General features: G+C 43.4%; 1 protein-coding gene across 1 annotated transcript; it reads right to left on the bottom strand.

Moving 5' to 3' along the window:
• Positions 1 to 32,268: 32,268 nt before the first annotated feature.
• On the bottom strand, positions 32,269 to 54,477 carry LOC116894336 (mas-related G-protein coupled receptor member A). Its single transcript, XM_032896028.1, has 2 exons — positions 54,407 to 54,477; positions 32,269 to 33,496 (listed from the first exon to the last, which is right to left on the bottom strand). Exons 1-2 carry the CDS (start codon positions 54,415 to 54,417, stop codon positions 32,512 to 32,514), a joined length of 996 nt encoding a protein of 331 aa, XP_032751919.1. The 5' UTR covers positions 54,418 to 54,477; the 3' UTR covers positions 32,269 to 32,511.
• Between the last annotated feature and the right edge of the window lie 17,612 nt (positions 54,478 to 72,089).

The raw sequence follows: 72,089 nt of genomic DNA, 5'->3' as shown, positions 1-72,089 counted from the left end.
AGGTCTTGTGTGAAGTCCCAATGGAACTTTTAAAGGGGACCCAAGCCAGTCCTGTCACAAGCCATTGGGGCTAAGCCCCACGACTGGACTTCAATCAGCTGAGCACTTACTCTCCTGGGACACTGAGTCCTGAATGGCAGGAAGGAGGGTCAATGGTAAGGTGCCCGTGCAGGCTGGGTCTTGGGTTAAAGCGTGCTATGGTTTGGATGCCCTCATCAGGCCCGTGGTTTAAACATTTCCCTTCGGTTAGCTGGCTGAAGCAGGTGAGTAGGGGTAGGTCCTTGAAGGGGATAACCCAGCTTCAGGGTCTCTATTGCTCTCACAGCCTCCTTCTTAACCATACAGGGAGGGACTCCCACCCCAGGCTCACGGCACTATGAACACTGTCCTACCTCTCCCATTGTGATAGACAAAAGTCATCTGAAGCCGTGAGCCAAAATAAATTCCCCACAGTTAATCTGTTCTGTCGGGCACTCTCTCACAGGGATGCCCAAGCAAAAAGTACAAAGAGTTGGATTTTACCATGAGGGCAAACAGGCTTAAGATTTTGCGTTTTCTGTATGTGTACATTCTTCAGTGATCACACTGTCTGTTGCCGTCCCTCTGGCTCCTCCTCCCACCCTTAGTCCCTCAGTCCCTCCTCAGTCCCCTCTTCTTAGTCATCTTTCTCCGTTCACCTCTCTTTCGTGTGCATGTCTTCTGCAGGTGTCACCGTCGTCTCTGTGTGTTCATAACTGTAACAGCCATGCCATGTTCAGGTGACAGCATTTTATAACGCTCCTCTCCCTTCTCTGGCTCCTACAGCCAGCCCTTCCACTCCTCTTCTGAAAGGTTTCTGGGCTTTGGAGTGAGTGATATAGATGTCCCCCCTGCAGTGGAGAACTCAGCAATCCCTTCTCAGTGTTTTAGTGTGTTATAAATCTCTGCTCTCACGTATGCCCATGGCTGAAAGAGGCTTCTCCGACCAAATCCGAGAGCTACACCAGTCTGTGTTAATAAACACAAGCAGTCAAAGGCCGTTCAACTGCGATTCTATTAGTAATACACCTGTAGCATCACGTGTTGATTCTCCCATAGGCCCAAGACCTCCCTAGTGATAGCTTTTGGACAGGTTTACCACACAGACGTGCCTGCCTTCCTTCCTGTGGACCAGGCCTCCGATCACTACAGGGTTTTAAGCTGGGCACCTGTGTTTTATGGAGGAAACTCTGTGCTATGAAGGATGGACGGATGGACTGAAGAGAGCTGAGAACAAAGAAAGGGAGAGAGGGGGAGGGGGAGAGGGAGAGAGAGAGAGGGAGAGAGAGAGAGGCTGATGCAATGTGGGTGAAGTTCATGGATATCTAGACTTGGAGGAAGGTACTTTGGATGGAAAGAAGCAATCAGAGCTAAGAGATGAAAAGGAAATGGAATAGACAGGGTTTGCGGTTGGATGAGGGTGGAGTTTTGAAAACTTGGGCACTTGGGTTAGAGGTGGGAAGAAGACTGGCAGGGAGGGTAGACATCTGTGTTCCCTGTGGACAAGTTTGAAGTTCCAATGAGACAGGAGTGTGTGTGTGTGGGGTGCAGATGTCACCTGGATAACTTGGCCTCTGGAGATCATGATTGTCCCATGATGCCTTGCTAATTCTCTTCTGTACAGACTCAGAAACCCAGAGAGAATGAAATGAATCTTACAGGTCCATTCCTTTCCTTCTCCTCCCCCCCCACTCCTTTTTATGTTTTGGATGAGAAACAATGCAGAGAAAAGAGTCTTTTGTGAGGTCACAAAGTAAGGGAACATTGAGGTAAAAATTGGAACTCAGGGCTTTCCTAAAGAACCTTTCCTTACCATGTATGGTTCCCCAGATTAGAGGGCAAACAGGGAAACAAAGGTTCTGTTCTTAATTAGTTGCCATCATTAAAAAAAAATCTGAGCATTTTAATTCTTTCAACTCTCTCTCCCTCCACAAGTCTCTGTCTGTCTCTCTCTCCCTCCCCATCTCTATCTTTCTATCTATCTATCCATCTATCTATCTATCTATCTATCTATCTATCTATCTATCTATCTATCTATCTAGTGTCAGGGTCTTTCGTATTCCAGGTTGGCTTTGAGCTCACTATTAGCCAAGGATGGCCTTGGGTGTCCCAGCTTCCTGCCTTCCCCCTAATTCTGGAATTTACAGCACACACCACCATGCTTGTTTATATGGTGCTGAAGATTGAACCTAGGACTTTGTGGATAGCTGGCAAGTTTCTACGACTGAGACACATCTCCAGTCCCCAGTCCACATTTATTTAAAAGCCCCAGAAAGCCCCAGCAAACAGTCATACTGGACAGATAGACTTCATCTCTCTGCAACAATGACCAAGTGGAGCTGGGTAGCAAATGGTGTTTAGAGGAGAGGGGTGGCCAATTTGCTAAAGTCCTTAATCTCATTCTCATTATTGAGGACAAATGCTACTTTCAACCATCAATGTTTCTTCTGTTGCTATTCTTAAGGGAGAAAGTTCCTGTCTGCTGTGACATATCTAACCCGTCTTACCTACCTCAGCTTGCTCCATTTCCCTGGCATCTGCCAACATTCGACTTGGGACTTTTAGACGTCCTCTCAGGACTACATCTTCTGCAAAGTGTAACGTTCGAATGTGGTGGTTCCAAGGGCCTATTTGGCTGTTGGCTCCAAGGTTCTCCACACCTGCCCTTCAGAAGTGAGTAGGGCTATTGACAAATGCTTAATTGTTCTGTAGATGGTTTTTGAGGGATTGCTCACCCTCGACTCTCCTCTCCTTGAATTCTGATTTATCTGAACCCTGTGAGGAAATGCCTTTTGTCTTGGGGGTGAGTTAGTCCTTCATCTTTGATTTGAAACAAAATGAACACTTCAAACAATGCAGTATAGCCTCAGTTGCTAGGAAGGAAGAACAGCTACTGAGGCTGCCTGAAGGCTAGGCCATGGGAACCTTCATTCATATCCTCAGCCCCTCCCCATCTCTTCTTACTTCCTCACTTCCTTCTTTCTTCTAGTCTGCCTCTGCCTCCATTCTTCCCTCCTCCCCGTCTCTCATCTTTTGAGCAAAAGTGTCATAATGGCTGATCTTTTCTATAAAGGCTAATTTTAGACACCAAGAGTTGATTATTATTATTATTGTTGTTGTTGTTAAGAAAATAATAATTTTCTTACTGGTTTGATGTAGCTAAGCCTGGATTTTAACTTCTGATCTTCCTGCTTCCACCTTCTAAGAGCTTGATTTTGAAGCCATGTTCTGATCCAATGAGTTATTTTTAAAGGCAATCTCCCACATCCAGTCAAAGGCTCAGTGAAATAACCTGAATTTTAAGTCAGATGCTGTGAATTAGCTGCAATTGAAGGAAGTCGAGACAGGACCTCAGGCAGAGTGAGATCCTTGAGACAGAAGCTGATGCAGAAGCCATGGTGGAGTGTTGCTTACTGGCTTGCTCATCATGGCTTCCTCAGCCTTCTTATAGAAATATAGGTGAAGGGATACTTAAATGAACATGGGTGATAAAAAATTCTTCCCTGTATAACTTGCAGACAGCTCCACAGAAAGTCTTTCCCTAGCAATTGTTTACTGCTTGTATAATCTTGGGAGGGATCATGTTCATCTTACAGCTTTCTATGATTCCTGTAAGTTTCATGAATTTCCTAAGCACTGTAAATAGCTTCTTGAGCTTTATAGGCCTCCTTTATTCAGGAGGAACTGTGTTAATTTCAGAGGCAATAGATTCACAATGCCTGATATTCTTGCAGTTAGAAAGTGTGCTGGATAGTTTCATGTCAACTAGACACAAGAGTTATCTGAAAGGAAGAAACCTCAATTGAGACAATGCCTCTATAAGTTACATCTGTAGGGCATTTTCTTAATAGTGATTGATGGGGGAGGGCCCAGCCCACTGTGAGTAGTGCTGTTCCTGGGCTGGTGATCCTGGGTTCTATAAGAAGGTCGAGGAAGCCACAATGAATAAGCCAGTAAGCAGGACTCCAACATGGCTTCTGCATCAACTCCTGCCTCCAGGAACTCACTCTGCTTGAGGTCCTGTCTTAACTTCCTTCAATGATGAACAGCAATGTGAAGTGTAAACCAAATCAATCCTTTCCTCCCCAGGTTTCTTTGGTCATGGTATTTCATGACAATAATGGTAACCCCAACTAAGACAGAGAGCAAGGCCTTGTCAATAGGATTTTTGAAGGACTCTGATTCATGGTGAGCCAGGCTCACATTTTGGGCTTGGGTGGTATTTATTGTAGGTCTAAGGCTGCCTCTGGGTCTCTTCAGTCTAAAGTGATAAGGATTTATACACACTGTTCTCACCGAGTACCGTTTACTGCCAAGTTCCTTGTTTGCGTGAGGATATACCTATTAGAACATTCTCTATGTTGTCAAAAAGGGGCAATGCACAGCCTTAATAAGTCTCAGTGCAGAATCAGCTCCAGTCTCTGCCGCGCAGTCTGAGTTGAGGAACATGTTCGCCCCCTGCTGGCTTCCATGCAGAAAATCTAAACCACGAAATTCCGAAAATCTTGTCTTTGCGTAATCTGCAAGGCAAGGCTTTAAACGAGGACATAAATGTCTATAAACACCTTGGAGGGTGTTTGTCATTGGAACTTACATTTTCTTTCCCAGAGCTGAGTACTTTCTTGATTGCCCATCTTGCTGTTCCTCAGTTGCTGTGTTAACAGTTTACAAATAGAGTTCAACACCAAGGACCTTCAGGTGTCTGTCTCTGGGTAAAAACAATGGGCAATAATTTCTCTGTTGCTGGAGAAGCAGATGGTGATTTTCTAAAGCATGCTATAAAATGGGAGTGGAGAGGAGGTCGACTCACTTACTAAAATGGCAAATATTGAGTCTATAACTGTGTTCCAGGAGTTGTCCTAAGTGTCCTAAGGGCAGAGTTGTAAGCATCTCCTCGGGCTGAGGAGATGTTCAGACGTCAAGAGCACTTGTTGCTTTTGCAGAGGACCTGAGTTTGGTTCTCGGCACCCACATCGAGGTTCACAATCATCTGTAACTAAAATATCTAGACAATCTGATACTCTTTTCTGGCCTCCGTGGGTACCAAACACACACACACACACACACACACACACACACACACACACACACACACACACTCACACACGTTGCAGTACATATACATATATAAGCAAAATACACAAAATTAAATGAAGAAAATATTATTATTATTATTATTATTATTATTATTATCAAAACCTCCTAATACATTTGGAATATACTGGAGGAAGTGGCTTTCAGTGTTGTGTTCAGAGGAAGAATTTCAGGAATTCTGTGATTTTGGCCAGGGACTCAGGGTGTACTGATGCTTGCACATCTCAGTGGAAGCAATCGTGGACTCTTATGGCACCACTGGTGTGCCAGAGCACTGTGCGCTGCTCTGGGCCCTCAAGGTAGTCTTAGGGAGGTTGGCTCAAAGTCTATCCTGCCAGGTATTAAAGGTCCTGGGTGCAGTTGTGGGGGAAGGAGAAAGAGAGAATAGATAACAGCTAAGGGTGTGCATTTGCACACCCTCAGCTGAAAGGCCTGCTAGAGGCAACTTCTCCCAATATCTTTATTTTAGAGATGGGATAACTGAGACCTAAAGAGAAATGCTTGGTCTGAAATTTGAACCAAAGTCATTAGAGATCAAGTAAAATCTACATCGATGAGTAGAACACATGCACAGAATAAGTGCAAACAGTGATTCCCACTTGGATTAAAAATATACTTTCAGGCATTAGACTGAGATTTTTTTTTTTACATTTTCTTTGGTATAAATTGGTGCCTTAGACTGCTTTACAATAAGGATGCAAACTAAACATAAAATAAAAATTTAAACTATTCAGAATAACTTGCACCCTCAATGATTTAAAGAAACAGGTAAAACCCAATGTATACAAATATATGCACACGTGTATATATATATATTTTTTTCTTTCCCACTTTCCCATGTCCTATACATTTTATTTAACTATTGGAGCCACTGCTGGTTTCCCTAATGTGTAGTTAGGGTCTGAGCATATAGCAGGGTTGGTCTTCAAGGGCTTCTTGTGTGGGGCAATACAACTGATCCTAGAGAGTGCCCTGCAGTGGTGAATGAACTCTAAGCCCAGTGCTGAGATGCAGGTGTCCCAGGAGGAACCCCTCCCCCTGCTGTCCTGGGTTGGATGTCAACTCCAGGGAGATGACTTTGTAACTGACTCCAGTGTATCAAACCACAGATTTTGGTGTTTGTTGCCACAGCACCACCTTCTGACTATTCTGACTAATAGAGTATCAGCATCTCAGGATGTATAGTCACTTTCAGAAATGACCACGTTAAATTCCTCTGATAATGAAGAGTCATTCTGTGGTTAATTTCAAGTCAAGCTTTAAAAAAAAAAGTCACTAGTTTGTAATGAGAAATTAGCTGGATGTTGGGAGAGATCTTGAAATTTTATTTTCTGCTCACATGAGTTCATATAGGCATTTATCTAAACCACTCAGTACAAGAGAGTGGCCTAATCCAGTGGTTTCCAAGCTCATGATGATCAGAGACACCAGGGGAACCTTTAGCTCAGACTCCCAAGTTTCAGTTCTGGAGTTTGGGCGGTGGAGTGTCCTAGTTAGCTTTAATTATCAACTTGACACAGCCTAGATGAGTTCGCACCACCCTGTCACAGGATGGCCAGGATTTTTGATGGCCCCAGTGGGCTCATGGCTCCCGCTCCTGCAGTTGGTCCTGAAATCATTGGCCCACTCCCTCATTTCTCTACAGCTCACTGTGGACTCTTCCCACTTCAGACAGTGTTTTGGCTGGTCTGGCAGAATGATGAAACCCTAATTCCTGAGAGTCTTAATCCCATTTTATTGTCTCCTCGGCAGGCCATTGTGGCTATATTTTTACCGATTTATAGTTAAAGTTGGGATGAAAATAATTAGAGACATCCAGTTGTAAACTCACTCCCAGGTGTCCCCACTCTGTGGCATCCATCCCTTCACATGATGACGAGTGTTGCTCCCGGCAACATGGTGAATCCTTTCTTTGATGGTCTGTTGGCATGCATGGACAGGACACTAGGGGGCAGCCATCTTGTTCACAGCCAGAGAAACTTTTATGTGTGTAAGCATTGTCCTTAGTGTGATGCCTAGAGTCTAGGGTTGCAGAAGCCTCTGAGAGTGATATTGACTGGGGCTATGCCTGGAGCCAAATATTTTACTCGTGGAGGACTCTCCACTCAACTGGTCCTTGGCTTGAGGACATCTGGATCCTCAGAGTGTCTAGGTGACCTTACTGCTGCTATCAGTCCTACCAGACGTGGCACAAATTATGATTAGTGGATTCCATTGTGCCTGGTGTTTTCTTCCTTAGTTGCTCAAAGACTCCTTGGTCTAACATGGTGCCATATGTGTAACAAGGGCACCGTTTCATGGAGGTGAATGATATATACCCTGCAGGGGTGGGGCTGGGATGAGGAGAAGGAAGGAACCTTGGATATCAGCTTTAAGATCAAACTTAATGTTTACAGCTCACATACCTTGTTCGCCTCATCTTGATTTTGAGCATGACTTTGAACCCGTGGCTAATGGTGCTAGTGGAGACACTCTGGGCAGGAGTGACACGTCCTTATACCAAGAGCATACGTCGGTTTTACTCAGGGTGATCTGATGCTGTTTTCTGGATACAAGGTTCCAGCTATTACCCAGGGTTATGGGTGGCCCTTGAGGCCTCGATGTTGGCCTTTGTTGTTTTCAACGAATGGGTTGGTTAGTTAGTTTTGCATTAATACAATGAAATGCCGGGGACGCTTATAACTTTACAAAGGACAGTTGAACAGTTTGGGGGGATTCAAGATGAAGTTTTGGGGTTCATTTGTTTGCTATCTTGTGAAGTGTGTGTAGGAGCAAAACACTCATACACACACACACACACATACACACACACGTGCACACACAGGAGGGGGAATCAGGAGGGAGAGAGAGAGAGAGAGAGAGAGAGAGAGAGAGAGAGAGAGAGAGAGAGAGAGAGAGACCTTTCTTCAAGGTCACACCTTTAATGACCAATCTCCTACTATTCCTCACTTCTCACAGTTCACTCACCTCCCAGTTACATGTCTCTGAGACCAAGATCTTAGGATATGGACCTTTTGGGGACATTAGGAATATTCAAAGCCAGAGTGGCAGTCCAGTAGCTAGACCAAGCTTGCTCGAGGGAATACTGCTGTGTATAACTTTAATTTCTGCCACCACAGCTGTTTCTATGTGATCTCACTGTATCTGTAGTGGAGTGGTCACAGACACAGGCCGGCAATCTTGGCTAGGATTAGTCAGGTGTTTCAAGCCTTCTTTAATTTGCAGCGTGTGCCCTCTGGTGGACATTAATGTGTACTACAAACGAGGAGAGCAGAGGTTCGTAGTATCAGAGTTGGGCAAACATCTTAACAAGCTAATTAAATTAATTATTTAATTTTCACATCTGTGTGCTGTATGTATATTTTCATGTGGGTGTGGATACTTATCTCTGTGTGTAGAGGCCTCATCGACCCTGGGTATCTTCCTTGATTTCTCTTTATCTTATTTTTTTGAGACAGGGTCTCTTACTAAATAAACCCAGAGATCACCAATTTGGCTGGGGTCTCTGCTTCTCTTTCCACTGGCTCCTCACAGAGGACAGTTATGCTAGGCTCTTGGCTGCAGACACAATAGAGTATCATTGACAGTGTCAGGGATTGCTTCTTGCCCAAGGGATGGGTCTCTATGTGAGCCAGTCATTGGTTGGCCATTCCCTCCATCTCTGTTCTATCTTTGTCTCTGCACATCTTGTAGGCAGGACACAGTTTGGGTCAAAGATTTTGTGGGATGGTTGCTGTCTTTGTCCCTTCACTGGGAGTCATGCCTGGCTAAAGGAAGTAGCCACCTCAGGATCCACATCTCCTACTGCTTGGAGTCTCAGCTAAAGCTGACTCCATAGACACCCTGGGGCCTCTCCTTACTGGTAGGGTTTTCTCAAGGAGGTGGAGGGCAGGAGGATCATGAGTTTGAGGCTAGCCTAGATGCCATCCATCTCTTAGAGTTCCTTGCCTTTTAGGCAGATTGAGGGCTAAGTGACCTCTCCCATGGCAGCATGTTTTCTAATGCGATAATCTCAGTGAGTCATCTTTTTGGGCAGGTGAGGAAGCAACAGACATTTACATATAGAAAGCATGTTATAAACGTGACGATACCACACACCCTGCCAGAACCTGGTACTGCCAGCACAGCAGTTAACGACTGAGAAGACGGGGACACCTTTCATAGCCAGTTGATACAATACGTGTGGGGGCAGGCTACCCCAACAGGCATCAACCTCGCCCAGGTGGTATCCCAGACCAGAGATATCCGCCTTTGATGGTAACATGGGCCGTGGACACAGACACACACAGACATGGCCCTCAGCAGCAGCATGGCCAGGACCTCATCACAGCCTAAGGTGGCAGCACAGGCCACTCACCTTGGGATGTTCCTCACCACTCACGTCTCAAATTTCTCCTCTCTTCCTGTGCACACACTGCTCTCTCCCTCCCTCCCTCCCTCCCTCCCTCCCTCCCTCCCTCCCTCTCATCTCTCTACCACATAACTTGCTCATCTTTGTGGCTCCCAGGTCTTTGGGTGTCTTCCAAGCTGACCGTGAGCCACATGGCAGCCAGGCGGGGGCTTGAAAAGGACAATTGTAAGAATATTAAAAACTTCTGGAGATTTTACTTATTTTTATTTTATGTGCCTAAGTGTTTGGATGTGTGTCTGTGCATCATGTGTGTGCAGATGAAGGTGCCAGATCCCATGGGACTGGAGCTGCCGAGGGTTGTGAATCATTACGTGGTGTTGGGAGCCAAGCCAGGGTCCTCAGGAAGAACAGGCAGTGCCGGTAAGTTAAGTGCTGAGCGATCTCTGCAGCCCAGTATGAGAGTATTTACTAGAGTAAACAGAAGGGATACAACCAAACCCATCATTTGTTACATCATTGCAGAGCAGACGCAAACTGATGAAAATAAGGGGGAGGAGTTACATTGACAAACAGTCATTATTGGCTAAGATAAACATTTCCATAAATTCGGTTCAGGACCTGAAGTTCTCCTCCACTAAACTTCTTATTCCATATCTATCTTAATGTAAGTGTAGTTTCAAACATGGTTATCCAAGTGTCTCCTCTTTCCTGTGCTAAAAACACCCTCTGAATTGCGAAGATGCACACCATCACAGCCTACAAGCATCAAGGGGATACTGTGTACCCTTTGGCTTCTCTTGGTCTTCTCGAGTGACTGTCACAACTATTGACACTGACAAGGACACGGCACACCCGTTCAGATGACAACCAAATGAAGACGCTGTAAATCCTTTTCTTGCTCTCATGGGAGACCTTTGTCCCTGGGGGTTCTGCCTCTGTGCTCGTGAGCATCGGCAGCAGAGGAACGAGTCTGTCCTGTTTTGCCCTCTGCTTGTAGAGAGCCAGACAGAGATGCAGAGGATGGTCAGAGGCATCCTGGGTGTGGCTGTGGTCCTCACCCAACCATGGAACAGCTATTGTCACACATCATCTGCTGTGGTAAGAACCACAGGTCGTCTAGAAACGGGAACTGAGAGAATGAGTCTGTGGGTAGAAAGGAGGCGGTGTGAGCGGTGATAAAATTAGCACTGAGTTTTCATGGGTTGGGCCTATGGAGACGGGTGGCATAGTTTGGAAAACCACAGGTGGGTGGACATGACTCCTTTATGTACCTCTGTCAACTAGAGGATGTAATGTCTAATCTAACCGATTTGTAGACCCCGGCATTTAGCAGCATGGCTTCTGCTCACCTTTCCACCCTTGTGCACGATCTTTTCCTTTTTCTGACTTCATGGCACCATCCTCTAAAACCCTAACTAGACACGGCTAATGGATCCTAGAGCCCCACCACACCGAAGCTGGCTAGTGCTTGAGGCTCTCCTAGAGATGGCGTTCCACAGACTCCACTCATGCACGGTTGTATGAGAGGAAACTCTGCACCGCTTGGTATTCTTGTGGAAGACTAGAACATGCCTCCATCCCCCGGCCCTCGGAGGATTATTGAATTGAAACCTAAGGAAAAGCATGTATAGAAGAGATCCTACCCTCTCACTGCTTGCATTAGCTACACCATGGTGTGCTCGCCCTCATTTAACCCTAATGACATTCTAAACCACACCCAACTACTGTCATACTGAAGGGAGGGCTTCTGCCTGTGAATGGGGGTGTGGGAGGAACAAGCTTTCAGTCTATTGACCTACCTAAGGGTGCAGATAACGTCTTTCAGAAGATTCTTTCTAAGTTTTGCTTTTACCTGTTTGTGTGTCATGTGGGGTGAGGATCATGAGCTCTTTTTTTTTCCAAACTGGTATTCTGCTCCTTCTGTCTGTCTGTCTGTCTGCCTTTCTTTCTGTCTGTCTGCCTTTCTTTCTTTCTTTCTTTCCTTCCTTCTTTCTTTCTTTCTTTCTTTCTTTCTTTCTTTCTTTCTTTCTTTCTTTCTTTCTTTCTTCCTTCCTTTCTTCCTTTCTTCCTTTTTTCTTTCTCTCCTTCCTTCCTTCCTTCCTTCCTTCCTTCCTTCCTTCCTTCCTTCCTTCCTTCCTTCCTTCTTGGAAATACAGTTCTTACTTTGACATTATGCTGCCATAATGCTATGCTGGGCTTATTCTAGGCTACATTTTGGCCCCATATGTTTATAACTGATTCTGGAGTTTGGAACTTATTCTGGAAATAATTCCCTTCCCTCTCAAAATTTTTGCATAAATTTAGACTCTCTGTAGGTTCTACAGAAACATGAATTTGGGTTGGTGTTTCTTATTTCATGGATTCTTTAGATACAGTAGGGGACCATGGAATCTTTAAAAATAATGAATCTCTGAATCCAGGAACAACTATATCTCCTCAGTTATGGAGGTTTTCTTTATCCCATTCAGGTCTTGCCCATACCGGCCACACTTTGTTAAATGTATCCTGATTTCAGGATTTTGAAGCCATTGTGCATGATACAAAAGTCCTTTTACTGCTACGTAATTATAGGTTCATAAGGTGCTGTCAGACATTTAAAAATGACCCATGCCTTTATCACCCAGTTGTTTACCACAATGGCATTTTACACACATGCAGTACGGCATGCAGGCAGGGGTTAGAATTATTAAATATATATTCTTCTTCTTCTTCTGAATTATGTTCTCAGAGTGTTGAATTGGGTTTAGCTTTTTTTCTTTCTTTCCTTCAAAATATACCCCATTCCTATTTCCTTCATAGCTTATAAGATGTCATCTACAAAATTTAGTTTCATTTTGCTTCTGTTTGCAGGATTGTCATGGATTCTCTAGCAGCCTTTAAGGCTTTCTCCATGATTTTTCTGTAGAGCATATGCAGAGGAGCGACTCTTATGTCCCCCAAATGTACTCACGGTCGCCTTAGGCCTCAGTGAGAATGTAGTTGGAAATAAGGCCTGTGGGTGGTTCTTTAGGTTGAATGGCATCACGGGTATGGGACTGCTGGCAGTCCAGGACAGTATGAGGGCGCTGGCTCTCTTTCTGTCTTTTGTACAAAGAAAGGAAGGCCAGATCAGACTTTGCTACTGGACTTCCCATCCTGTGGAAGAAGCGTGAGAAAGAAATTGCTCTTGTCAAAGCTGCTCGGTCTTTTGAGATTTTGTTTGGTAGACATGCTGACTCAGACTGTATGAAATCTGTAGGTGTTTTAAAATATGTTTATCCTGGCTTTCTTGGCAGGGAGATTTTGATGTTCTTAGATATTTTCTTTGACACCTCTAATTATTTTGGGGGACATTCTGAAGTGTTATTTATTTTGGTTACTCTCCTTCATGCCCTTATGAACTACGTGTAGATTTTATCTCCCAGCTCTTATGTAACTTGCCCGCCCCAGCACTTTTCAATCTCTTAGCATTATTTTTGGGTAACTTCTTTTGAATCTATCTTAAAACTGACTGCCTCTTTCTTGACGTGTGTCAAGTCTACTGATGGGCCTGTCATAAGAATTCTCTATATTTGATGTCTATGTTTTGTGTCTGGCATTTTCATTTGCTTTTTCTTATTTGAATGTGTGTGTGTGTGTGTGTGTGTGTGTGTGTGTGTGTGTGTGTGTGTGTGGTGCATGTGTATTACATGAGTGCCTAGAACTGGAGTTACAGACAATTGTGAGTCACCATGTGGGTGCTGGGAAGTAAAACCAGGACCTTTGCAAGAGCCACAAATGCTCTTCACTGCTGAGCCTTCTGTCTAGTCTTAGAATTGCGTTCTTTGGAGTAAGGTGAGCTTTAGGGACCCTGGAGACATGCTCACTTGTATTACCAACCAGGAGTAGGAAAACAGTCATTGGGGCTTTAAGACTTGGGTATTGATGTGAAAGATCGTATTAAAATATAAAGACTTATCTAGTGTAAAAATGTCAAAAAACCTGGATAAAATGATCTATTTCCTTATTAACAGGAAGCAGCCCAATCTGGCCTTTAAAAACCTTTGAATTAATTTCTTCCTTCCTTCCTTCCTTCCTTCCTGCCTTCCTAATGACTTTGAGGTTTTTGATTCCTAGTATTTTCCCTGGTTTTGGCATCATGGCGGTACTGATCACACACAGTGGATTTGAAGGTGTTTCTATTTCCCACATTACCTGAAACATATTTGAGAATTGGCATTCCCCGCTCCTGAAAGGCTGATGGAATTCTCCAGTGAAGTCATCCTGGGCTATGATCTTTCTCTGTAGAAAGGTTTCTCGCTGTGAATTCAACACCTTTTACTTGGTGCAGGAGTGTTCACTCTGTAGCTCAGGCTGGCCTTGAACCTAGGTTCACCAGCTTTTTCCTTCCAAGTGCTAGGATTGTAGGTACAGCGCTGTACCCATCTTATTTTACTGTCCTTCCTTCCTTCCTTCCTTCCTTCCTTCCTTCCTTCCTTCCTTCCTTCCTTCCTTCTTTCCTTCCTTCCCGCGTGCATGCTTTGCTTCCTAATGATTTAAAGCTGCAGCATCCCCGAAGGCTGTGAATATTCGCCCTCCCACGGTTCTGGGTTCTTTCTTTTCATTCAGGGCGCTCTTCTGCTTTCAGACGCATCCCATAGGATTTCATTATTTGTGAAGAAGAACGTTTGCAGGAAAATGGATGGAGCTGGAAATCATTACGTGAAGCAAAATAAGCCAGACCAAAAGACAAGCATCACAGTGTTAACCGTTAAAGACGTATCTAACGGGGGGAGGTAGAGGCTCTTCACTGGCCCAGTCTGCTTCTTGACCATTTCCTCGGTTCCTGAATGATGAGTTCTCCCCTCGTTCATCCACAGGCGTGTTTCGTTGAGCCTTCTGGGGGACCACCTCGAGGGTCTGCCACTGTTGCTGCCGCCCAACTGTAGCAATGAGGAAGTGAATGCCAGGGTTGGTGCAGCTGTTAACTGCACAGGATGTAACTGGAAGGAGCTGCTAGAAAGACACTGAAACTAGTACAATAGTAACCAGCAAATTCTAAAGCAAGCCACAGATGAAGGAGACCAGTACTGCAGATAATGGAGTCCACTGGGAGCTACAGAGGATCATGATTGGCAGGCTGGTCTGGTCTGGTGCAGGAACCTTTTGTATTCCAACACCCATGAGGAGTGGAAGACAGGAACTGTCACAGTGGGCTGAAGTCAGGATGGCTCTTGAAAGGCTTCAGTGCCAGGCCCACTTTGTATTCTCATTTTATACTCTAAAACCACACTGTGGGGTGGGCAAGCAAGCAAGAAGATTTTACAGAAGTGAGTGTTGTAGCCAGCTGGTTATTACGGGCAATGACCCATTGTTTTAGCTGTATCTCCAGGTCATTCTGATCCCGTAGTAATAAATATTAAAAAAAAAATCCCGGCATGGGGTTTTTATCCACCCTGAACCATTTATGTTCCTAGATGAAAACCACACAGTCTTTATATTTTTAAATATGCCTTAGGTAGCACAATAGCTGGGTGGCTGCCTACCCTCCATGCTGTTAGAATCAACTTTCCTATCAATAACCCAAGTTATTACTTACTATGTTTTATCTGGGCTGCTCTTAGCTCCAGCTGGCTAGCCCACATGGCCACGTGTTTTATGGCCCATGGTGGCTCTCTTTTCTCCTCTCCTGCAAATTCTTCTTCTATTCCACCAAGGCTTCTCTCTGCTTCTTCTGAGCCAACCAAACCTTAACTCCACCTACGTCTGCCCAACTATTGGCTTTCCTCATCTTTATTCACCAATCAGAATTAACTGGGCCAGGGTCCTTCCATGTCTTATGTGTGGACTCTTTGGGGGTCCCAAATTAGTATTAGAATTCAAGCCCATTAGGCCAACCCACTACATGTTCCAAATAGCAAATGATGTCGTGCTTAGCAAATAGGCTGTACAAGTAGGGCATTAAGTAAATCACTAAACAAATCAATAAATCAGTACTCAATAATTGGTCTTTTCTATTGTAGTCTACTTCAGTCCCTCCTCCTCCCCGTCTTCACACCTTGCGGATCCATGTTGAAGAAATGGGTTGATGCTCCTGGTGTATCAGCTGCATTGTGCTCCACTGACTTTCTTTTGGCCTCACTCCTTTAATAACTTGGCATTTCTCCCATACTATTGTGTGGATTGCTGTTGATACGCAGGTAAGGGCAGGTGAGATATAAGACTAGAGACTGTGATTGGACAGTGAGATCGTAGGTGTGGCTAAGTTTTTTTCAGAGAGACAGAACAGGGGACAGACAGAAGGACAGAGAAAGGTGGATGAAGAGAATGAACTTGAAATGTCCACAGGTAGCTATGAATATCATAGAAGGGATAGAATAATATAGGACAATTTGTCCAGTCTAGGTGGGCAGCTTATATCAATACCAATTGGCTCCGAGTTCATTGTGTGGGCGTTTTGTGAGTTGAGAATTTACTGTTATAAATCTGCCTGAAATGACAAGCTTCTAGAGTTTTGGTTTTACTGGGTTACAGGGATTTGTGACAGCTAGCTGCAGGGGGCAGATGACTGGGAAGACAGTAGTAGTTTGGAGACAGGCGAATGGAAACAGGGAAGACAGTGGCTTACAGCTCCCGATGGGGGAGGGGAGACTGGGTCACTAGAGCATGGCCTGTGATAGCATGGATTTTTTTTTTAATATTCACCACAACACTATTGTTGACAGATTGGAATAAAAACAGCATTTCTCATATAAAACCACGGACATGTCACCCTTCCCAGTACTAATTGTCCAATCCTCTGGGATTTTTTTTTTGAAGGAACATTGCTGTCAATGAATCCATTTAATTCTGAAGAGTGACTGTTTTCCTGAACAATAGTTCAGTTTTTCTTGATCTGAGTAGAGAGCTGACGGATGTTGAACTTGTTGGATGCAAGACAGGTGAACGTACAGGCGTTCTCTTGTTTCTTGAATCCAAGGATATTAAGTATTGCTGGACCTTACTTCTTGGCAGCACATCAAAGTCAGGGGCCAAGAATACGCGCCCACAACTCTGGGTATCAGGTACAAATACCCTTGGAGGGGCAAACTGTGCACCAGTAGGAGCTACTGTTCTCTGAACAGTAACTATTCTGAGTCTGGCACAGCCCTTGTCATTTCGCACATACTGGGCTTTTCCCATGTCCCAGTTAAACCTGTCCCTTTGTGTTGTTAATCTGGGGTTATTGATGTCTACTTCAGGATAAGTAACCGGCTTGCATGCAGGCATACCCGGAAACTCTGATCTGGGTGAAGGAGCTCAGGGCTGGCATTTACAAAAGCCAGCATTTTAAGACATGTCTTCTCCAGATGAAAGGCTTTTAAAAACGGTTGGTGTAGCTGCCTTTGGTTGCTTTGTGGGCTCTTTCTGCCCTTCTCCAATCCTTTTCTTCCACCTTTTCAACCCTCCAACACTAGGTAAGAGAGAAAAAAGGATAGAGGGGAAAGGAAAGAGATCCCTGAATGAAGTCAAGAGACAGAACGGGGGTGAAACTGTCGTTAGACTATCCCTGCTGATCAGGGGCATTGAGTTCCTTGGGGCAAGTTTGAGTTTTGCCATCAGGATATCTAATTTCTTATTTTTGGGTTTTTTTTTTCTGTGCATGACTGACTACATAAAAAACCTTGACCAATAGCAACCACCAACCAACTACCAACCCCCCAACCTCTCAGGGCCCTAGCATTTATATGCTCTCTGAAAAGTCCCTAGAATTCCAAATGTCATACAATCACGGAAACTATCTGCAGTTGGTAAAACTACGCCTCTGTTAGAGCACGAGGCAAATCATAGTCAGCTGCTATGATCACTCCTAAGCAGCCCCCCATCCCACACCTGGGATTAAAATGAAAACATATTCTTATAATATTGCTGTTTTCTTTTTTAAGAAACCAAAATTTCATAATTGTCATTACAGGCCTGTTTCTATTTTCTGTATCATTTCTTTCTGGTCTCCCCCAACCCTGCCCTACTAAACCAAAGTCCCTTTATCCTGTTTAACTCCTTGTCTCCCCGCTGAGCTCCCTTGTAGGCTCCATTCATTTTTTTTCAAATTTTATTTTTCTTGGGTATTTTTAAGTATTTAAATTTCAAATGTTATCTCGTTCTCCTCCCCCTGCTTCTACGAGGATGCTCCCACTCGAAGTCTTTGTGTGACCAGTATTTAAGATAAGGCCCATAGGTTACCCACAATCCATAATCATTCATTCGTTCTCAGGCCACACCCCACACTGTCTCCATTCCGAGGTAGTTTTGAGCTGGTCAGTTTCAGAGTCCGGTCTGGGCTGTCGCAATCCATTCTTGGCTTATGTCTGCAGCAGTCTGGGGGTGTGGGTGTGGGGGTTCCACTGCTTGAGACCTGCAACTTTAAGAGCGGAGGGACTCTTTGTGTGTGTGTGTGTGTGTGTGTGTGTGTGTGTGTGTGTGTGTGTGTGTGTGCAGTGTCAGCCACCCTTTTCAAGACCCTTGGAGGCAGGCGTGTCTGCACTCTGGGAGGTCCTTTGAGTCCTTTGGGAGCAGTAGAGGTGGGTGACCAAACATTATTTCAAAAGGAGAGGCCATACAACGCATACCAAACAGTACAAGTGTCAGAATTTCTGGCCAAGGGAGGTCTTTTTCTGGGCGACGTTTGGCCAATGCTGTTTTAAAGTCCTACTCCTTCTCTCTGCTAGTGTGAGAATGGGGGGGGTACCATGTGCACAAGTTCCAAGTAAACCGTGTGGGCAGGAAAAGCATCTATTCGGCCTGGAAAAGTGCACATCGCAATCAGCAATGACTGGGTTGGTGGCACTTATGTCCACTTCCAGATGTTTGAATTCGGGGACCCCTGCTTTGTGTGAGCATGGGGCCTCGGGTCCCTACTTGGGACTGTTCCTAGCACATCACAGATGGGCTTTGCTTGCTTGTTGGGTCAATGCTGACCTCAGGATCAGTGCTTGTCTTTACAGTGATTCTTTTAGAGTGGTTTTCCCAGACGGGCTGTTTCCTGAGCTTGTCACCCAAGGCTGGGAAATGTTATCTCAGGAATAATTCGTATTTTCCCACCTGTGGTAATCGGCCAATCTTCCGGGTTTTAAGTAACCCCTTCGTCAATGATGAAGACATACTTTCTGGGAGGTGATGGGATGGGACTGCTGGGCTATGTCTTCATGGACTGGACCTTGGCTCTTTGTGTGAACCTGGCAATGGCCACTGCCACAGCCGGGATGCCCAGACAGCTTCTAGGAGCTGTAGGGTTTGGCCTGTTTTTTATTTCTTCGGCCCCTGAGATAAACAGTTCCCTTTCCTGATACATTGTCGCTTCGAGTCTCTTGATGTGAGGGATCAGTCCTCCTGTTGCAGGCTTAACTCCCATCTGTAAAGGCTTCCACATCTGGATCATGGACCAGCTTGTCCTTGAGGTCCTGCTGTGAAAAGAAAAATCTCTTATTAAATTTCTCCACCATCACAGGTGACAGTGGTAGTGGTGGTGGTGTTCTCCATTTTTTTAGGCAAGTATGTGGCTTGGATAACACAGCTGCCATCTTTATGGATGAGGGGCTGGCATTTCCTTCAGTGGAATTCCCATTGGAACAGGCTCATCACATACCAAACCAGGGTCTGGAGGAGCTGGCAGGCCCAACGAGGCTGGAGAACATGATGTCGGGTGGATGCCATTAGAGGGACAGGATCAGGTGGTCTTGTGACTACCTCAGAGCTGTGTAGCCCTGGCAATTGAAGTTGGTATGGAGGAGGCATCATGGGAAAATTTCATCTTCTAGGGAAGCTAACGGAGGTGTTCCCTTGGTGTCTTCAGGCTTAATTGTCTTTGCAGCCAATGTGGGCTGGGGCTGGGAAGGTTCTGGTAGCAAAGCCATGCTAGAGGGCGTTGGGCCAACAGATATCATGGATCAACACACGGGAACTGATCTGGGTGGCCAGGTGATTCCATACAAACCTCTCAGACTCTGGTAATCAGAGGTAAATCTAGAGTGCCCTCATATAGTCAGGGGACATCAAAGGAAGTCCAACCGATTTCACGGAGTCTTTAATGTGGAGGGCTTCATCTATACTCCTTAGTCAGCAGTGATCCTCTTTTAAAGTTGTCAAGTATGGTTTGTAGGACTGTGGAGGTCTCAAGATGAGAAGAGTTCCCTAACCAGGAGCTGGGGGAGGTTATGCATGCCTAGCCCTGTGTGGTGCATGGGCTGGGGTGGTAAATACCAGCTTCTACCTCAAGCAAGTGCCCTCCTGCCTCCCAGTGACTTAAGAGGTCTTATGTCAGAGCCACACGTATATCCCTGGACTTGCTCCCGAAATAGGAGGTAATTGGTTTAGATGAAGTGACCAGAGGGGAACAATAGTTTGGAGCCCAATCAGATCACGTAGCTACAGAACTGTGGGGTCATTACAGGCATTCATTCGTTTATTCAGAATCTATATATTCCCATTTAAAATTTCTAATCTTTCTGTTTCCCTGGAGACCAGCCTATATTTTATTTTCCTTGGAAACCAGGAAGCTTCCCCTTAAGCTCTGATGCAGTCTCCTGAGGGGTGATAAAGCTTCCCTGGCCTAGCCCCTTAGGGGTCCTTACCTGGTCTGAAGGCCAGTCTAGTGTGCCTTCCTCCACTTGGAGACTGGTCTTGGGTCCCCTTGGCCACTGGAAGGGGACCCCAGTATCCCACCAAGGGGCATGTTTCCCAGTTTCAGAGAACTTCTGTGAGCTGAGAGACCCTGGGGCAGCAGCCTCTCTGAACCAGCTGGGGATTTGGTGAAGGAGATCGATCTTACTGGGAGGCCTCCAGAAGTGTCATTGGAACCTTTCTGCAATAAGCACTCCAATACCATGAGCGTGGAAGGGAGGGGATATCATGGTGAACTGAAGTCAGGACAGCTCCTCAAGGTTTCAATGCCAGGTTGAGTTTGTAGCTCATTTTGTACTTTAAATTCACAAGGTGGGCAGCAAGCAAGCAAGTGTTTATAGAGGCATGTGTGTCAGCCGGTTGTCAAGGGTAACGGCCCATTGTTTGAGCTCCTTCTCCAGGTCAATCTGTTCCAGGTAGCAAGTGACATTGTGCTTGGCAAATGGACAGTGCAAGCAGCATTTTAAGTAAATCACTAAATAAATTATTTTATTTTTTTAAAAAATCTTATGTATATATCCACACTCTCCTTGACACAACAGAAGAGGGCATCAGATCCCATTACAGATGGTTGTGAGCCACCATATGGTTGCTGGGAATTGAACTCAGGACCTCTGGAAGAGCAGCCAGTGCTCTTAACTGCTGAGCCATCTCTCCAGTCCCATAATTGGTCTTTTCTACCTTATTCTACTTCAGTCCTTGAAAGGATCACAAATAAAACCATCAGTCACACAGTTATGATATAATTGAGTTTTTTAAAAGTGCCAATCATTTTCAAAATTCCCAAGTAGTGTATAACAGTTACATCATTCCAGGAGGGCCGGTGACATTAACAAGTCCTAGAGCAGGGCACATAGGACAGTTGATGTGTTCCTCAGGCAGTGGCAATGACAGCAGATGGGACACAGGACAAGTGGGCAGTGTTCAGTATTAGTGACACTTAACTGTACTTGGGGAACAACTACCCTGTTCTTTAAGATATTGAGGTTTTGGAATGCAGAGAGCTGGTGACACTTGGCAGGAAGCCAATGATGTGACACCAGAGGGAGGAATAGGCTAAAGAAAGACGAAGGATTTAGACTGGGATGGCATTCTGCTCATGTAGAAGATAAAGAGCCAAGGAATAACTACAGCTTTTGCCAGCCCACCCAGGGCAGGGAGGAGGATCATCCAGGAGCCAGTTCTTTGTGTCAAAGCTGGAGGAAAGGGCAGGTTACTTTCATTCACTGCTGTGACCTCTGTTCTTCTAAGTGACTGGGTCTGTACCCAGCAACCCTATGCTTATCCCAGGGACCTAACAAAGACCTGAGCATCTGTTGTAGGATATCTATTTTTCAGTATTACCCTGCATTATGGACACCTCTGTCTCCATGTTTAAGAGGAATGGAAATGGGGTGGAGAGATGGCTCAGCGGTTAAGAGGACTGTAGCCCTTCCAGAGGTCCTGAGTTCAGTCCTCAGCAAACACATGGTGGCTCACGGCCATCTGCAATGGGATCTGATGGCCTCTTCTGGCACACCGGTGTACATGCACATAAAGTATTTATGCATGTACAATAAATAAAGTAAATCTTAAAAAAATTAGTTTCACACTTTAGAGAAAAGAGGGGGGAGACAGGATTGTGGAGACTAAGAAGCCTATCGAGACTGGGGATTCTTGGAATGTTCGTGAAGACAGAGTGTCTTTTATCCCAACAGCCCAAGCTCGCTGTTTGAAACCTCAGGTCCTCTGAATGACAGGGAAGGATACTAAGATTCAAATACCTATACTCAATGGGAGAGAGCCAGGGACACGCTCAGGCTCTGTGATCGTGACATCCCCTTGACTGAAACAGTTCTGTCCAAGAAAAAAGATCCTGCTTTAAGGCTGTGAGGAGACTGAATGCTTGGTAGGAGAAAGGGGAGAAGAACTGGGCCTAGAAATGGTGTACCACACCAGGGAGCGGGGACAGAGAACTTTATATCTCTAGTTCTCAGTTTAGTTGGTGGCCCAGTTGTTCTCAGTCTTTGTTCAGTGAATAAATAAATTCACGGCTGAGGGACAGTGTGCTGCTCGATCATTTAGGTAAAAGGGGAAATGAGGATGGACTAAGAGGCGTCAGCACGCTCAGACCTACAGTGTGATGAGACTAAATCCACCAGCCTCTTTCTTTGTGCGAGGCAGCTCTGTGCGTATTTAGAGTTGTTTATGGGCACTCAGATAACTGATGCTGACCAGAAAAATGGCTCTGAAGCGAGGATTCAGTATGGCTTTGTCTGCACTTAGAGGCATTTATGTGCACAGTGAGTAAGATTTGTGCCTGAGTGGAGCACTTTGTGCATAAAGCAGGAAGCCAGAAGGAGGGCGAGGTCTTGAGTGCCATTGGAAAGGCATATTTGAAGCATAGGAAGGCCCTGGAGGAGCTGTAAGCTGTGATCTCTGGAGAAATAAGAGGCCATTCTTCTCGCCGTTCAGAAGAGCCCTCACAGTGTTTCCTTCCTTGACGGAAGCTCTCTCTGGGAGAAGGGGTCTGTGTGAAGAATGGACCGTAAAGAGTGACTCACTGATGTACGTCCCAGCAGAAGAAAGAGGGTTACTGCTCAGCTTAGTGACTGTGTCAGTGGGTTGTTTAACCAGGCCATTCTCCTTGGATCCCCTCAAGGTCCTATTTGGTAAGATTTAGCACGTTTTCCATTCTGCAGAGCGTGGGATGAGAGTTTAGCTCCTGGTTTCACACAGTGCGTGATTTGAAACCACCGTGTTCCATGCTCTGTCCCTCCTCCCCACTGTGCATTGATTACAAGTGAATGGGGAAAAAAAAAGATTGATAATTCCCATTATATCCAAATTATATCTAAGGGGGCAATAAAAGGTGTGGATGAAATGAAACAGACTTAAAAAGCAGAGGGGAAGCAAAACCAATCACACAGGGAACACAGATGGGAATGGCCCCCCCAAAGCACCCACGGCTTGGCAATTCAGAGGACTATTCAGGGCAGGAAGCCCTCAGGTGAAAGGAGGGCACATCCTCTCTGGAGCACAAAGAGAAGACGCTCTTGGTGAGCTCACCCACCAGGAGCCCCCTCAGAGAGATGAGCTCCCACAGAAGATAACTCCTTCCTCAAACAGGACTCTCAGGGCCAAGACCCTGCTGTTTTATCTGTTACTGCTCCCCAGTATCCAGCATGCTTCTTAGAGAATGTCCCTTACAAGGTCCTCACCTAGCTCAGGAGTACTTTGAGATCTAAGGAGACAGAGGGACTTTCTTGGGTCCTTTTCGAGAGTGATCTCAGGACAGCTCCCAGGTCTGCTGGATTTGTCTCACATTTCCTCCTACCCCCTTTTTGGGGAACTTAAAAATCTACTTTCTGTGAACACAGAATTGAAGAGATCGTCTTTGAAGATGCAAGTGCAGCCCAGTGTCCCTCTCCTTTTAGTTGTGTGTGTACACATGCCATACTGCTTGTGTGGCAGTCAGAGGAGAGCTTGTGGGAGCCATCTGGTTCTTTCCTTATACTATGGAGGTTCTGAGGATTATCTTAGGTCTCAGGCTTGGTGGAAAGGGCTTTTACCCGGTCGCAGTGGCCCATTCGCCTCTTGTTTGTGATATTTTGAGTTTTATGTTAGAAATGGATCCCTATTTGGCTGAGGATACCCTGAATTACTGGTCCTCCTGCCCCAACTCCCTCCTAAGGCTGGGATCACAGTCACATGTCACCATGTCCAATCCCCATTTTCCCCTCCTGATGTTGATGTTACCATGTGACCTTAGCATCTGAATAGTGATGTAACCAGTGTAGATGAGTAGAGTCATACAACCAGTGGGATCATGGGATTAACAAAGCAAATGTCCCCTCATCCCACCCTACTGTCCCCTAAGTCCCTGCAGCATCGGTAGGGCTGAGAGTCATGGGAAATCACAAAGATGCTGGTTTTCCTCTAGGACTGGGTGCGGGGAGCAGTTTTGAGAAAGTCTTTGGGTCTGATGCTTTGGAGTTTCTAACCCATGTCTAGTATGGCCCTAATTAAGGTCATTATTGCAATGAATATGTCCTTACCTTTTAAAATCCCCTTTTCAAGGCATTGAAAACCCTAGGGAACAGGAGGAGATGTGAGGGATAGTCTCGTGGGCCATGAGGATTCTTCCATTGTCATCTTTCTCTGCCGTTTGGCATCTAAAGAGAGTGGGCACTGGGAAACCCATCCTGTGAATCCTTTTCCTTCTGTTTCTATTTGGATTGGTGACACCATGGGGCTCCTCAGGAGGAGAGGGATCTCAGTTTCTTATTCCTCATCCTTCTTCTCTGAGCCGCTGCCCTGGCAGTGGCGCCCCCCCCGCCCCGCCCCCCAGAGGCCTGGTTCACCTATTCTGCTGCTGCAGCCACAGTTGGTAGCAATAGCTGCCCGTCACCCTGCTTCTTAGAGAATGCAAGAGGCAGCCATTTCTACCGTGGCAGATCTGGATGGTGGGAATGAAGGGGAAGACAGGAACTTGCGGGCCTAGGACATTCTCAGATGGTTCTGATAACACCCACAGGAGGAAGCACCATGACTTTCTGCTCCTCCCACCGCGGGGAGGAGACACAGAACAGGAGGAGCAAACATCACAAGAGGACACTGGATTGCAACCTTACCAGTTCGGTCCTGTCAAGGGTAGGGGGCTGACCCTCGCTGAGAGGAAAGATCCTTTCTCAGCCTCAGTGACAGCAGAGTGCACTGTAAATTTCGAGATGCCTGCAGAGTCTGAATAAGAAATGGAGACCCGTTGGAGCATATCCATACTCTGGTCCGCTCACGTGATTTCTTGCGGAAGAAGTGGGAGCAAATCAGAGACCGGAGTCCGCTGAGACTGGATCCACCACTGACATGTTTCTTGGCCCCATCTGCCCCAATTCCACTCACACACATGCTTCTTCCCTTTCCTCTGTTTCTCAGAAGAATTGTGATTCTTTTTTTTTTTTTTTTGGTTCTTTTTTTCGGAGCTGGGGACCGAACCCAGGGCCTTGTGCTTCCTAGGCAAGCGCTCTACCACTGAGCTAAATCCCCAACCCCGTGATTCTTCTTTTTAACAGCCAACTTATCTTAGCAACAAGCAAGATGAGCTTGCACTATAGTTTAAAAAGTAATGCGTAAAGAATTGAGCCATCCGAGGCTTACCAGATAAAGGGCTACCTTGTCTTGGTAACAGCTTTCCCATCTGTTTTCAATAACAGAGAAATGTATGCAGATTGAGAATCCCCATGAGCTCACACTTCAGAGACCACCACTGGCTGTTGTTTGCCACAGCCATCACTTTTTTTTTGACAGGGTCTCACTTTTTATTCTTAGCTGACCTGGAATTTGCTAAGTAGACCAGGCTAGCCTTGATCTCAGATGTCCACTTACCTTTGCATCCCAAGTGCTGGGATTAAAGATATGCACCACCATTCCCAGCCCCCACTATTTTTATTTATCTTATTATTACTAGCTCTGACTAGCAAACTCATCTATTTATTTATTTATTTATTTATTTATTTATTTATTTATTTATTTATTTCTGTGGTACTGGGGATTGACCCTAGGAATGTGAAATGATCAGCCAACTAGCCCTTTTATTTGTTTTTATTTTATCACTATGAATAAAAGGATCAGTTTGCTTCCCTTAAGAAATATAAAGGGTTCAGTACACACAACACATTCTTCTTTCTCTTTCTTCCGTTTCGGCCAACTTGTAATTAATTTACTTTTATGTAGTGTAGACACTTAAAGTTTTAAATCTGTGACTTACCCTTCTTTTCCTCTCACTGCAGGTGGCCTAATGTTATGGCAGAGTGTTGGATGCCATTTAATTGTATGCCCTACTCCTCTGAGAGCTCCAGTGATTGGCACTTGGTTCCCATGGTGATTGGCTCTGCGGAACTTTACAAAGGACAGCATAGTGGGACATTCTTAGGTGCTCTGGGAATCCTAGTCTCAGGCAATCCCCGGGGATTTCGAGACACAGTTGTGGAGGGATCCATCTGGCTACCCATGTCTTAGTGATTGCTGGTTGGATAAGGGATCCCCCCTTCCTGTCATCCCAGAGCCTGGATAACATTTGAACTTTTAGTTCCTCCAACTGTGATCAAAATTAAGATCTCTATTTCATTAAGGAGGCCGTGGCAAGCAACAAACATCTGGTAAAAAACAAACAAAAAACAAACAAACAAACAAACAAACAAACCCACACTCAGAGCATCTCCTTAGCAGGTTATTTCATTAAACACACAAGACCTTGTTATGGATTAAACTGTGTCCCTCGAGTAGTTGTATGTGGAAATCTCAGTCCCCCACATCCCAGACCATGACTATTTAGGGTAGACCACATCTAGGGAGAGTTGTACTCAGGATGGGATGAGAATAGGAGAGAGCAACAGGAAGTGGACACAGTTACAGTCCCATATATGCATGAAATTGTTATTGTGTGACAGTTTTCCTGAGGAGACAAGGCACACACATCTCCTCATTCCAGGACATATATGTATATGACAAAGCAAAGTATGGATACTACCAAAGCACCCAAGTCCAGTTTGGGGACCCAGTGAGTTTTGTTGGGGTTACCTATAGGTATGGATGAAGGGTTATTTACAGAAGCAGAAAGGACTCAGATAGTTGTGTCACCATAGCCCACCCCAACATTGGTGACAGCTAATAAAACCTGGGATCCTGGAATGCACTGCATGATCTTTAGGCAGCTCCACAGGCTGAAGAGTGTCCTTTCCAGGTACCTCAGTTGGGCTGAGCCTGTTTCAGGCAGCTCAGGCGGGCCTCTACTTCTTCCAGGCAGCTGGTCTTGTCTCATAGTCTTCATTGCGTCTTATCTTGTCTGACAGGCATTCTCAGCAGTCTTTACTGTTTGTATGTTCTTGAGGAGGGAGGGGCCTAGTGAATCTGATCAGTTTCAGGGTCTTCCTAAAGCTATCTGAAACTCTTGTTTACTTTATTTTAAAAAATATTTATTATTTTTTTTGGGGGGGGGAGGGAGAGTAAAATTTGAGACAGGGATCTGAGATCTCTCTGTGTAGCCCTGGCTGTCCTAGAACTTGTTGTGTAAACTACATTGTCCTTAAACTCACATAGATATATTTACCTCTGTCTCCCAAGTGCTAGGATTAAAGGTTTGTACCACCATACTGGGTTATGTTCTTTCTTAATGAACTGTCCTGAAGGACAGACTGTTTCAGTCTCTAGAATAATCGCGGAAGAATAAAATAAAAAAAAACACAATAAAGAGAAGACATTAGGGCACAGAGACAGAGACTGGTCCATGTAAAGCAGGTCCTGTTTATAAGCCATGGAGAGGAGGCTCCTGAGGAACTAGTGTGCACTTTCTGTACTCCTCCTAGAATGGCTAAACTACTTTTAGGTTCCAATGTTGGCAAAGATTTGGAGAAATCTGAGTTTTCATACATGGCCAATGGGAAAGTAACACGATTTAGCACCGCGGAACGTACTTTGGCATTAATTCTGGAAAATCAAATATGTACTTCTTATTCTACCCAACATCCCATGGGGGCACACATCCCAGGAAGTGGCAAACGACGTTCACTTAAAAATCCGTGCAGACACACTGAACAAATTTTTATTTATAAAAGCTAGTCTGGAAACAGTCCAGTCGCCCTCTCACTTGTGACCCATGGAGCCGTGTGTGTGATCTGATGATAGAATCCTCCTGCTCTATCAGAGGAAACAAACCATCAATGACTTATTGGTAATGCTGCAATTTGGATGAATCCCAAGGACGTTATGCTGAGTCCTCAAACAGTGGTATCCAAGGATGGGCCTGGTTTTAGTGGTATCCAAGGATGGGCCTGGCAGCTCTGCCTGTAAGGTACTTGGTTTGTAAGCATGAAAACCTAAGTTCAGATCCCCAGAATCCGTGCGTGATGGTTAATATTTAATGTCAATCAGGTAGGATCTAGAATCACCTAGAATCCTAGACACCTTGTCTGGATTATGTTAGTCTCTGGGAACATCTGTGAGGGAGTATCTAGAGAAGTGGGAAGTCCACCCTGAACGTGGGTATCACTGTTCCATGGGCTGGGGTCCAGGACTGAATGAAAAGGAGAAATTCAGATGAGCATGGAACACTCGTTGCTCTCTACTTCCTGACCACAGGTGTGAGGTAAGCCTCAGCCTCATGCTCTTGTTGCCAAGATCGCCTTGTCAGAGTAGCCCTGGCCTTGAACTATAAGCCGAAAGAGACCCTTCCTTCCTCAAGTTGTTTTGATCAGATATTTTGTTGCAATGACAAGATAAGTAACCAATACACCACGCACAAAGCAGGATGTGGTGGTGCAGGCCTGTAACCAGTGTTACAAGATGGGAGACAGGATGGGTGTAGTATCCCAGGAAACTCGAGGGCTAACCATATTGGCCTGTATGGTGAATCCCAAGCTAATTGGTGGGGGTAACTCAAACAAAGGGTGAAAGGCACTACACACACAGAGACACACAGACTCATATATGTGCACACATGCGTGCACCTACAAATGCACCCATGCGTGACCGGGCCAAGTGTCCTGAAGGTGCTGTTTGACAAAGTTCTAATGCTTGGATGACCTGGACTGACCCTTCACTGTCCTTGGTGTAAATTTGCTACACACCTTTTGCTTAAACTTACGTTCTTCATTGTTAAGGGTTTCCCTCCAAAAGCTAGAGCTGGGATAACGAAAAGCTGGTGTAAACAAGAATGAAATGAATGCAAGTGCCTCAGGAAGAAGTTATGCAGGAAATCGAGGCTTTCTTAGGATTTATTACTTAGACATTAATGAACGTTATTGGAGGATTTGAGAAAAATTATTAAAGAAGAAAAACTTAGGGGAATTCTAGAAGCCGACAAACTGAAATTTTTATGTTCAGCTTCAAAAGCAAGGAACTGGTGTGACTAGGAAGAGATTGTGATCGTACAGTTAATGACAAGTCTTGGTACCCTCCTGCAGGCAAACGCGAGCAGCTTTAGGAACTCTGATGTTCTTCCGTTCCTTACAGAGTTGTAATAAAGATAGGAATGATATTGAAACAAGGGTTCATGACAGAGACACAGAGGAAAATATTTGACTCAGTGAGCTGTCTGCCTTCCTGAACAGACTTGTGAGACCGGAACTTTTCTGATATTATAAGAAAAACAAAGAACAAACCACCTTTGCTTATGCAAGGGCTGCACGGTATTTTAAGAATCAAAGAAAAAGGAGGGTGGTCTTATGACAAATGTAAAAGAAATATAGATGAAGGGAAGGCAGAGTTAAACAGGGGTCAGGGAGATGGGACTTTTCCAGAAGCCAAACTTGATATAACAGGCAGTAGGGAATAATGTTTGGTCTATTAATTCTGTGTCAGAATGAAACAGAACCAAATTCAAATAGAGCCATCCTGTCTAGAATTTCTGCAACCACAAGGCTTTACGACACCAGTCTCCAGGAAGAAGATATTGAGTTAAAAGGAATTTGATTTTATCATAATGTTAAGTTTTAGTTCTCATAAGATTACTGCTTGCTTGCGTTGCTCCTCTTTCAACATCCCTAGGTGATCAAGGAAGACTGTAGAAGTAAGTACATTTGAAAAGCTGTGTAATCAATGAATATCGTTTCTGAGTAAACAGTTTTATGTATGAACGAAGCCTGTGAGAGTCAGAGGCTGTCAGAGTAGGAGAAGGCATACCTAAATGTGCTTCCTCACTGTCCTGTCTCTCAGGAAATGAAACTGAATGGTGTCTGGTGTCTGACTCTTCCCTCACTGATCTTATATCCACCCACTCCAAGCCCTGCCCTCGGGACACACACACACACACACACACACACACACACCCCTACAATTAAACAACAGACAGAGCAGTTTGTAGATGGACCACACACGTGGTTATCAGGACACTGGTTTTCTGGACAGATGTTAACTACACACCTGGGCAGGAAGATGATGTCACAGGAACTTATGGTAATTAAGCAACATTTAGATTTTGATCTTTTCTCCCAATAGCTTTTGGAAGGGAAAGCATGGAAGGAGAGATAGATAGATAGATAGATAGATAGAGAGAGAGAGAGAGAGAGAGAGAGAGAGAGAGAGAGAGAGAGAGAGACCATAGCATGGCCAAGCCGTGTCCCTTTCTCCCACTGTCCTCTTCAGAGCATGAGAAGCTGATCTGCTCCGTTCTGTCACAAATGTAGCAAGCTGTTACAAAGGGCTTAACCCGGATGTCCAGGTGGTATAAGGCTGAAGATGTAGCTCAGTGGCAGAGTTCTCACTTCTTACACAGGCAAAGAAAAACATGTCTATCCTGAATATACAAAGACCTTAGGGTGACTTCTCAGATAGGAGGTTTCTGTTAGGTCGTTATCAACTCTTTTTTTTTTTTTTTTTTTTAATTAACTTGAATATTTCTTATATACATTTCGAGTGTTATTTCTTTTCCGGTTTCGGGCAACATCCCCTCTCCCTCCCTTCTTTATGGGTGTTCCCTCCCCATCCTCCCCCTTGCCGCCTCCCCCCAACAATCTAGTTCACTGGGGTTCAGTCTTAGCAGGACCCAGGGCTTCCCCTTCCACTGGTGCTCTTACTAGGATATTCATTGCTACCTATGAGGTCAGAGTCCAGGGTCAGTCCATGTATAGTCTTTAGGTAGTGGCTTAGTCCTGGAAGCTCTGCGTTATCAACTCTTTAAAAAAAAAGATTTATTTATTATGATATAGCATTCTGCCCGCATGTCCACCTACACACCAGAGGAAGGCATGAGATCTCATTACCGACGATTATGAGCCACCAGGTGGTTACTGGGAATTGAACTCAGGACCTCTGGAAGAGCAGACAATACTCTCGACCTCTGAGCCCAGCCCCCTGTTATCACCTTAGGCCAATGTTTAGAGTTAAGGGTTACTCAGGGAATGAAATGTTAAATTTACTCTGAGGCCGGAGCTCTTTCCTCCACTCTCAAAAAGGCTGTACTGAGCAAGTGGGGACATGCTGCTTGCTCTAGTAAGTGTGTGTGTGTGTGTGTGTGTGTGTGTGTGTGTGTGTGTGTGTGTGTGTTGGTAACCATTCTCTGAAGAATCTTAAGTTTGTTATTGTTATTATTATTATTATTATTATTAACAAAATGATGCAATGAATTATCCCTTCTTCCATTTTATTGTGTCTAGACTGCTTATCTTCCCACACCAGCCACAAAAATGTTTAATATGACAGTCAAAATTGTAGAGTCATCAATTCAGATTTAAAGCATCCCTGGAAATCGTCCCCAGTTTACCCACCTCAATCGCATAGTTGTAACTAAATCTTATAAACAAGATACTCTTGTCTTTTGACATATCTATGGTTTTTTTTTCATCCTGGATGGATTCAGAGTCAGTTGTATCTGTCTGACAGATTTGTGTAAGGAGACCTTTTCTATACTGCTGGGAGCTCCCGATACTAGGGGTAAAAATCACATCTATTTCTATGGCCAAAACTGTTACAGTAATATTGGTGCCTGACATGCACCATCTCCACATACGGAAAGAACGTGTCACAGCTGTCCCTCCAAATGCCAGGCAGCCGCCAGTCCAGTGCAAAGAGTATTTGCTCATTTTGATTATAGAGAGGTAGAGAGGATGCATTTCTAGGTCTTTCTTAATCAATATGGCTCTTCTATTTAGGCCATGATTGCAGTGAAGTCAAATCTCACAGCCTTGTTCAGAAAGCAGGCCCACAGTTCTTATGGAATAAGATCTGACCAGTGACATGTTGTAACTCTGTTACCTGCTTCTATTTCCACGGATGGACAGGAGCTCTAAGGTGGTCATGATTTAATCAGCTCAGAAATATAGTCTCGCTGCTCTTCATCATTTAGAACTCACAGAGTCTACATCCTCAGGTACTTCAGGACTCCTCGATGCTGGGGTTGGCTGGCTGGAGACATGGGATTCTCCTGCTGAGCCACAGGGTCCTAAGAGTGTTAATGTGGTGTGGCGTCTGGGTCTTACACCTGTCTTTGTCAATTTCGTGTAAGTCCTATACTATTATCAGCAGGGTGAGTGTTGTGACCGGATTGGTGTGAAGCATTTTTGTTGAAGGTGTTGTCTCCTGAGGATGTTTCACAGGAAACCAGGGGACTCCTGTCTTTACATTCAGGTACAGAACAATCACAGACAAGAGAGTCATGGTTTTGGACCTGGACCATTTCCATGCCAGCGAAAGTTGCAAAGAAACAGCAAGAAAGCTTCAGAGGAAGTTAGCATGAGACTTTTATTAACATCAAGAAGGGTGGAGACTCGATACTTTCTGATTAATGCTTTGACTCAGGAGAGGTAGGAAAACCAAGTCAATGGAGAGCTGCGGAAGATGATGGTGGATCACCAAGGCATATCAAGTCCCAAGACTGAGAGGAGAGTGGACAGTGGTCAAGTGCAGCAGGGCAGTGCTCACTCCAAAGCCACCTCTGAGGTCCAGGCAGAGGCCCTTCATTACGGCTCCACCTTGCTGCTTGACATCTCCACCGTGTTTTCCGCTGTCTCAGGAGTGTCCTGCAGCGCCCTCTGGAGAACCATTTTGAGGGTCTGGTGCTTCTGATGCCTGAAGGAGCCCACGAAGAAGTAAATGATGGGGTTGGCACAGCTGTTAATAGCAGTCAGGACGAGTGCCGCCAGGTAAAGACCATAAGCAAATTTACCATAATCAATCTTAATCCAGATTAACAGGAACCAGTGGATGCCAAAGGGCAACCCGCAGAGGAGAAAAACCAAAACGGTCAGCATGATGGTCGCGTACAATCTGGTGAGCTTCATCCGCCCAGCGCCACAGAACAATCTGACCAGCAGAGCCAGGCTGGACAGACAGAGGACTACAAACAAAAATATCAGGCACGCGGCAGTAAAGAAGTTCGATGCCAGACACCGGTTGTCCTTTTCGTATTTGGTATCTAAGAAGCCACAGAAATACCTATTCAGAATGCAGATCAACAGTGACAGGACCCAGATCGCAGAGCACATGACAGTTGAAGTGTGTTTTGGGCGGCGGCAGCGATACCAGATGGGGCACACGACAGACAGGCAGCGCTCGGTGCTGATGGCACTGAGCATGCTCAGGCCTGCGATGTAGGGGACCATCATGACGGTGTTAAAGCACGGGAGAAAGATAATGTTGGGGTAGGAAAACTTGAGAAGGAGCAGCGTGGAGTCTATGATGTGACAGAGGAGGAAGAGGAAGTCAGCCAGGGCCAAGTTTAGGATGTAGACTGAGAAGGCATTCCTGGCTAAGCGGAAACCCAGGAGCCAGAATACCATGGCGTTTCCTGTCAGCCCGACCAGTCCGGAGATGATGATCAACAAGTTTGGGATCAGGGTCCGGCTGTTGAAACTTCCAGGTATGGTTTTGTCCATTGGATTTGTTGTTGTGACTGCTATTGCCGAGGGTGAGGTGTTTAGGTTTATAAACCCTGTACCGGTGAAGCTGGGAACACAAACAATACGTGAGTCCTTCTGTATGAACGCGCCTTTTATTAAAAACACATATTACTAACACATACTTGTTGGGGACAAGCAAAAGAAACTTATTCTAAGAACTACCATTTCATTTTCGGACTCCATTTGATCACAGGGAGAAACTAAATTCAAGGTCCCGGGACCTAGAGGGAACTGGGGGACTTCCCGATAGCTGAACAGCTTCTGTATAAGGAACTAGTTGTCAGAGTCCAGACATCTTAGGGACAACTTGTAAGGTAACAGTTTTTCCTGAGCCCAGACATCTCAAGGGCGACTTCTCCATCTTGCTGGCAGGGTCAAACTAAGTTTCTATTCCCAGGCCCTGGAATTTACTCCTAACCGGATTGGTGAAAACTCCTTTGCTCAACCCTTTGTGTCAAAATATGATTGGACAATGCTAAAGGCCATCTAGCTCCCCGTCATTAAGGTTTCATTCTTTAACTAAGCTGTGCAACATTCCTTCAGGGTCATAGTTCAGCTCTTGGGTCTGTTCTGAGGCCCCGATGGACCAGAGTCAGCTTGATCACAATAAATTTTTGTCATCTGTATGACATGGTACGTGAGTTATGTTGGATTTATGTTGGATTTAAGAAGACTCCACAACATATTAACTGTATAAGAGGATGAGTTTTACTATGAGCTTTTATGACATTTATAAGGTACTTTTTAATAATTATTAATTGTCAGGCCTACCTTGCCATATAGGAATAATGGTTTTTGTGTTTCAGGGGAGGTGGTACAGGCTGGCAGAGGGAAGACAACTTATTAAGAACCCCAAAGCTCTGGAACCCACCCCCTCACTTTTGAGCAGTCCTTTAGAACCATCACCACGGTGTATTGATTATATGTGGATGGGAGAAAAGCCAGAGAAGAAATATCCAAGCTAGGTTTGAGATAGCAGATTAAGAAACCATCTAGTTGGTTCAAAACCTGCTGGCAGAGAGCTGGTCTGCCAGGAGGGCTCTCCCTCCTAATTCCACAGCCCACAGGTAGGACCCATGCTCTCTCCATTGACTGTCCAAGGAGAGGCCCGCCAGGAGGACATGGGGTGTGGGAGCCACAGGGCTGCCTAGGACAGGACCCTTCTGATCTCCATCTGCACCCAGAGCTGGGGCTGTCCCACAGCCCTTGGACACAAAATCTGCCCTGAGGGAGCTGGTCTCCAAGGAGCCCTCTCACTACTAAGATCACAGGCTTACAGACCCACAGGAGGGAAAAGCTCCAGTCAGAGACAGCAAGACCAGCTAACACCAGAGACAACAAGATGGTGAGAGGCAAGGGCAAAAACCTAAGCAACAGAAACCAAGGCCACTTGGCATCATCAGAACCCAGTTCTCCCACCACAGCAAATACTGCATGTCCCAACACACCAGAAAAGCAAGATTTGGATTTAAAAATCACATCTTATGACGATAATAGAGGACTTTAAGAAGGACATAAATAACTCCCTTAAAGAAACACAGGACAACACAACTAAACAAGTAGAAGCCCTTAAAGAGGAAAAACAAAAATCCCTTAAAGAATTACAGAAAAACACAACCAAACAGGTGAAGGAATTGAACAAAACCATCCAGGATCTAAAAATAGAAATAGAAACAATAAAGAAAGCACAAAGGGAGACAACCCTGGAGATAGAAAACCTAGGAAAGAGATCATAGTCATAGACACAAGCGTTACCAACAGAATACAGGAGATAAAAGATAGAATCTCAGGGCAGAAGATACCATAGCAAACATTGACACTACCATCAAAGAAGATGCAAAATGCAAAAAGCTCCTAACCCAAAACATCCAGGAAACCCAGGATACAAGGAGAAGATCAAACCTAAGGACAATAGGTATAGAAGAGAGTGAAGACTCCCAGCTCAAAGGACCAGTAAATATCTTCAAAAAATCATAGAAGAAAACTTCCCTAACCTAAAGAAAGAGACACCCGTAAACATACAAGAAACCTACAGAACTCCAAATAGATTGGACCAGAAAAGAAATTTCCCTTATCCCATAATAGTCAAAACACCAAATGCACAAAACAAAGAAAGAATATTAAAAGCAGTAAGGGAAAAAGATCAAGTAACATATAAAGGCAGACCTATCAAAATTACACCAGACTTCTCACCAGAGACTATGAAAGCCAGATGATCCTGGATAGATATTATACAGACCCTAGGAGAACATAAATGTCAGCCCAGGCTACTATATACAGCAAAACTCTCAATTAACATAGATGGAGAGACCAAGATATTCCATGATAAAACCAAATTTACACAATATCTTTCCACAAATTCAGCCCTTCAAAGAATAATAGATGGAAAACTCCAACACAAGGAGAGAAACTACACCCTAGAAAAAGCAAAAAAGTAATTTCCCTGCAACAAACTCAAAAGGAAAAAGCCACACAAACATAATCCCACCTCTAACAACAAAAATAACAGGAGACAATCACTATTCCTTAATATCTTTTAACACCAATGGACTCAATTCCCCAATAAAAAGACATAGACTAACAGACTGGATACATAAACAGGACCCAGAATTTTGCTGCATGCAGGAAACACACCTCAGTGACAAAGACAGATTCTACATCAGAGTAAAAGGCTGGGAAAGAATTTTTCAAGCAAATGGTCCCAAGAAACAAGCTGGAGTAGCCATTCTAATACCAAATAAAATTTAATTTCAACCAAAAGTTATAAAAAAAACAGGATAGGTAAACCCTTAGCCAGACTTACCAGAGGGCAGAGAGACAGTGTCCAAATTAACAAAATCAGAAATGAAAAGGGAGACATAACAACAGAAACTGAGGAAATTAAAAAAATTATCAGACCCTAGTACAAAAACCTATACTAAAAAAATACTGGAAAATCTGGATGAAATAGACAATTTTTTAGACAGATACCAGGCACCAAAGTTAAATCAGGATCAGGTAAACCATCTACATAGTCCCATAACCCCTAAAGAAATAGAAGCAGTCATTAAAAGTCTACCAACCAAAAAAAGCCTAGGACCAGATGTGTTTTGTTCAGAATTCTATCAGATCTTCATGGAAGACCTCATACCAATATTGTCCAAACTATTCCACAAAATAGAAACAGAAGGAACACTACCCAATTTTTTCTTTGAGGCCACAATTAGGCTTATACCTAAACCATACAAAGACCATACAAAGAAAGAGAACTTCAGACCAATTTTCCTCATGAATATAGATGCCAAAATACTCCGTAAGATTCTGCAAACCAAATCCAAGAACACTTCAAAACGATCATCCATCATGATCAAGTAGGCTTTATCCGAGGGATGCAAGGATGGTTTGATATATGTAAATCCCTCCCAACTCTGCAGCCAGAGCTCAGCTGTGCCAGCTCTTCTTCTCAGGCATATGCAAAGCTTGACGCTGCCTCAGGGCCTTTACTACAGACTGGTTCTGAACTTGTAGCATGGTGTGCTGGGACAGAGGAGGGAATGGAACTCGTGGGATTTGGGAATTCTGCTTCACGTTCCCTCGCCCTGTGTCTAGAGCATGCCAACCTATTTTTATATCTGCCATTGGCAGTGCACTTCCCTGGGGCACAGGGGTGTGAGTGTGCAAGAGTCTGAGGGGCACTGTTAGACTCAACCCAAAGCCAATCCCCAACTTCTATGGAGGTGTCCTGTAATGCCTTCTAGGTAAACAATGACTCAGATCCACATTGACCTCTCTGCTCTTAGGAGAGAACACTGTTTGTGAGACTGTACCTGCCACCCACTGGATAGGGTGACAGTTCTCAGTGTAGGGTGACTCACGTGCAGAGTGGAGCGCTCTGAACTCCTGCCGTCACATCACAGGCTGCTGTTTAATCCTCTAGCTCATGCCTGTGGAGACATGAGGGCTGCACTCCATAGCGTGTATTTCTGTGCTCTATGTTGGAGTGCATCATGAGAGCGTTTATTGTGCTAATTACACGTGTGTTTTATAAAAGTCTGTACTGGGGGTAAGATGCATGATCGGTGTCTTGTGGCTTTTGCAGCTGGGACAAACTACATTTCAAGCTGTGGTTGAACTGATTGTTAGTACAAAATTGTGACTTGTCCTGAAGCATTGACCATGCTGTCACTCAGGTCATTCAGGTATACCCTTTGTGACATGAAACATTAAAATATTTTGTTGTTTACATAAAAAAAGAAATTCAAGGGAAAAACACGTGATTATTTCATTAGATGCTGAGAAAGCATTTGACAAAATTCAACACTCCTTCATGATAAAAGTTTTCTAAAGATCAGGAATTCAAGTCCCATACCTAAACATAGTAAAAGCAATATACAGCAAATCAGTAGCCAACATCAAACTAGATGGAGAGAAACATGAAGCAATCTCACTAAAATCAAGGACTAGACAAGGCTGTCCACTCTCTCTCTATCTATTCAATATGGTACTGGAAACCCTAGCCAGAGTAATCAGACAACAAAAAGAGGTCAAAGGGATATGAATTGGAAAGGAAGAAGTCAAAATAGCACTATTTGCAGATGATATGATAATATACTTAAGTGATCCCAAAAATTCCACCAGAGAACTACTACAGCTGATAAACAATGTCAGCAAAGTGGCTGGATATTAAAATTAACTCAAACAAAGCAGTAGCCTCCCTCTACTGAAAGGATAAACAGGTTGAGGAAGAAATTAGGGAAATGACACCCTTCCCAATAGCCACAAATAATATAAAATACCTTGGTGTGACTATAACCAAGCAAGTGAAAGATTTGTATGACAAGAACTTCAAGTCTCTGAAGAAAGAAATTGAAGATCTCAGATGGGAAGACCTCCCATGCTCATGGATTGGCAGGATTAATAAAGTAAAAAAGGCCACCTTGCCAAAAGCAATCTACAGATTCAATGAAATTCCCATCAGAATTCCAACTCAATTCTTCATAGAATTAAACAGAGCAATTTGCAAATTCATTTGGAGAAGCAAAAAACCCAGGATAGCAAAAACTATTCTCAAGTATAAAAACTTCTCAGGAATCACCATCCATGACCTCAAGCTGTCTTATAGAGCAATTCTGATAAAAACTGCATGCTATTGGTACAGAGACAGGCAGGTCGATCAATGGAATAGGATTGAAGACTGAGAAATGAACCCACACACCTGTGGTCACTCGATCTTTTTTTTTTTTTTTATTTATTAACTTGAGTATTTCTTATATACATTTCGAGTGTTATTCCCTTTCCCAGTTTCTGGGCAAACATCTCCCTCCCTCCTCCCCCTCCCCTTCTTTATGGGTGTTCCCTCCCATCCTCTCCCCTTGCCACCCTCCCCCAACAATCTAGTTCACTGGGGGTTCAGTCTTAGCAGGACCCAGGCTTCCCCTTCCACTGGTGCTCTTACTAGGATATTCATTGCTACCTATGAGGTCAGAGTCCAGGGTCAGTCCATGTATAGTCTTTAGGTAGGGTCACTCGATCTTTGACAAAGGAGTTACTACTATCCAAGAGAAAAAAGACAGCATTTTCAACAAATGGTGTTAGTTCAACTGGAGGTCATCATGTAGAAGAATGCAATTGGCCCATTCTTATTTTCTTGTACAAAGCTCAAATCCAAGTGAATCAAAGACTTCCACATAAAACCAGATACACTGAAACTAATAGAAGAGAAAGTGGGGAAGAGCCTCGAAGACATAGGCACAGGGGAAAATTTCCTGAACAAAACACCACTGGCTTTTGCTCTAAGATCGAGAATCGACAAATGGGACCTCATAAGATTTTAAAGATTCTGTAAGGCAAAGGATAAAATGGCAACCAACAGATTATGAAAAGGTCTTTACCAATTCTACATCCGATAGAGGGCTAATATCTAATATGTACAAAAACTCAAGAAGTTAGACTCCAGAGAATCAAATAACCCTATGAAAAAATGGAGTACAGAGCTAAACAAAGAATTCTCAACTGAGGAATATTGAATGACTGAGAAGTACCTAAAGAAATGTTCAACAGCCTTAGTCATCAGGGAAATGCAAATCAAAACAACCCTGAGATTCCACCTCACACCAGTCAGAATGGCTAAGATTAAAAACTCAGGTGACAGCAGATGCTGGAGATTGTAAGCTGGTACAACCACTTTGGAAATCAGTCTGGTGGTTCCTCAGAAAATTGAACATAGTACTACCAGAGGATCCAGCTGTGCTACTTCTGGGCATATGCCCAAAAGATGCTCCAACATATAACAAGGACACATACTCCACTATGTTCATAATAGCCAGAAGCTGGAAAGAATCCAGATGTCCTTCAACAGAGGGATGGATACCAAAAATGTGGTACACCTACACAATGGAGTATCACTCAGTTATTAAAAACAATGACTTCATGAAGTTCTGAGGCAAATGAATGGAACTAGAAAATATAATCCTGAGTGAGGTAGTCCAGTCACAAAAGAACACACATGGTATGCACTCACTGATAAACGGATATTAGCCCAAAAGCTTGAAATATCTCAGAAAAATTTCACAGATTATATGAAGCTCAAGTAGAAGGAAGACCAAAATGTGGATGTTTCATTCATTCTTACAAGAGGGAACAAAATATTCATGAGAGGAAATACAGGGATAAAGAGTGGAGAAAGGACTGAAGAAAAGGTCATCCAGATACTGCCCTCTTGGGAATCCGTCCCATATGCAGCCACCAAACTCAGTCTATTGCTGATGCCAAGAAGTGCTTGTAGACAGGCATGATATGGGTGTCCCCTGAGAGGCTCTGCTAGAGCCCTACTGATACAGATGAGGATGCTTGCAGCTAACCATTGGACTGAACAAGAGGACCCCAATGGAGGAGTTAGAGGAAAGACTGAAGAAGCTGAAGATGTTTGCAAAACCATAGGAAGAACAACAATATCAACCAACCAAACCCCACCAGAGCTTCCAGAGACTCAACCACCAACCAATGAGTACATATGGAGGGACCCATGAGTCCAGCCACATATGTCTCAGAAGAAGGCATTATTGGGCATCAGTAGGAGGAGAAGCCCTTGGTCCTGTGGAGGCCCGTTTCCCCATTGTAGGGGAATGCCAGGGCATTGAAGTGGGAGTGGGTGGGTGGGAGTGAAAGCCTCCTCATATACCAGAGGGAAGGGGGAAGGGGCACGTGTGAGGGAGAAAGGAATGTATAACACTTGAAATGTAAAGTATCCAAGAAAAATAAAATTTAAAAAATCTGTCTGTCTATCTATATATAAAAGGATCCACCCAGCTTAAACAAAGTAAAGAAAGAATGAGAAGAATTTAACAACATGGAAGGGAATAGTAGTTGTCTAGGAAGAAAAAAAAAATCAAAATCTGGAAGCTTCTTTCCTTCCCTCTTTCCTTCTTTCCTTCTTTCCTTCTTTCCTTCCTTCCTTCCTTCCTTCCTTCCTTCCTTCCTTCCTTCCCCACCCCCTCTCTCTCTCTTTCTCTCTTTCTTTTTGTAATCTCACAAAAGCAACCATGAATCCAGGAATTCACAGAGGCCCCCAGGCCAAAGGAGGATGCAGACAGGCACCCAGGGATGAATGCACAGCTTCCTCCTCATGCTCTCTAAGAGATTCCCTCTACTATGGTCCCAACAGACTAGAAAAGGAGGTAAGTGGAAACCCAGTAAATCTTTTACTTCCTATTAGGCAGCTTAGAAATGTTCAAGGCTAATTTCAGGGTCTGAGGTATTTGTCTCTTATATTGAGCCAGTAACTTCACGAGGAACAAGTTACGTTTAGTTTGTTGACTATGTTTAGTTTATGTACTTGGTTTGTAGAATCCTCATTTAACATGGCTGAAAAATCCCAAGACTTAATCAGAGAAAGGAATCACCTTCTGATCATGCCATGCGAGCCATTTTAATGTTCATCCCTGGTCTCCTGCGGTGCTGATCAAGGCTCTCTCTCCTTGCATTGCTACAAGGGTCTACTGTAATGCCCTTCACCACCACACACTCTCCCTGTGATGCCTGCATCACTGCACACTCCTCCCATGGTGCTAATCATCACAACACACCCCCACTGTGATGCTCTCCAACACTTCACACACCAACATGACCCTCTGCCCCTCTACAAAATCTCCCCATGGTGCCCTGCATCACTAGACACGCCTAACATGCTATAAATAACTACACACTCCCAGGGCGATGCTGTACAACACTATACCCACCAATATGGTGCTCAAAACCACTACGGAATTCCACCATGATGCTCTACATCACATGGGGAACCACAATTAACTAGTTCGCTAGTCAAGGATTGCTCAGCCCACAGTGTGTGGCCCTTTTACATCAACCATTAGTCAAGAAAATGCCTACAGACTTGCCTGCCATCCAGTCTGATGGAGACATTTTCTCAATTCTTTCTTGGTTTGTCTAGGTTTGCATTGAGTTGGCCAAAAAACCAAAATAAAACAAAAAACAAAAAACAACCCCCCCAAAAACAAACAAACCAACTCCTAACCAACCAACCAAAACAACAACAAACAAAAAACCAAACAACAACAATAATAAACAAACAAAAAAACCCACACTACACCAAACCGAACCAAATCCAACCTAACCAAACCAAACCTAACCAGACCAAACCAACCAAACAAGAAATACTAAGGCAATAAACAGGAATACTTCTGAGGGTATTTCAAGATTCTCTGGCCAGACTCTATCCATTGCATGTTCAAGGGTGCAAATTAGTACACTAATTTGAAAGACTTTTCTGTGAGACAGATGGGACCCCAGGGCGTTCTTACACAGTGCAGATGCTTTCTTAGGTTCATTGGCTGAGCTTCTCAGGGGCTATTGTGGTCACGACCCTGGGGAGTCCAGATACTGCTTGAGTTGGTATTAGACATAGCCATTGTTCTTGTGGTGCATCCAGAATACAAAAGTTACCAGATTGTGGAATTTTCCACTGAAATTCCAAAGGAAAGCTAGAAAGCCTAGCCGTGTGTAGCAGGTTGGCACTCTTTACAGAGGAACCCCCAAGAGTGTGATAAGTGAACCTTCAGGGTAAAGCCTAAACTATAGTGGCAATGTTGGAGATGCCACAGATTAAGAATTCTGCAGAAGAAAGGCACAGATACCAAGTGGAAGCAGCTTCAGAGTGAGGCCAAGTGGGCTGTAAACAGCAAGACTCTAGGAGCTTAGCTGCCCAAGTCTGTTGGCGCTTGGATCCTGATACTGTATGCCCTAGATATCGGACACGGAGCCACAGCGTGCTTCCTGCTGGGCTTTGTTCTTACTGTGATGCGATCCGTTCTCTCTATTCCTCCACTTATCCCTGTTGGGATGGCGATGTTTACTCTGTACCACAGTTTGATGGGATTACACAGTTTTTATAGGTGTTCATGGCTGAAAGCACATCTCGGGGCTCAGGAAACTCTGAATTTTATGTTGGATCTGCTAAAGCAGTTGGACTGGGTAGAGGACTGGGTGGATTGTTCGTTGTGAGAGAGACAGAAGTCATTTGAGGCTCAGCAGTAAAACGTTGAGGTTTGAAGTGATGTTTCGGGGTGTCGGGTTGGGAAGGGGTGGACTTTGTCACAGTTAATCTCGATTGTAAAATTGATTAGGTTAAGAAACACCTGGGAGATCTCTCGTGTAAGGTCATCTCCAGAGATTAGCTGATGAGAGCAGACACAATCAAAACATTAAACATGAGCTCCATATGATGCCCATGTTGTTGAAATTTGGGGCACACTTGAATAGAATAGGTCAGTGGCAGTGTGTTCCTCGGGGTCACAGATCTCTAGCGTCCTCTCTGTATGCTCCTCCTTGCTTATTATACACCAATGTTTGACACTCCCCCGCCATAGAGTTCCACCGCCATCATGTTCATTCTGCTCACAGAGGGACCAGAAACACAGAGCCGAGCAACCAGGGGCTAAATCCTCTGAAACCATGAGTCAAAATAGAGTCATCTTCCACTTAGAATGTTACCTCAGGTATCAGTTACAACACCGAAAAGAAACTAATGTAGCCATAATGATTATGTCTTTTCACTTGTGTATCGGCTTAGAAAATTTAACACAAAAAGTTTCAGTTCTGGGTTATTTTCAGTGTTGTTTCCTAGATTAGTTACTTTTATCTCTGCTGTGGTAAAAGCACTTGAAAAAAGCAGTTCAAAAATGGAAGTGTTTATTTGGGCTCTTTCCTTTGAGGGGATGTCATGGGCTCTTTGTTTGCCATGGCTGGGAAGGGGTGGTGGAGGGAGCATGAGGTGGCCGGTCACAGGGCCTTAAATCAGGAAGCAGAGAGAGGAGCAATTTATTCTTTCTTTGCTTTTAGTCCAGTCTCAGGTCTCATTCAAACAACCGGTGATGTTACCCACAGTCAGGGTGAGTCTTCCCTCCTTTGTTAAACCGCTCTGGAGATGTTCTCACAGACACGCCCACAGATGCATCTCCCAGGAAGTTCAGGGAGCTGAGGAGCAGCTAACTGCCACGACCTACATTGTTTTAATATCTGGGCTCTGTAGTGTGTGTTTCTGTAAGTCTTATATGATTGATTTTTTTTTCAGTTTGAAGAACTTCCCTTTGGCAGTTCCTGTGAAGTGAGCCAAGAGGTCATGGACTATGTCTGCCTTGTTTATCTAGGAAATTTTCTATTTCTGCATCACTTATGAATGACGGATATGCTTGGCATGGTATTCTGGCTCTCCAATTATCTTTTTACTACAGTAATTTAAATGTTTTATGCTGTGTTTTATGTGTGGTTGGTAGGTAGGGTTTCTGCCAAGAGGTTCGTGGATGGCTTTATTGGGATTTCTTCATTTATAATGCCTTTAAAAATCATTGAATTTTTCTTTGCTGATGGGCTGATCGTTACCCTTTGGCAATCCTTTCTTTGTACCGAAATTCACTGGAGACCTTTGTACTCTCTGTACACTGATGTCTCGCAGGGGAATTTTTTATCCATCATTTATTTCAATATGTTTTCTGGCCTTTTTTTTGTTTTTTTGTTTTTTTGAGATTGACTCACTATGTAGCCCAGGTTGGCCTTGAGCTCATCTTTCTATCTCAGTCTCACTTACTGTGATTGTACTATGTGTTGCCAATTTTTGTCTTCTTCCTTTAAAAACGATTGTTTGTTTTAAATTCTGTATACATTCTGTTGGTGTGGAACATGTGCACATGAGTGTGGTTTCTTATTGTGGCCAGGACAGTATGTTGGATCACCTGACCCTAGTAGTATAGTTATTTTTCAGCTGCCTGACTCAGGTCCTCTGCAAGAATAGTGTGCACTCTTGACAGCTGAGCTGTGTCTCCTGTTATGAACTCAGTAGGTATCTTGATAACTCACAATTCCCTACACCCTGGTAAAGATTGCACTGAATTTTCAGACATTTTTGGGTAGTATGGATATTTAGGCATGCGCCCTAACACCGAGCTGCATCCAATCCCTAGTATGGAATTTAAACAACACCAATTCTTCTGATCTAGGTTGCTTTTCTACGTTTAAAATGTCCTTTCCAATTCACTTAACCAGACCTTCCATTTTAAAGGTCTTTCATCCGTGGTTGAATTCATTCCTTGGCATTTTTGTCAGATATGGCAGAGGACCGGCTGGTCTTGTCATATATCGACATGGTTTCGGTCTGTTGGTTTTGTACTTTGCTGAGTTTGTTTATTAGTTCTAGTGGCCTTTGGTAGACCTCGAGCTGTTGATATAAGACCTTGTCACCTGAAAAAGTCAGGACTGGACTTTCTCACTCTTAATATTTAAGATCTTTTATTTACCTAAACTCACCAGGAAGGACTTCTAGTACTGAGATGGTTTGTATACTCTAGGCCCAGGGAGGGGCACGCTTAGAAGGTGTGGCCTTGTTGGAGTGGGTGTGGCCTTGTTGGAGTGGGTGTGGCCTTGTTGGAGTGGGTGTGACCTTTTTGTGTATATGTGTGGCAGTGTGTGTGTGTATGTGTGGCAGTGTGTGTGTGTGTGTGTGCACGTGTGTGTGTGTATGTGTGGCAGTGTGTGTGTGTGTGCGCGTGTGTGTGTGTGTATGTGTGGCAGTGTGTGTGTGTGCGCATGTGTGTGTGTGTTCGCGAACGCGTGTGCCTCCCCCATCTGCCCCCTCCCCGCGCTCACGTGGGGGCAGGGCAGAGATTGATGTTTTTCTCAATTGCTCGATAGCTTAGTTTTTAAGACCGAGCATCTCACCGAGCCCACAGCTCACTAATTCCGTCAGACTAATTGGCCAGCAAGTCCCCAAGGACCCTCCTGTCTCTGCTTTCTTTACCGGTATGTGCCACGCCTGGCTTTTATGTGAGATGCGAGATATCTGAGTTCTGGGCCTCATGCTTGTGCAGAAAGCACTTTACCAACTGAATAATCTTCCCAGAACTTCCCTTCCTTTATTTTGTTCATTAGCGAAGGTCATGCCCGCTTATTTTCAAGTGCTGAGGACTGAAGCTGAGGTTTCTGTTTGCTAAATGTACCTACCGTCCTCGGGCCTCCTTGACATCTCTTAAGTGTGTAGACAAGCATACCATCTGCGTATTCAAGCAGTAGGTTATAGATTTAGTGCTCACAATCTGACTTTGTCCACCCAGAGATTCTGAACTTGCTCATTTACTCTGAGCTCCCAAACTCGTGGTGATTTCGCTGTTGGGGGTGTTGTCACTATTTCACCACTAGAAGGCGCTCCAAGCCCAGGTTTGCCCTAAGTTCACAGGTAGCGTTAAAAGGTGCCAGAGGACCACCTAACCTGAAGTTTGCTTACAGAAGTCTCAGACTGGTTCTGTGTTAGGTGCAGGGACCTCGTCTGGTCACCAGCATGTGCTCAGGCACTGTAGCACTCTTTCTCGCTCTAGTGTCCCCATAGCTCTCATACAATGGTTTGGTGTCGATTTGACTTTTATTTTCTCAGTTATTACTGAACTGCCTGGGATTGGGAGAGGGGTGTGGTGGGCATTGTGGTAGGAAACACCGATATCCCTAAGCCCACAGAGACTATGTGGCACTTGGGAGGAACAAGATATTTCTGTTACGGGCTTCCTTTTGTTGAGATAAATTCATGGCTAAAAATAGCATGCTCAGATAAGGCGATGCAGGCCAGGGCAGAATCAACCAACAGTGGGACGCTTTTCTTCCCGTCTGGCATGGGGATTGGTCCGGAGGCTTCACAATGGCCTTTGTCCTGGTAACAGACATCTATATGGCTCTGGCCAGCACCAGGTTTTCTAACTCACACTGAATTCTAAGGCAACACCTTGAGGGTTCTGCTTTGTCTTATGTCAGTGGCTGGGACTTTAGTCAGCGATGTGCCATCTGAGGTTGGGTGGATGGTGGAGTGTGCTGAAGTCAGTTACACCAGAGAGCTAATGGATGAAGGAACCTGTACCATCTCAGGGTCCACCAGAGTCCAGACTAAGGCTGCTGTTGCTGCATGTGAAACCCAAACCTGTCCCTAGGGGACAGTCTCTGTGGCATGCCAGGGCGGGGTTAGAGAATCAGTATGAAAACGCGGGTCAGCAGATGAGGTGTTTTAGCTCTGTCTAGTGTTGGGCCTCACTGTGGTGGGTCTGATATTCTGTTCACTTTTCTGCCATATCTCCCAGTGAGTGGAGTCTTCTGTCATGATGAGTGGGGCAGAGATGGGGGCGACAGCCATTGGCCCTGGGCTAGTGTAGTTCTAGAGGCTCAGTTCTTGGCCACTTGCTTAGGGGAAGGAGATGTGGGATTCCGACTGGCGCTAGGTGTCATAATAAAATATCTGGTACAAGATTTTAAATCCAAGATCTGGACTCAATTTACTTTATTTTCTTGAAGCAGCAGGGTCTCTCTCTCTCTCTCTCTCTCTCTCTCTCTCTCTCTCTCTCTCTCTCTCTCTCTCTCTAGTGTGGGATACAGACAACTCTTTCGTTTCTGCTTCTGAGGTGTCTTTAAAAAACACTAAAACCAGGTACTCTAGTCTTGTGCCTAGTTCCCTCAGCTCTCATGAAGATGCTGTGGTGAATGAACAGGTGTTCCACCACGAGGAAGATGGGGGAAGAGAGTGAATTATCGGGGACCTGCATTTCCATTGATCAGCTGCAAGGCTGCCAGGAGCAGTGAGTAGTCTGGAGAGGCAGGAAGAATAGCACTACAGTAGAGCAAGACAAGGAAAAACCCAGAAATACTGAACTTTAGATTTACAGAAGAAACAATAGACCCTAACATGGAATGACAAACGCAGGAGGTGGGACACAAGTCTCTGGGCCTGAGCAGGGCTGCAATCAAAAGAGGAAAGCCCCACAAGCTGTTTCTCTGCACAAACAAGGTTTAGGAATGTGTCTGCACCCGGTGCTGGTGGTGTCGCCTTTGACCCCAACACTTGGGAGCCAGAAGATCTCTGTGAGTTCCAGACCAGCGTCGTTTACAGAGTGAGTTCCAGGACAACTAGAGTTACACAGAGAAACCCTGGAGAGGTTTCTAATTAAATAAGAGGTTATGGGTTTTATGGAGGAGGGCATGGAAGGAGGACATGGGAGGAGTTGGAGTAGGGAGAGGAGGGGTAGAAATGATAAACATAGAGTACTCATATATTAAATTCTTAGAAAATTAACCAACCCAGTTCTTTACATATACAAATAAATTGCAATGATTTCTTTTGCCTTATAAGATCATAGTAGAATAAACCAAGAAACCAATAGTAAAGAAATTATGAAAACAAAAAAAAATGGTGATAGAAACTTTTCTTGGATGAAGAAACTAGGGAAGAAATAAAAGATAATAGCACCAAACAGTCAGCCCTAAAACATACATACAAGTGACATTACACAGACCAAACAGGTTACAATATACTTAGGAATATATATATATATATATGTGTGTATGTATATGATATGTATGTATCCTATACACATATGCATGAAATAACAATTAGGGAAAAAAGAGAAGGGTGGGGAGGGATTTGAGGGAAGGTTGGAGAGAGAAAACGGAAGGAAGAAATGTTGTAATTAAATCATAATCTTAAAATAAAGATAATATTGGAAAGAATGACAAAATTTTCTATTTTGAAAAAAAGAATCCTAGAAACATGTGAAAATCAAAACAGAACTTACATAAGTTTCCCGTACAGTGAAGGCAGTGCTAAGTGGTTGTTTATAGCTAGGAGTGCTTTCGTTTAAAAATCAGAGCAAACTAAAACAACTTAATGATGTACCTCAAAGTCTTAGAAAACGAAGAGCAAGACAAACAGTTGATAGACAGAGGCAATAAGATCAGGGCAAAGGTCAATGGAGTGGACTCTAAAGGAACAATTCACTGAACAAAATAATACACCAGCATTAGTACCATCAGCCAAACAAACCTAAAATGACAGAGATAAGACCAAATAAAATTATAGATTAAAGAGGGGGCATAATGAGAGACAATTACTAGGGAATATTTTGAAGAGTTGTTATCTGATCAATTGGAAAAATCTAGAAGAAATGGATACATTTTCAGACAATATTAAAAATGTAGTAGTTCTCTTATATAGCAATAGGAAATGTCTTAGCTAGGGTTTTACTGCTGTGAACAGACACCATGACCAAAGCAACTCTTACAAGGACATTGAATTAGGGTTGGCTTTCAGACTCAGAGGTCCAGTCCATAATCATCAAAGCAGGAGCATGGCAGCTTCCAGGCAGGTATGGTACAGGTGGAGCTGAGAGTTCTACATCTTCATCTGAAGCCCTCTAGGAGAAGACTGGATTCCAGACAGCTAAGATGGGGTCTTAAAACCCACACCCACAGTGACACACTTCCTCCAACAAGGCTATACCTCCTAATAGTGCAACTCCCAGGGCCAAGCATACACAAACATCACAGGAAATGTACTGAAGAAGAAATCATGCCATAATCATAGTCAGTGACCCAGGACATTCCTAGGAGTTAGTATGATCATCTCATTAGATGCTGAGAAAGCATTTGACAAAATTCAACACCCCTTCATGTTAAAGTCCTGGAAAGATCAGCAACTCAAGGCCCATACTTAAACATAGTAAAAACAATATACAGCAAGCTAGTAGCCAAGATCAAACTAAATGAAGAGAAACTTGAGGCAATCCCACTAAAATCAGGGACTAGACAAGGCTACCCACTCTCTCCCTACCTATTCAATACAGTACTTGAAATCCTAGCCAGAGCAATCAGACAACAAAAGGAGGTCAAAGGATACAAATTGGAAAAGAAGAAGTCAAAATATCACTATTTGCAGATGATATGATAGTATACTTAACTGAACCCAAAAATTCCACCAGAGAACTCCTAAACCCGATAAACGACTTTAGCAAAGTGGTTGGATATAAAATTAACTCAAACGAATCAGTAGCACTCCTCTATTCAAAGGATAAGCAGGCTGAGGAAGAAATTAGGGAAATGACACCCTTCACAATACTCACAAATAATATAAAATACCTTGGTGTGACTGTAATCAAGCAAGTGAAAGATCTGTATGACAAGAACTTCAAGTCACTGAAGAAAGAAACTGAAGAAGACCTCAGAAGACAGAAAGATCTCCCATGCTCATGGATTGGCAGGATTAACATTGTAAAAATGGCCATTTTGCCAAAAGCAATCTACAGATTCAATGCAATCCCCATCAAAATTCCAACTCAATTCTTCATAGAGTTAGAAAGAACAATTTGCAAATTCATTTGGAATAACAAAAAACCCAAGATAGCAAAAACTATCCTCAACAATAACAGAACTTCTTGGGTCACCATCCCTGACCTCAAGCAATGTTACAGAGCAATATTACAATATTACAGATAAAAACTGTATGGTATTGGTACAGAGACAGGCAGGTACACCAATGGAATAGAATTCAAGACCCAGAAATGAACCCACACACCTATGGTCACTTGGTCTTTGTCAAAGGAGGTAAAACCATCCAATGGAAAAAAGATAGCATTTTCAACAAATGGTGCTGGTTCAACTGGAGGTCAGCATGTAGAAGAATGCAAATCAATCCATTCTTATCACACTGTACAAAGCTCAAGTCCGAGTGGATCAAAGACCTTCACATAAAACCAGATACACCCAGACTAATAGAAGAAAAAGTGGGGAAGAGCCTAGAACATGTGGGCAATGGGGAAAATTTCCTGAACAGAACACCAATGGCTTATGCTCTATGATCAAGAATTGACAAATGGGACTTCATAAAATTGCAAAGTTTCTTTAAGGCAAAGGACAGTCTCATTAGGACAAAATGGCAACCAACAGATTAGGAAAAGGTCTTTACCAATCCTACATCTGATAGAGGGCTAATATCCAATATATACAAAGAACTCAAGAAGTTAGACTTCAGAGAATCAAATATCCTTATGAAAAATGGGATACGAGCTAAACAAAGAATTCTCAACTGAGGAATATCGAATGGCTGAGATAAAGAAATGTTTAACATTCTTAGTCATCAGGGAAATGCAATTCAAAAACAACCCTGAGATTCTACCTCATACCAGTCAGAATAGCTAAGATCAAAAACTCAGGTGACAACAGATGCTGGCGAGGATGTAGAGAAAGAGAAACACTCCTCCATTGTTGGTGGGATTGAAAACTAGTACAACCACTCTGGAAATCAGTCTGGAGGTTCCTCAGAGAATTGAGCATAGTACTCCCTGAGGACCCAGCTATATCACTCCTGAGCATATACCCAAAAGATGCTCCAAAATATAACAAAGACACATGGTCCACTATATTCATAGCAGCCTTATTTATAATAGTCAGAAGCTGGAAAGAACCCAGATGCCCTTCAACAGAGGGATGCATACAGAAAATGTGATACATTTATATAATGGAGTACTACTCGGCTATTAAAAACAACAACTTCATGAAATTGATAGGCAAATGGATAGAGTTAGAAAATATCCTGAGTGAGGTAACCCAATCACAAAACCACATGGTATGCACTCAGTGATAAGTGGATATTAGCCCATAAGCTTGGATTACCCAAGATACAATCCACAGACCACATGAAGCTCAAGATAAAGGGAAAAAAAGTATAACTAGGGTCAGTAAGAATGGAACAGTGAAATAGTAAGGCTCAGAGGATAGAAATTGAAGACGACACTTTGGAAAGACCTGTATCTGTCTACTGTCTATATCAGTAATGTGAAAATGGATACAGGGGAGTCTCCATAAAAGCCCAATGACATTCTTACACAAATAGAAAGAAAACCCCTAAAATTCACACAGAAGCACAAAAGGACATAAATGACCATAGCAATCCCGAGCAAAAACAATGCTAGAAACATCACAACATTGGTTTCAAATGGTAATACTGACCTGGACCAATGGACCAAGAGTGATACCAGCACAAGAAATGGAAATGGAGACCAGTGTTGTAGATTAGCGAATGCAGCTGCAAAACTACACAGCTACATCTATCTGACCCTCAGCAAAGGTAAGATTGCCTCTTTAGGAAACAACGCTGTCAAACAGGAAACCCACAGGTAGAAGACGGAAGCTACCCCCATCTCTCATGCTGCACACCATCAATTAAAATGATCATTCCAGTCAAAACGAACATCACTAAGGCAATAACCAGCACTGGATGCTGGGGAGGACACGGTGAAAATGGATCTCCTGACTACTGGAGGGAGTGTAAGTCCCTGCAGCCAGGAAGGCAACCAGTGTGGCTTTTCACTCAAAAAGTTGAGCTGAACTTGCCATAGGCTCCATGTAGGCTGCTTTTGGGTATATAGTTCAAGAAGTCAAAGTCAGTATACAATAGAGATACTTATAACTATTATAGTTATAATTATGTTTATTGGGGTCTTATTCACAATAGTCAAATTATGGAATTAACCTACATGTACATATAAGGATGTGTGGATAAAGGAAACATATTCTATTCTCTTCCCTCCATGATATTTTTATTCAGCTATAGAGGAAAAAAATGAGGGGCTGAGGATATAGTTCAGTGGATCGAGTGCTTGGGTTCAGATCACCAGGACCCCTGTAAAAAGCCGTGCATGATTGTGAGTGCCTGTAATCTCAGAGCTGGGAGGTGAAGACAGATGAATCCCAATGGCCTTGCTCGTGGGCCAGTATAGCTAATCGGTGAGTTCCACATTCACTGAGAGACACTGTCTCAAAACATGTGGGTGGCTGGGGAGATGGTTCAGTGGGTAATGCACTTGTCATGCATACACAAGGAGTGGAGTTCAGATCTCCGGAACCTACTTCTAAGCTGGGTAGATATGTCAGCCCCCTGTGATCCAAACGCTTGGGAGGCAGAATCAAGCTATGCTGGATAATTTTATGTCAACTTGGTACAAGTTAGAGTCATCTGAAAGAGGGAACCTCAAAAATGCCTCCATGAGATCCAGTTGCAGGGCATTTTCTTAATTAATGACTGATTGGGGATGGGTTGGGCTCATTGTTGTGGTGCTGGGCTGGTTGGTGGTCCTGGGTTCCATAAGAAAGCAGGCTGAGCAATCCATGAGAAGCAAGGCAGTAAGCAATAAGCAGCATCCCTCCACGTCCTCTGCATCAGCTCCTGCCTCCAGGCCCCTGCCCTGCTTGAGTGCCTGCTCTCCTTGTGTTCCTGCCCTGTTTCTGAGGATGCACTGCTGTATGGAACTGCGAGCAAAAGAAACTGTTTCTTACCCAAGTCACCTTTGGTCACGGTGTTTCATCACAGCAAGAGTCACCCTAGCTAAGACACGGGTTCCCCAGAGCGAGCTGGCAAGCCAGACTAGCTGGAATTGGCTAGCTCTAGGTTTAGCGAGAGACCCTGACTCAATTAATAAAGTGTGTGTGTGTGGAGTGTGACCAAGGGAGATACCTTATTTCTACTTCTAACCTCCACACACATGTGTGTGAGCAATGGAATTATTTCAGGTTAAGGGAAGTTGAGGGGATTGGAGAACTCAAAAAAAAAAAAGGGGTTGGGGATTTATTAGAGGTTAAGGGAAGTTGGGGATTGGGGAGCTCCAAAAAAAAAAAAAAAAACCCACATGACAGTACAATTTGGGATTACTTAGGGGATGGTGGAGAAGAGCGAGAGGAGGGAGGAAAGAGAGGGCGGTGAAGGTATGAATCCCACCCAGGTACTGCGTTTACATGTGAAATGCCATTAGCAAAACCAAGTGTTTTGTATGATTAGTATATCCTGATGAAAAAGACAGCTGTTCAAATTTGTGTCCTAGTGAGGAGATGGCTGCCCATTCAGCTGCTATTCCCGTACCTTAATTAATCTCTTGACTTCATATTCTTGAACTTCTGACAGCTTTAAGGAAGAGTGGGCTGGTCTGGGTTTCCTTTCATTTCTCTCCCTGTTTTAAAATCACTGCTGTTGTAGCTTTGCTAGTGTCCTCCAGAGAGCTCACAATTTCTTGGTATTTACAAAGCTATGTCTATTTTTCCTGATGGTTGAGCATTTGTAGGGACAGACACATCTTTTTCATTTTTCTTGGTATTCTTTGGCAGACACAGACCACTGCCCTGCCTTGGCGTCTAATCTGTGATGCTGAATGGGCAGTCACTGCTGGCCCTGAGCAGTCAGAGCGTGTTTTCTGTTTCTCTAGATAGCTGGACAATTCTCTTCGCTCTGAATTTGGGTGGTGTTTGGCAAGACCACTGGCTGACATCTGCAGCCCGGCTGAGCAAGAGGATGTGCGCCGAAGTTGCCTCGGGGCTGCTGGAACACTGCGTGCATTCTCTGGTCATAAAGTTCTGTGATTTGAGCTCATCTGCTGAGCAGGTTAGCAGCAAAAGCTTTAGTGGTAAGGAGTCTCACGAATGTTAACTAACCACCCTAACCACTCACTGTCCAACCTGCACCAAACTCACCAGAAGGGAGTTGCAAGCTGCTCGTCTTTTCCTCTCACAGTCCTCATAGCAGCTTGAATATGTTGCCCCAGAAGGGAGTTGTGTGGATTTAAGGACACAAAAGGTATATAACAATAGATTCAGAAACAAGTTGTAGATAGACTCTTACCTTTCCCCCATTCTTCTTGCTGGATGTAGCAAGCTGGCTTGCGTAGAAGGAAAGATACAGTCACAACAGGATATTTCTTTGCTCTGGAGAAGTGCATTTAAAAGCTGGAAGGAAGTAAAGTCTATCAACACCCCAGACAGCCCTGTGGTTTCCTGCTCAGAGTCCCATTGGCAAATGGGAGTGTAGGGTCTGTTACGTCATGTTCCTCCTGAGACATTTCTCAATCTCTGGTTTTGCTATGCTTTTATCTCTCAATGTGCACTCACCACAACACCGCTGTGTCCTCCTTCCTGTCAGTGATTGTTGTCTTGGAGTTTCCTGCCACCTGGACAATAATGCCAGGCAAAGTGACAGTGTCCTCAAGCATTCGAGAGAGACGGAGCAAAGTCTCTAGTTGTGGTTTCATACTCCCCATGGCCTGGCTTCTCTTTCTTTCTGATATGTCAGCGATGTCAGCACCTTTACCAGTTTCTTCCAAGTAACCCAGGGATGCATCAAACGAAAGGCAAATGTCCTTCCCAACATTGTTCTTTGGAAGCAACTGCTTGTTAAACTATTTGTTCCTAAATATCTTAAAGGCGGAGCTTACAGTTTTGATCAGGAAACATTCATTTTTATTTTAGAATTTGACTGTTAACAATTATACAATCCAACCCTATGAGATGTAACAATGTTGTATGTATATTAGACATACTGAGGTGTGACTAAAAGATCTGTCTGTCTATCTATCTATCTATCTATCTATCTATCTATCTATCTATCTATCTATCATCTATCGAGATGATGGCTTCAGACTTGCTATACACCTGAGAAGGACCTTGAACTTCTGCTTTTCTTGTCTTTTTCTTCCAATGCAGGTGTACTAGGCATATGCTACCACAGATAATTTATGTGGTGCTGGGACTCAAACCCAGGGATTCCTACACGCTAGCAAGTGCCTTAAAAACTGAGACATATCTTTGTCCCCAGCCCACGTGTGAGAGATTTAAATAGGTAGTCTGTGTCTGGTGAGTGGCAGTGGTGGGTGGAGCAAGGGCACCAAGAGTGTGTACAAGGTCTGGACTATAAGAACACATTGTGGAATCTGGATGTGACAGGCATGGAATTGACACATACTGGCAGGAGACTGCACTGAATGTGGGGAGGCCATTGGAGCAGAGGCTCTGGGAAAACAGCTCTATAGAGGAGGGGAGGATTGGGCAGATGATGTGGAAATGAAGACTTCGGCAGTCCTATGGATGTGGAGGTTGACTAGATATAGAACCGGTGATTGTATGGAGTGGGTGACAAGGTTAAAGAAGGTTAGAATATAGAGAAGAGAGGATATGGTAGTTGCTATAAATGAGGACAGGGCTGGTGCTTAATAAGTCTGTAAACCAGACAGGCCATAATCTAATATGGTAAACAGTTACACCTCCACTAGTGACATTAAAAATGTAATATTTTTCTTACTTTCCACCAATTTCTCTTTAAAAATAAAAAAAGACCACTTATCTAACTGATGGCCCGACTGGGCATCACCGTTTTTCTCTGTTACGTTCAGATGTTACAATTGTATGCCTCATTCAAGGCATGTGCAACAGTTATGTTAAACAAAAAACAAGCTTTTTCACAAAAAGCAAGGTACTATACAAACATGCCGGAATTGAATTTTACCGTATCTTACAGAATTTAATACAACGATGCTAATGACTGGGTGCACAGTTAGTTGCTAAGACACCGTCCACATTCAAATACAGAACGCTCCAGAGTGTAGTTTTGTGTGGTTTAGATTAAAGATGAATTGTTTACCCCTCTCAATTCGGGGTTACTCAATAGGTCCGCACATGGTAGGAAACACACTAGGAGAAGCCATGTAACTGACAAAAATCACAAACACCTGTGCTTTGCAATAAGCTGAGCCACCCATGACATCACATCATGACACCATGCTCTGCTTCGACATCCGGCATTGTTACAGAATTTCCTGATATCTGGTGGGTGTCCTAAAGGCCAAACTGGTTTATAACATTCGGACACAGGCTGGCTAGTCTCTGTCAACACACACCTAGACATATCGGGGAAGGGGGGATATTAACTGAACATTTGCCTTCATCAGATTGTCCTGTGGGCATGTTGATGGGAAATTTTCTTAATGGATACTAATAAAACATGAAGGTCTAGCTCATGGTGGGCAGTACCAACCTTGGGTAGGTGGGCCTGGGTTGTGTACGACAACAAGTTGAGCAAGCCGTGAAGATCAAGCCAGGAAGTAGTTTTCCTCCACGACCTCAGCTTCAGTTCCTAACACCAGGTTCTTGCCCTGGCTTCCCCTGTGATGGACTGTAACCTGTAAGCCAAATAACCCTTGCCTCCCCAAGCTAGTTTTGGCCAATGTTTTATCATAGAAGCAGATGAACAAACTTAGACAGAAACATAGAGTATAGAATCATCAGAATTCGGGACTGGGGAGAACTTCGAAGCCAAGGAACCTGAATTTGCAGCGTTATAGCATATCAAATGGGGAGGGTAGAGGTGTGTGTGTGTGTGTGTGTGTGTGTTGTGTAGTGAATATATAGGCCATATGATTTTTTAAATAGATGATATATGATATACTTATATGAAAATATATTTATGAGACCCATCATTATATCTAATGAATATATACCAATAAAAAAGAGCCATGAATATACTTGGTTGGAAAATTTGAAAACTGGATGCTATAATTTCATAACTATTTTTGAAAGACCTTATTTTTATTTTTACTTGTGTGTGTGTGCGTGTGTGTGTGTGCGTGCGCTTGTGTCTGTGTATGTGCACGTGTATGCAGGCCCCTGTGGAGGCCAGAACAGGGCACTGAGCTCTCTGAGGCTGGAGTTATAGGCAGTTGTGAGCTGCCTGATGTGAGTGCTCAGAACTAAATTCTTTGGATGGGCACTAAGCACTCTTAGCCACAGAACCATTTCTTCAGATCTGTATAGCTGTTTTTGAAAACCATGTCCTGAGTATTCACAGTCTGATGGCTAACCTCCCCAAAGGTTTATATGTAGACTGATGTCTACAGAGATGCTGTGTTGTTTTAGCATCTCACAGTGGTCCCTTCTGTATACATGGGTTCTTTGTTGTATGAATAGTTACTGTTACCAATAGTCTTGAACTCTTGACATTCCTTTTTACCAATATGATAAAAACATCTGTGGAAGTGTTGATTGTTTTTAAAGTCTACTCCCCAAGAGAACTGATCATGTAGACTGAGCAGGAGTCATAGAAAATTGGTATAAAGTCTTGAAATGTTTATGGTCTCCAACAATGTAATAAATCTGTGAACTATTAATAAATGGTTTCCAGGATATTCTTTATTTTGAAATAAACATGGAGATTACAAGATTATAATGATTGCAATTGGCCTTAAATATTTCTATGGCTTACATTGATCTGGGTGAAAACGAAAAGATACTAATTTTCAAGGATAAAGACAGGTTTTCCAACCTACAGACAAGTGGCTTTTGTGTCAGGGACAAATTATCTCCACAGGGCTTATGCCAGCCCTTTGGGCTATTCACACTTCAGGCATGGAGGCCATCCTCAACACACTGTATTCTGAAGATTCATTGATAAAATGAGATCCTAGAATTCATTCACTCAGAAACAAGCCATCTACCTGCAGCAACTCCCGGTCATAAGATGAACTCTGTTTTCAGAGTCTGAGAGAAAAATAGGGAATGGTAGTTTCTACTGTCATGCTTTACCACAACTATAAACAGAACTTTGTGGTTTGGTAAGGGACTTTTCATTGCAGTGAGAATCAAAAGTGCTGAATAAAAAATGATTTAGAAAGCAAAACATAGCATTCTTCTTTTGTATAGATGGATCGAAGCATCCTACTTTAGACTAATGCTTTCCCAAAGAAAATCACAAGAAGCAAGAATCAAATAAATCCATGCTGAGGGATCCAGGGCGCCTCACCCACATGATGCTAAGAGATGAGCAGGTAGCTGTTGAGTGTGGCAGGGCAGCACCCACTTCAAAGCTGATATCTGATGCTGAGGTGAAATTCTTGATCACTGCCACACTCTGTGGACTGACAGCCCCAGAATTCCCTGAGGAAGGCTTCCTCCGTGTTCATTATCCTCAAGAATGTTCTGCAGAGTCCTCTGGGGAAGCAGCTTAATGGTTTGCTGATTCAGCTGCTATTTCAAGTGCCAGTAAAATAAGTTATGATGTCTATAAAGTAGTTATCAATGAGCAATGCAGTGCAATGAGCTTACAGAGGAATGGGCTATCATGAGTTCGAACTTACAACCTAAGGAGCCGTGGTGCCATTTCTTGAGCTGCAAGACAAGAATATGAGGACTAGAGACAGGGTGGTCACACGGATCAGTCAGTTGCATAACTGAAACACACAGTCAGGTCAGGATCTACAGCCAACCGCAAGAATGTGAGCAATGCACTGAAGTAGGAATAAAGTGCTTCAAGACCTGCATAAGACTGCACCAGTCTTGACTCCAGGAGGGGAAAGGGAAGGCAACCCACCCCTAGTTGAAGTACAGGCAGTCAATGCTACTGAGTTATGGGGGTAGGCTTTCCACGGTGACAAAAGACCCCAAGACATTTTGCTCATGTCTAAGTGGTCTGCCTTATACCTACACTTTTTGGATTCAGTAGGTTATATATGTATAAAAAACATAATTAAAAAGTGTGTAGTTTCTGCTCTATTCTATTGCTATGAAGAGACACATGACCCAGGTAACTCTTAGAAAACATCTAATTGGGGGGTTTGATTCCAGTTTTAGAGGATTAGTCCATGACAGTCTTACAGCAGACAGGCATGGTGCTGGAGCAGTAGCTGTGAGTTTTACAAACCTGATCTGCAGGCAGCAAGAGGCAGAGAAAGGCAGGACACCACACACACACACACACACACACACTCACATTCACCACACACACACACCACACACACACACACACTCACTCACCCACCCACAGACACACACACACACACTCACTTGAGAGAGACCCAGGCATAGAGACACAGAGACAGAGACAGAGAGAACATAAGAGAGAAACAGAGACAGAGAACACGGAGAAAGACAGACAGACAGACAGACACACACACACTCACACACACACACACTCTCTCACACACACACACAGACCTCCCCCACCTCCAGCAGACACACACACAGAGACAGAGACAGAAAGAAGGCATACAGAGAGACAGAGAGACAGAGACAGAAAGAAACATACAGAGAGAAACAGAGACAGAGGAACACGGAGAAAGAAAGAGAGACAGACAGACACACAGACACACACACACACACACACACATCCTTGTGTGGGCTTTGGAAACTTCAAAATCTATACCCAAGTGATATACTTCTTCCAAAGAGGCCACACCCCCTATTTCTTCTCAACTAGTTCCACTCTCTGTTGACTAAGCAGTAAAATAGATGAGTCTGTGGTGGCCATTTTAAACCATCACATATAGAAGATGACACGAATTAGAGATGGGGAATGTGTGTGGGGGGTCACAGAATGTGTAGGAGTAGCAGAGGGAGCTGTTTAAATAATGAAAATACATCACACTCACATATGAAATTCTCAACCTTGCCATTGCAAAGAAATGAAGTCCTTAATACCAGCAGAATCATAGCACTCATATAGGAAGCCATAATAGTTACCTTACAGGACGCTCAGCAACAGGGCTGTGGGACAGAGCAGGGCACATTGGCTCATGTGTTTCTAGCTAGTATCATGGCTCTAGTACCGGATGGAGCAAGAAATGAAATGGTGCTGAGCATGGATGTGGCAATGGAGATGAGATAAAGAAGGTGAACATTTCCTCCAGGAAATTTGTGCCTTGACAAGGATAAGAAGGAAACCCTGGCCAGGGTTAGGGTGCAGATGGAGAAGGCATTTCTGAGTATTCAGAAACCCCACAGCCAGGACACAACCACATTTCCTGCTAGCCCAGCCCAGGTGGTGATGCTTAGCAAACCCAAATCAGGGTCTTTATCTCTGCTGAGTCGGTCACGTGCTTTTGTCATTGCCCCCATCTTACCTATAGGAAAGTAGAGATGCAGGGCAGTTCAGAAGTTGTTCCTGGCCTCACCCCCAAAACGGTATAGTCTGGATTCAACCTATGAGTCTGCACCAGGGTCCGTATCCTTCATCGTTCCAGCAGCTGTACTGCCGGGGTAGCGTCCACTACACAGGGCGCAGCTCATGATACGATCTTCATAGGCAGTGATTCTGAAATGGCAGTTCGCGCATATTAGAAGAGAGTAGGTCAGTTTGGAACCCATCAAGAACATCAGGGCAGGAAATAGGAACACAGCGCTTAGGTGAGCAGAGGCAGACTTCAGGGACTGGGTTGACTTCCGTCTCCGAAAGGGCCCTGCTCAGCCGAGACTGCCTGGGCCTCAACAGGACAGAAGGATGTGAGTGAAAGGTGGCAAGGACCTTGATGTATCAAGACTGAATGCATGTGTCTGTCATGTGCTCCCCTGGTTTCTGCAACTCCACTTGGCTTGAGGAGGATGTGGAGGAAAAGCCACAACTTCTGTTATTGTCTTGCAGGGAGCACTGGCCTTTAGCTTTGAGCTACTTTTTGTTAGAAACTGTTCTCAGTAGTGCGACCAGGTACCTGACCGAAAGCAACTCGTGAATAGAAAGATTATTTTCTTTTGGCCCACAGTAAAAGAGTAAGGGTCTGCCATGGCTTAGATCGTGGGATTACCTGTGGTTTCTTCTAGCCAGAGCTGCCGCGTGTCACGTAACATTAGAAGTCATGCCTAAGCATGACTCTGATTCTACATCAGAAAGTCCCCATGACCCCTTATCCTTAAGCCGCGATGTTTAGCTTTCTTCTGGGTCTTCTCTGGCTGTGTAATGAGCGGTGTGAACCGAAGTTACCAGAAAAAAAGCTGCACGTGTGTTAGGGAGTCCATGAGGCTGACGGCTTACAGCTGTGACCGTGGAAAGTAGGAATGTTGCAGGTCTAGATGAGAGACACATTGTGTGGGGTTACATTTATCTTTTCTATTAATCATTCACTGGGCATCTCTGTACTTGACTTAACCTCCTTAACATTAGGTGTTAACATCCTAAAAGGCAATGGTCTCAGTGGAGACCATCCTAAAGGCTAAAAATGCCATCAGAGAGCATCTGAGGCCTATAGCTGTGACTTCCCTGCTTGGATGTAACCTGCCTAACTGAGGTTTCCATTGGTGTGTTTAAAATTTATTTATGGCATTTTTTTCTGTAATTCTGTTACTGTAGAAATCTCATGAAGCTGTTTCCAAACTGGAACGTGGTATTTGGGGCAATTTGGACATTTGTTCCCGAGCCGTAGACCTCATAATTGGCTCGGAATAGGCTCTCTCACATTCCCTGGAGGTGAGAGTGGTGTTTTGTGTGAATGATGGAAGGAGCTGCTTTTACTCTACACTTGTTACTGGAAGCTATATGACTCATGCATATTCTTTTGGTAATTTCTCTTCTTAGAATAGTTTGTTGTAGAAGGGGCTTGTGTCAGGGCCTAAATATCTTTTAATTGCCTTCCAATGGGACAGGCATGAAGGATCTCCCAATTTAAGAAACACACTCACTTTCTGCCATTAGCAAAATTAGTAGTATAGTAAATCCTGCCCTTGTTGGAAGGAAACTGGCAACTATTGCATGTTTCTCCAGTTTATCCATCTCTAATATTCTGGTTTTTTGATCCATGATTACTATGTTTTCAAGTCTCTGACACATTTCCCATCAGTCTCATTGCATCTGACTATCTGCAGTAAGACAACAGAGACAGTTGTGGGAAGGTAAATGTCTCATAGCTCCACCCCTCTCTATAGCACCCTGTAGCATCTTTCATTATGTTTGCTGCCTTTGCTTCTGCTCCTCTAGATGAAGCATCACTGTTTTTATTAAGGCCGTTCTTATAAAATAGTAGACCATTGGAGCCTGAAGCCTCATTCAGAGGATACTGCAGGCTTGCCACAGGCCACTGTTACCCATGTTAAAGTTCTATACTACTTGACGCTTTGGATGAGTGGAAGAATTGACATTTGAGCAGTCTTCTCATTTCCTAGTTTCTTCTGTTACCTTCCATTTGCTGGTCCAAGGAAGTGTATGCATGTATTCTGCAAATGGCGTTTCCTGGACACACAGAGAGGAACAAGTATATATAGATGGGATTGGAGAGAGCTGACAATGATGAACACAAAGATGACCCATCATGGTAATTTCCAAGTTTATATCTCTAACAGGACACTTTAGTCCCAGACTACCTTCTTGTTATCTGATTGTGTTTGCTTTTCAACTCTTTTATAACCAGTTACTAGGAATGCAGGGGCTCTCCATGTGTCAGGAGTCAGGTTCCATTTTAACTAGAGCTTCTGCTCAAGGACTTATGAGGACATAGTCAAGGAGTTGGCTGGGACTATGTGTCTCATTTTAGTCTTAAGGTATTTTATTAGCTTACTGGCTGTCATCAGAACCTAGCCTACTTTACAGCATAGCCCCTGCTCCTTAAAGACAACAGTTGAGTGTCTCTGGGACGTCCTGTCTTATAGTCAGACTTTCTGGAAGTCTCACTTGTCAGCTCCATTACCTTCCTGCTGTCCTTTCTCACTGTCCCTTTGCTCAATCCACTGCAGTCGCAAAGGCCTTGCTATTTCTCTTCACACCCTCTGAACATTTTCTATTTCCTCCCATCTTTACAGGATTCAGTTTCTGCCTTTGAGGAATGGAAGTCTTTTCTGTTTTTGCCCTGCTCGGTCTCAGATTTTGCTGAGAGCCCAGTCACTTGCCGATCCCATATTTTTCTTGCTATTGCCCTGATTATTTCCCTAATCATTGTCTAATGTTCTACGCAATGTTTTGTGTCCATTTTATTGGTTCCATGCAAGGGAGTTACATTTCTGAGGTTTTATGAGGAAAGCTACTCTAAACATTCTTGTACAATGATTGTGTGAACATAATTTTTAATATCTCTGGAGCAAACACTCAATTTTAAGATTAGTAGCTTATATGGTGAGTACAATTATTATTTTTGAAGTATGTGCCTGTGTGTGGGTATGCACACATATGAGCAGATTCCCAAAGAAGCCAGAAGCTTTGCATACCCCTGAAGTTGGAGTTACAGGCAGTTGTGAGCTTCCTGACACGGGTGCTGGGAACCAACATGAGGCTCACCCATGTTGGGACGGTAATCTGTTTTTACTCAAAGTCTACTGATTTTAAATGTTAATCACTTCTAGAAAGAGCAGCACACACTTTTAACCACTGAGTCGTTTCTCCAGCCCCTCTGTATTTGACTTTATGGCAATGATGTTTACCACAGTTGCTGTACCATTTAGCATCTTGGCCAATAACACATGGAGTTTCTTTATTTAAACTCATTCTGCATCATCTGAGTCTTTGGTGTTGCTAGTAATTCCATTCTAGGTTGTTACAAAGGTGTGCAGTGGTGTCTTGCCATGAATTGAGTTGTTATCTATGACTTTAGTTGTCTTTCTTCTCCTCTTCCTCTTCCCCCTCTCCCCTCCTCCTCTTCTCTTTCTTTTTCTTTCACCTCTTCCACTTCCCCCTTCTACCTTCCTCCTCCTCCTTCCTCCTCCCCATCTCCTTTTTACTGCTGAGGACAAACCTGGGACTTGTGATACTAGGCAAGCAACCATGCTTTCTATATCTTGATGATATTGAACATCTTTTGTGAGATAATTTACTTCATAAATATATGGATTTATTGATACTGAACATATTTCATGTGCTAATTTATTTTATGTATTCTGGATCTAAACTGTCAGAGATGGGCTATGATGGGTAATTTTATGTGTCAGCTTGGTTAGGTTATGTTGTGTAGTTGTGTTGGTTAAACCCTTGTCTAGATGCTGCTTTCTAGAAGTGATTAACATTTAAAGTCAGTATACCGAGGGAAAACAGATTACCCTTCCAACAAGGGTGAGCCTTATTCAATACAGTAGAGGCTTTAAGAGAAAGACTCCTTCTCTGTTTCTTCCTGTCGTCTGTCTGTCTGTCTGTCTGTCTCATGTACACACTCACATACACTTTGTCTTTATGGCAACCTAAATACATATGGTTTTCAATTTTTAAAATTGGAGAATATTATTAGCCAAAATTATATTACTAGAATATCATTGTTTTTTATGAGTCTTAGAACTAAGGAATGTATATTTAAAAATCATGAGTTTTTACTGGCAATTCTAAGTTATATTTAAATTTATGTTTTTTTGTTTAACCTCCTTGATTTTATATTTGTGTACCTTGCTTAACATTATAAATGGTTGATTTACATTATTTTATAATACATAAAATAAGTATCAGTGGTGGTGCTACTTCTGGTAAAATTCTAAATAAAGTGGCAGATTGCTTTGCCATTCATATATCCTGCTGAGGTTATACAAAGTCTATTTACTAAATTAATCTCATTTTTTTGAGAAATAGTTTTTTATTTTGTATATATAGTAACTTATGCTCCAAGCTTATACTTTATTTTAGAGTTTTCTTTTGCCATTTTCCAGTTTAATTTACTATTTGTATATGTAAGCAATTCATGTCTGTTCAAAAGTGCTAACTGTATATGAAGATATTCCCAGAAAGATTTGGTCTCTAGTTTATTCTCAGACCTATTTTCAAAGAGCAAATATGTAGTATATTCTCTTTTTCTTGAGAAAGCATTCATGTATATGAGTGTTTTGCTGAATGTACGGAAGTGCTCCATAGGTGTGCAGTGCCCTAGAGCTGGAGTTATGGATGCTTGGGAATCACCTGGTGTAGGTGCTGGGTCCTTTGTAAGCACAGGAAGTGCCTCTAACCACTAAAAACTGAGTAACCTCTCCAGCCCCTTTTCTTCTCTCCCCTCCCCTCCCCTCCCCTTCCTTCCCCTTCTGTCCCCTCCTCTTTTCTTCCTTCCCATGAGCTAAATTTTTTTTTATCTTTATTTCTTATTTACATTTAGATTGTTATTCCCCTTCCCGGTTTCCGGGCCAACATCCCCCAACCCCTCCTCCTCTCCTTCTATATGGGCCCCCTCCCCATCCTCCACCCATTACCACCCCCCAACAGTCTAGTTCACTGGGGGTTCAGTCTGGCAGGACCAAGGGCTTCCCCTTCCACTGGTGCTCTTACTAGGATATTCATTGCTACCTATGAGGTTGGAGCCCAGGGTCAGTCCATGTATAGTCTTTGGGTAGTGGCTTAGTCCCTGGAAGCTCTGATTGGTTGGCATTGTTGTTCATATGGGGTCTGGAGTCCCTTCAAGCTCTTCCAGTCCTTTCTCTGATTCCTTCAGCGGGGGTCCCGTTCTCAGTTCAGTGGTTTGCTGCTGGCATTCGCCTATGTATTTGCTGTATTCTGGGTATGTCTCTGAGGAGAGATCTACATCTGGTTCCTGTTGGCTTGCACTTCTTTGCTTCATCCATCTTATCTAGTTTGGTGGCTGTATATGTGTGGGCCATATGTGGGGCAGGCTCTGAATGGGTGTTCCTTCTGCCTCTGTTCTAAACTTTGCCTACCTATTCCCTCCCAAGGGTATTCTTGTTCCCCTTTTAAAGAAGGAGTGAAGTATTCACATTTTGGTCATCCTTCTTGAGTTTCATGTGTTCTGTGCATCTAGGGTAATTCGAGCATTTGAGCTAATAGCCACTTATCAATGAGTGCATACCATGCGTGTTTTTCTGTGATTGGGTTACCTTACTTAGGATGATATTTTCCAGTTCTATCCATTTGCCTATGAATTTCATAAAGTCATTGTTTTGATAGCTGAGTAATATTCCATTGTGTAGATGTACCACATTTTCTGTATCCATTCCTTTGTTGAAGGCATCTGGGTTCTTTCCAGCTTCTGGCTATTATAAATAAGGCTGCTATGAACATAGTGGAGCACGTGTCTTTTTTTATATGTTAGGGCATCTTTTGGGTATATGCCCAAGAGAGGTATAGCTGGGTCCTTAGGTAGTTCAATGTCCAATTTTCTGAGGAACCTCCAGACTGATTTCCAGAATGGTTGTACCAGTCTGCAATCCCACCAACAATGGAGGAGTGTTCCTCTTTCTCCACATCCTGGCCAGCAACTGCTGTCACCTGAGTTTTTGATCTTAGCCATTCTCACTGGTGTGAGGTGAAATCTCAGGGTTGTTTTGATTTGCATTTCCCTTATGACTAAAGATGTTGAACATTTCCTTAGGTGTTTCTCAGCCATTCGACATTCCTCAGCTGTGAATTGTTTGTTTAGCTCGGAACCCCATTTTTTAATAGGGTTATTTGTCTCCCTGCGATCTAACTTCTTGAGTTCTTTCTATATTTTGGATATAAGGCCTCTATCTGTTGTAGGATTGGTAAAGATCTTTTTCCAATCTGTTGGTTGTCATTTTGTCCTAACAACAGTGTCCTTTGCCTTACAGAAGCTTTGCAGTTTTATGAGATTCCCATTTGTTGATTCTTGATCTTAGAGCATAAGCCGCTGGTGTTTTGTTCAGGAAATTTTCTCCAGTGCCCATGTGTTCGACATTCTTCCCCACTTTTTCTTCTATTAGTTTGAGTGTATCTGGTTTGATGTGGAGGTCCTTGATCCACTTGGACTTAAGCTTTGTACAGGGTGATAAGCATGGATCGATCTGCATTCTTCTACATGCTGACCTCCAGTTGAACCAGCACCATTTGCTGAAAATGCTGTCTTTTTTCCACTGGATGGTTTTGGCTCCTTTGTCAAAAATCAAGTGCCCATAGGTGTGTGCGTTCATTTCTGGGTCTTCAATTCTGTTCCATTGGTCTATGTGTCTGTCTCTGTACCAATACCATGCAGTTTTTTTTTTTTATCACTATTGCTCTGTAATACTGCTTGAGTTCAGGGATAGTGATTCCCCCTGAAGTCCTTTTATTGTTGAGGATAGTTTTAGCTATCCTGGGTTTTTTGTTATTCCGGATGAATTTTCAATTTGTTCTGTTTAACTCTTTGAAGATTTGGTTTGGCAGTTTTATGAAGTTTGCATTGAATCTGTAGATGGCTTTTGGTAAAATGGCCATTTTTACTATGTTAATCCTGCCAATCCATGAGCATGGGAGATCTTTCCATCTTCTGAGGTCTTCTTCAGTTTCTTTCTTCAGTGACTTGAAGTTCTTGTCATACAGATCTTTCACTTGCTTGATTACAGTCACACTGAGGTATTTTATATTATTTGTGAGTTTTGTGAAGGGTATTTGAGTTAATTTTATACCCAGCCACTTTGCTGAAAGTGTTTGTCAGGTTTAGTAGTTCGGTGGTGGAACTTTTGGAGTCACTTAAATATACTATCATATCACCTGCAAATAGTGATATTTTGACTTCTTCTTTTCCAATCTGTATCCCCTTGATCTCCTTTTGTTGTCTGATTGTTCTGGCTAGAACTTCAAGAACTATATTGAATAAGTAGGGAGAGAGTGGGCAGCCTTGTCTAGTCCCTGATTTTAGTGGGATTGCTTCAAGTTTCTCTCCATTTAGTTTAATGTTAGCTACTGGTTTGCTGTATAGGGCTTTTACTATGTTTAGGTATGGGCCTTGAATTCCTATTCTTTCCAGGTCTTTTATAATGAAGGGGTGTTGAATTTTGTCAAATGCTTCCTCAGCTTCTAATGAAATGATCATGTGGTTTTGTTCTTTCATTTTGTTTATATAATGGATCACATTGATGGTTTTCTGTATATTAAACCATCCCTGCATGCCTGGGATGAAGCCTACTTGATCATGGTGGATGATTGTTTTGATGTGCTCTTGGATTCGGTTTGCCAGAATTTTATTGAGTATTTTTGCGTCGATATTCATAAGGGAAATTGGTCTGAAGTTCTCTTTCTTTGTTGGGTCTTTGTGTGGTTTAGGTATAAGAATAATTGTGGCTTCATAGAAGGAATTTGGTAGTGCTCCATCTGTTTCAATTTTGTGGAATAGTTTGGATAGTAGTAGTATGAGGTCTTCTATGAAGGTCTGATAGAATTCTGCACTGAACCCATCTGGACCTGGTCTCTTTTTGATTGGGAGACCTTTAATGACTCCTTCTATTTTGTTAGGAATTATGGGGTTGTTTAAGTGGTTTATCTGTTCCTGGTTTAATTTCAGTACCTGGTATCTGTCTAGGAAATTGTCCATTTCCTGCAGATTTTCAAGTTTTGTTAAATATAGGCTTTTGTAGTAGGATCTGATGATTTTTTGAATTTCCTCTGATTCTGTAGTTATGTCTCCCTTTTCATTTCTGATTTTGTTAATTTGTACACTCTGTGTCCTCTCGTCAGCTTGGCTAAGGGTTTATCTATCTTGTTGATTTTCTCAAAGGACCAACTTTTGGTTCTGTTGATTCTTTCTATGGTCCTTTTTGTTTCTACTTGGTTGATTTCAGCTCTGAGTTTGATTATTTCCTGCCTTCTACTCCTCCTGGGTGTATTTGCTTCTTTTTATTCTAGAGCTTTTAGGTGTGCTGTCAAGCTGCTGATATATGCTCTCTCCTGTTTCTTTCTGCAGGCACTCAGAATGTTCTATAAATATCTGTTAAGTCCATTTGGTTCATGACTTCTTAGTCTGTCTGTGTCTCTGTTTAATTTCTGTTTCCATTATCTGTCCATTGATGAGAGTGGGGTGTTGAAATCTCCTACTATTATTGTGTGGGGTGCAATGTGTGCTTTGAGCTTTAGTAAGGTTTCTTTTATGTATGTAGGTGCCCTTGTATTTGGGGCTAGATATTTAGGATTGAGAGTTCATCTTGGTTGATTTTTCCTTTGATGAACATGAAGTGTCCTTCCTTATCTTTTTTGATGACTTTTCGTTGAAAATCGATTTTATTTGATATTAGAATGGCTACCCCAGCTTGCTTCTTCAGACCATTTTTGGAAAGTTGTTTTCCAGCTTTTTACTCTGAGGTAGTGTCTGTCTTTGTCTCTGAGGCATGTTTCCTGTAGGCAGCAGAATGCAGGATCCTCATTGTGTATCCAGTTTGTTAATCTATGTCTTTTTATTGGGGGAGTTGAGACCATTGATGTTGAGAGATATTAAGGAATAATGATTATTTTTGCCTGTTATATTCATATTTGTATATGAGGTTATGTTTGTGTGCTTTTCTTTTCTTTGTTTTGTTGCCAAGATGATTATTTTCCTGCTTTTTTCTAGGGTATAGCTTGCCTCCTTATGTTGGGCTTTACCATTTATTATCCTTTGTAGTGCTGGATTTGTAGAAAGATATTGTGTAAATTTGGTTTTGTCATGGAATATCTTGGTTTCTCCATCTATGTTAATTGAGAGTTTTGCAGGATACAGTAACCTGGGCTGGCATTTGTGTTCTCTTAGGGTCTGTATGACATCTGTCCAGGATCTTCTGGCTTTCATAGTCTCTGGTGAAAAGTCTGGTGTGATTCTGATAGGTCTGCCTTTTTATATGTTACTTGACCTTTTTCCCTTACTGCTTTTAATATTCTTTTCTTTATTTTTGCATTTGGTATTTTGACTATTTGGTGATGGGAGGATTTTCTTTTCTGGTCCAATCTATTTGGAGTTCTGTAGGCTTCTTGTATGTTTATGGGTATCTCTTTCTTTAGGTTAGGGAAGTTTTCTTCTATGATTTTGTTGAAGATATTTACTGGTCCTTTGAGCTGGGTCCTTTGAGCTCTCTTATATACTTATTATCCTTAGGTTTGATCTTCTCATTGAGTCTTGGATTTCCTGTATGTTTTGGACCAGTAGCTTTTTCCATTTTACATGACTGTTGTGTCGATTATTTCTATAGAATCTTCTGCTCCTGAGATTCTCTCTTTTATCTCTTGTATTCTTTTTGTGATGCTTGTATATATGGCTCCTTGTCTCTTCCTCTGGTTTTCTATATCCAGGGTTGTTTCCCTGTGTCCTTTCTTGATTGCTTCTATTTCCATTTTTAATTCCTTCACCTGTTTGATTGTGTTTTCCTGGTATTCTTTCAGGGATTTTTGTGATTCCTCTCTATAGGCTTCTACTTGTTTATTTATGTTTTCCTGCGTTTCTCTAAGGGAGTTCTTCATGTCTTTCTTGAAGTCCTCCAGCATCATGATCAAATGTATTTTAAATCTAGATCTTGCTTTTCTGGTGTGTTTGGATATTCAATGTTTGTTTTGGTGGGAGAATTGGGCTCTGATGATGCCATGTAGTCTTGGTTTCTGTTGCTTGGGTTCCTGTGCTTGCCTCTCGCCATCAGATTATCTCTAGTGTTACTTTGTTCTGTTATTTCTGACAGTGGCTAGACTGTCCTATAAGCCTGTGTGTCAGGAGTGCTGTAGACCTGTTTTCTTGTTTTCTTTCAGCCAGTTATGGGAACAGAGTGTTCTGCTTTCGGGCGTGTAGTCTTTCCTGTCTACTGTTCTTCAGCTGTTCTTGTGGTCCTGTGTCCTGAGTTCACCAGGCAGGTCGCTTGGAGAAGAAAAGTTGGTCTTACCTGTGCTCCCGGGGCTCAAGTTGCTCATGGGGGACTGCTTTTGAGCTCTCCATGAGGCCGGCAACCAGGAGGGCCTGTGCCTCCTTTTCCCAGAATCCCTGTGCACAGGGGTCCCCGATGGTGTTAGGTGTTTTTCTCTGGAGTCAGAAATGTGGGCAGAGTGTAGTCTCTTCTGGCTTCCCAGGCATGTCTGCACCTCTGAAGGTTTAGCTCTCCCTCCCATGGGATTTGGGTGCAGAGAACTGTTGACTGGGTCCCTTCAGGTCCGGACGGTGTCTGGACTGCGGGGGACCTGCTGCTTGAGTGCCCCTATTTTCCGGTACCCAGAGGCCCTATACAGTTTCCTCTTGGGCCACGGATGTGGGTGGGGTGGGCAGTATTGGTGGTCTCTTCTGCTCTACAGTCTCAGGAGTGCCCACCTGTCTGGGCAGTGAGTTTTCTCTCCCAAGGGGTTTGGGTGCAGTTGATCATGTGGTTTTTATCTTTGAGTTTGTTTATGTAGTGGATTACGTTGATGGATTTCTATATATTGAACCATCCCTGTATCCCTGGGATGAAGCCTATTTGATCATCATGGATGATTGTTTTGGTGTGTTCTTGGATTTGGTTTGCAAGAATTTTATTGAGTATTTTTGGGTCAATATTCATAAGGGAAATTGGTCTGAAGTTCTCTTTCTTTGTTGGATCCTTGTGTCATTTAGCTATAAGAGTAATTGTGGCTTCATAGAAGGAATTTGGTAGTGCTCCCTCTGTTTCTATTTTGTGGAATAGTTTGGACAGTATTGGTTTGAGGTCTTCTATGAAGTTCTGATAGAATTCTGAAGTTAATCCATCTGGTCCTGGGCTCTTTTTGATTGGGAGACTTTTAATGTCTTCTTCTATTTCTTTATGAGTTATGGAATTGTTTAGATGGTTTATTTGTTCTTGATTTAACTTTGGTACCTGGTATTTGTCTAGAAAATTGTTCATTTCCTCCAGATTTTCCAGTTTTGTATTAGGATCTGATGATTTTTTGAATTTCTTCAGATTCTGTTGTTCTCTCTCTCTTTTCATTTCTGATTTTGTTAATTTTGATACACTCTCTGTGCTGTCTGATTAGTCTGGCTGAGAGTTTACTTATCTTGGTGATTTTCTCAAAAATCCAGCTCCTGGTTTTGTTTATTCTTTGCATGGTCCATTTTGTTTCTACTTGGTTGATTTCAGCCTTGAGATTGATTATTTCCTGCCTTCTACTTTTCTTGTGAGTATTTGTTTCTTTA

The sequence above is a fragment of the Rattus rattus genome, chromosome 2, assembly GCF_011064425.1.
Source record: "Rattus rattus isolate New Zealand chromosome 2, Rrattus_CSIRO_v1, whole genome shotgun sequence".
NCBI classification, from domain to species: domain Eukaryota; kingdom Metazoa; phylum Chordata; class Mammalia; order Rodentia; family Muridae; genus Rattus; species Rattus rattus.
Note: the sequence above shows the minus strand (reverse complement) of the source record. Positions and strands in the feature narration are given on the sequence as shown.